Genomic DNA, 72,089 nt, shown 5'->3' on the forward strand with positions numbered 1-72,089 from the left:
CAAATGGCCTATATAGTACATTGTATACTGCTTATAATTATAAGTTACATTAAGATATGTGTTATGGTATATGGTCATTTATTAATTATTATATGGATTTTTATACTATAGGATCAGGGCTGAAATTATATAATGTTAGATACATTGTACATAATGCCTGGGGTACTGAACTCTACATGTACATAATTAATTGTACATGGTTCAATTGAATACTGAGCCCTATTTTGTTATAGCTCATATATATACCAAGGTTTTATGGCTGTTTTGAACATTTTACTATCATTTCCCTCAATGAGAACATTTTGGCTTGTCAAGTCATCTCATAGTCAATACTTTATAGACAATTGAATAGCCACAATACTAGTTAGTAACTAAATGACTCAACCTCAAAATGACCCTAACCTAACTCAGCGACTCTGCCAGTAACTCTGCTAAAGGTTTGATTGTAAACAACCATTTGCTGATTGTGGCAAAAGACGACTAGGATGTCCACGCACCACAAACCTACACCCAACATATGTGCTAGGAATCTACATCCAACATCATAAACATGTTCTAGGGTATTATGAAGGCATTCAAGCAATACAGATAGTTGCACTTGCCAAAAATCACTGTGCATGAAGAAATCTTGTAGTCTCCAGCTCCGCAGCCAAAGAATCATAATGGTGATAATGATTATGCAGGACAGACTAGCTAAATCATTCCATTCAGACAACAGGAGGATTTTATCCAGACACATGGTTTATCCACACAAATTCTTGGGGATAGGATTTTCAAAGTAAGGATTTCACAACCTTATTTCCTTTTTAGCTAAAGGCAGTTTATCCAGTTTCAACTGGAATCATCAAGGTTTTGATACCAATTCTACAACAATTAGACCTATTATTATTGACTGTACGGAATCACAATATTCTGCAATAAAATAAACATTTTACATACTGGTAATAATTTACAGCTCATATAATAGTTCATTTAGCTTCCGTGTGTGATACACCGCCTTTGATCATGTGTGTATCACATACGGAAGCTACTACCTTGAGGAAGCCAAATGGACTCATAGAAACAGAATCACAGAAAACATGTATGGGGAGAAATAAAAGACAGCTTACAAAATATACTACATAAAATAATATAAACAACATTTGAAACTACAAGACTAGGAACTGAAAGAATCTATGATTGTTTATCATTCGGAAATATTGGAGAAAAATCATGTGTTAATTTGTAAAGCATCATAAAGATGTATAATGTACATGTACCCATGAAAATTTATTATACATTTAATATAAGGCACATTGTGCTACATACAATGTAGCAATGCATCCATGAATGGCCCTACATGTACATTGCTTACAGGACTATCTTGAGCCACTAGTATTTTACACCTTTTTAGTGGGGTAACATTTTGCTTGAGAAATATCTAAAGAAACAAAATTTTAGATCAGTCTAAGTTATCCCAAAGTCAGACCTGCCACTTATTAGAATTAGCAGTCCAACTGACTAGTTACCAAAAGAATGCTAAGGTATATGTACTAGTACAGCCCAGATATCTTATCAAGGCATTCATAGCTCTCAGAGCATGTGGACAAAGTATGAAACATATAAATGAGTTTGATGTAAATTATATAACATAAACCACATATTTCAAGTCATCTAATTAACTATCAAGATGTAACTTGATACAGATGTATTATCATTCATACAGATAATGTAGATAAATATTGGGATAGCAAAAAAACCTCACTAATAATGCACCACTCAAGTACTTCCCCCAACCAATATCCCAGGGAATGTGGAGAAATGTCTTGTAATGTTCTATTCAGACTAATTACATTTACATACATTCCCCTGAAGACCAATGCGGGCATTACATTCCCCACTGTCACATTGTCCTCACCTCTAGGGCATAGCAACCGGTTACTCCCTATGCATTTCTGGGATATGGATAGGGGAAGTACTTGAAGAGTGTAAATTTAAGGTTCATTTAAGTCTGCTGATTGATCGGTACTTAAAGTTTTCTTTTGTCAAAATCAAGAGATTTTCATATAGTCTTTATATTTTTCACATTAAGTTGGAAACAAAGAGAGCTACACACAAAAATCATTCCTATGTATAATGTTTTGACACAAAAAATACACAGCCCAAGACCTCATCATGATTGATCACCAACCAAATTTAAATTAATCTATCACTCTACCAACATGGCAGTGGATTAATGGAATGCTGAACTAAATATGCAATGAGCTAATTAATATTTATAATATGGGAATAATAGGACACCAACCTATACAGCACCAGATCTTATCATACTTTATCACCATACCAAGTTTCGTTTCAAGTTGTCACTGTCCTGGAGTGCTACAATGGACAGACTGATGGGAGATAATGGAAAAAGGAAATTGACTCATATAAATTTCAGTTCCTAATCTAAAGCTAAAAATTCCACATTATTGTGAAGGGAGTACTTCAAAATCCCCCCCTACATCTGCATTGCCATCAAAATGTCTGTTAACATGTGCATTCATGTTTGCCTCTGGTGTTTCAGGGTCAAACTTTCGCCCACAAACAGGACACTGCATTTGTTTTTGAGGTGGTTCTTGATTGTATCTTTGTTGCTGGAGTGGTTCATGGCCTGTTGCAAGCTCATCTCTTTGTTGCTCAAACACCTGTTCATTCCAAACACCTTCTTGTGGTATTCTTCCTCCAGGTATAGCAATCTGATCTGCGGAGCCTATCCGCTGCCTTTCATCACTACATGAAATGGGAAATATATTTTGTACTTGTGCTGTTCCTGCTGTAGGAATTTGCACATATCTCTGGTTTGTTTGTCCTACATTTCTTCCTGGTATAGGGGAAAACCATCTTGATATATATATGCATTTGGGAAGCCCCTCTACATACCTAGTTTGATTTTGGGAGGCATACTCAACTGCTGGTGGGCCCCTGACAGAATCAAATGGCTGATTAGAAACTTCTCTAGATGGGGACCTAGGGACAAAAGCTGGGGATCTGTTTGGAGTCTGCCTAGCAGTACCTGAATCTTGTATTCTTGCTGGGTCACTTTGAGAGAGTCTCCGTAGATCAGGAGAGCTATTGCGTTGATCACGAGGCCAACTGTCTGGGCCAGGTTGTTTGATCAGCTCCTGCTGTCTTGCACTCATAGGCATATGTCCAGTTGATCCATGTCTTTGTGGTATGACTCCTTGTCTTTGAGAGTTGATAACAACTTGAGGTCTACTGGTAGCTGTCTGCTGGTCCAAGTCACCAGGTGGTAGCCGTATGTCATGTATCTGGTGAATGTTTCTCGATCTTCCATTCTCAGTCTGCAGAGATGAAGTACGCCTTGTACTGGCTGTCTGATTTGTCGGGGAGTTGGAAGTGAAGAGGATACTGTAAAACAAAACATATGATGATTATAATCATTGTAAAGAAATATATGCACACCAGACAAAATGAGGATAATCTATCTTGCAGGCTCATCTCTACTATTACTAACCCAATATAAATGAAGATTTTAGTACTGGTTGGAACCTGTATTTTTCAAATTAAGGACAGCAAGTACTAGGGCTGAAATATGTTTTGCTGCATGTAGGATTATTGCCAAAATGTCTACTCTAATGGGTTAACCAATCTATTGTACAAGTTTTGCCTGTTGCATTGACAGATATTGCTACAGAGTTGAGGTGTGGCAGGCAAATCAAATTGGATCATTCTCCTAGTAAGTATACATTTTTATGCCATCATAATATTTTGTGCCACTGCTTTGTGCGTAACTTAATTGGCTCATTATTTTTCTCTGTGGGGTGTAGTACGTATGAGTTTCCATCTGCCATTACTTTGCAAAAACTTACTATTATATTCTTCAGAACTAATCATAATAACAAAATTTGGTGGTGCATGCCCATTGGTGTAGCATGCAGGTGTCATCTCCCTCCCACTGGCTGTTATGTCCAAATAAGCCTATTTTGAGAACATTGTAGTCACTCATCCCCCTCCCTGCTGACCTCATCCTGGGATTGAAGCCACCCCTTCTCAAATTGAAGGTTTCTGGGCATGTCCCTGATGTATATCATGGATTTGAAAAAGCATAACAAATTACTCAAAAGGTGCTATGGGTTTCAATAGAAAAACATTCAAAAGAAGGGTTTCTGACTGCATCATAGACATGGTGATGATTTCCATGTCACTGACTTGGAATAACCCTATTGCTCTTGCTTACCTACCCCTTTTTCAAACGTTGACCTTGTCAATACTAACCTTGCTTCATCTGCTGCACCTGTCTTGGTTGAGATCCCTTTTTTGACGATATTGATGCTGAACAAGCTCACTCAAATCTTTGGCATTTTTCTCCAAAGAACCCAGTTTAGTAAAACAAGCGTCCTATGTCATATGTTTCACCTTCTTGTTCTCCAAGATTGGTAGCACTATATAAATCAAGATTTTCTGCATCTGTCATAAGTCTTCCGATTTCAACTTCTTGATTTTTTACCTTTTCATTCAGTGCTTTAGTTTGATAACATTCTTGTTCTAGTTGATTTCTTACTACTGATAGTTCTTTCCTGACGTCTGCCAGTTGTCTCTCTAGATCTGTCTGTCCACTAGCAACCACGTTGTCCCGCTCCGATTGTGGTCGATGAGTCAACCAATCTTCTAATCCAATTACACCCTCAACTGTTTGTTCAATTGAGTTCAATTCACTCACATCAGAGCTTTCTGTTAGCTGAGCTGACAAAATTAACTTTTCAATTCTCTCTCTGATATCAGGAAATTCAGCAGCAATTACATCCACCCTGTTGATAAGTATTCCCAGGATTCGATAAAGGCTTTGTATGATTTGTAAAAGTTTGGGTATTTGCTGTTGGGGAGGTACTTCACTGTTACCATGGATTATATCATCAGCTCTGTCACTCAGATGGTGGTCATTGTCCTCTGAAGGTAAACTTGCACCAGCATCCTCAAGTATTTTGAATACATCTTGATGCGCATTGACTTTTGCCATTGAAAGAGGTGTTTGCCCATACTGAAACATTATACAGCAAAAATATATATTATGAGATTAACTACTTACATGTTATAATGGTATAAGCACAGACTAAGAAAATAACAGACTATTCACCAACAGTCAAAGTCCCTGTGCTTTGTATGCAGTCAATTTTCGCATATTCATGAGGGCTGATTGTTCAATTGTGCTTGTCTAACAAATCTCGCCAGCGAACAGCGGTGCATGCCTTCATGTTACACGATACTATTGTGACGATAGAGCGTTGCATTTCTTCATGTTTATGTGATAAGACCGGAAAAATATGCAGTACAATGTATGTGCATATAGCAGTTCATTCATCTCTCACACTTCTTGGAATGACTGGCCCTCATTAACAGGTGATACTGGGACTTTGGCTGTTGGTGAATAGTCTGTATTAGTCTATGGGTACAAGTGAAGTAAAATGTACAGGTGAAAATATTTTCTGGGAAGGCCACCGTAATAAAAACCTATGTCTCAAAGTTTGTCAGAAATGGAAAACCTAATGCGAAATACATTTTTAAAAAAAAGTTTTTTTTATGTATCAGTAAGTAAACTGTTAATCCCAAGCTATGCACTCAATCAACTTTAGGGACAACATCATTTTTAATAATATTTATACACAAATAGATAACAAAGTAATCCACAGGTGACAAGTGTCACTTGTTCGCACTGTATGGCTTAATGTAAAAGTTTCAAGAGTGAGACCTACATCTTTTTATAACAAGGATAATATACCTCACTTTACAAGGAGACTGGAACACATCTAATGAAAGTTGATTGATTTATTGGTTCTCGTTTCTTACATTTGGATAAAGGAAAAGCTTGAGGTGACTATTTCATTATTCATTATTACACACACTATCATTATTACACACACCACTAGTATAAGGTAACACCTAAACCTGGATTACTGCATCTTCATGAGTACCTTGTAACAATTTGACTACTACATTTGATAGTTTTGAGCAAAATTACAAAACTTTGGTTAGAAATATTACACGCTCTGGGAACACGTTGCAATCATCAAAAGGACAGACCTAGTATTTTAAAATTATATTCCTTTGAGAATTGAGAATAATTGATTTGTCACTAAAAAAATTGAAATAAACAAAATCTTGACAAAAAAGCAAACACTTAGGTGATGGGAATTATTCTAATACCAACATCTATCTCCTCATCCCTGATCCAAGAAAGATTCTTGAGATAAGAAGTGACTAATATAAGCTTTTGTTTACTGCCAAACCCACTCACTTACCATGTCAGTTTGGTTAATTTCAAGACCATTTTCTTTCCCAGCATCAATTAATAGCTTACATAGTTCAGGATAACCATTTGCTGCTACTATATGAAGAGGTGTTCTACCATCCTGAAACAAAATGCCCACAATACAACAGTAAGATGTTTTGTGCAAGCAATCAAACCTGGTTTTGAAACTTTCTTTGTTTCAATCCTAAGACATCATTCAGCTGTAGAATCTTCATAACACCACAATACAAATACGATGCACAGGGCATGAACTCATAACTCTTATTACTTCTGGTGAGATGTCATAAGAAATTAGCCCCCACCCCCACCCCACCCCCAAAAAAGAGATTAATCTATGATGTTATAAGGCCTGTCTATTTAGGACTGATCAAAGTATAACTTTTCCAACCCAAAACTACAAACCTGTAGAACATGTTTCAAGTCACAATCTGCAATGTTAGTTTCAATCTTGTGCTCTATTGATCATCCACCCACTTTGCTACCTTGCTATTTTGTTTTTTAAGTGGAGAATGTTTAAGGTTGATTATGATAAGTACACTATATCAAATTACAGCTCTAAGGGTATCTTTCTGAATGTATTTAATACTTACAGCAATTAAGATGGCCCTATATCAATATCATGAATTGAATACACAATGCATTCCTTACCCTATCCATTGCATTTACATCTGCTCCAAATTCAATAAGAAGGCTGCTGTTTTCAAGATCACCATTTCTACTAGCAATGTGGATTGGGCATCTTCCATCCTGCATGGAAACAAAAATACAACACGTTTGGGTGACATTGAAACTGGTTCACAAAGCAAAAGTTGGAAGCTCACTTAAGAAAGAGCTTCTTCGCTCTGAATGGATTGCTGAAAGTTGATTTACATAGGACTAAAGTAAAATACATGAGCATTATGATAATGATGTTAAATAGTCAGTAAACCCAAATTTACTGTGGTCCATTAGGATGAACAGCCATAAAAATAATTTAGCATTCTCAAGCAATAAAGTGCCACCAAGTTCTAAACTACATATATATAATGGTCTTACCTATTGCTGCATGGTTGAACAAACATGAGAAAATGTATTTGGTTGTACACATTGGATTAAATTTGGCGTTTGAATACAAAATAATTACTCATGTGTTTTATATTATTCTCATAACTAAACACATCAAAAAAAAAGTCCCCCTCTGAACATGTCGTCATAACATTGGAAGGTTTCGTTTTGTACCAATAAAACTAACTTTGAAATAATTATATGACTGTTTACTAAGTGCTGTGTGAAAATGAGAGATATTTCCATGACTTCAGGGCCGAATGAGCCTAAATTGAAGGCAAAAACTGCCCTTTTCAAAAGTCACAAAGTAGACCTATGCTTGTCACAAAAGTTGATTCATGGCTTGTTACTAATGGAAACCCATTGTGTTTGAGTGCAGTTTAAAATCCTCACCAAGGGAACATTTACTGTAATATGTATCGATTCTTGATCATTCAGCCATGCAAATCCCCTTGGTGCAGAGTTCAGCACAGTGAGTTGTAAGATGGCCAGTTCCATTCCTTGTCCCAAACCCAATACGCCTTGCAGTTAACAAGCATAGGCCTACTTTGTGACTTTTGGAAAGGGCAGTTTTTGTCTTCAATTTGGGTTAATTCAGCCATGAAGTCATGGACATCTTTCATTTTCACAAAACACTTAGTAAACAATCATATAATTATTTCTAAGTAAGTTTTATTGGTACAAAGTTTTACTTTACGATGTTATGACAACATTTTCAGAGGGGGACTTATTTCTTTTGATGTGTTTAGTTGTGCAAAGTTTAGTGCCTTATATTTTTGCCCCAGTGTCCTGGAAATGTGTTTCTCCTCAAGCAAATACTGTAATTGCAATTATATTGCATTGAATTGACTCCTATTTAACTTTTACCTCACATCTCCCCTATCCCTACACCAACAAACTACAAAGTTTGGGGGGAAGGGGCACAGAATATGCTGAATCCACAACAATCAAGTGTTGCTTTGGTGCTAAGTGCCAAATTTAGCACTGATATGTAGATTAATTAGCAGCAAGGTCATATGTTACTTTATGCAGTTACTACCTCCATCATTCTCAACAGTCTTTTTTCTTAACTAACTTCCCATTATTGTTCTGATCAACCACTTACATTATCTACTGCATTTGGGTCAGCTTTGGCGTGTAATAATAAACTGCACACATTGCTTTGTGAACTGGTTGCTGCAGTATGTAATGCACTTCTTCCTTCCTGTGAAATCAACAAATAGATAACAAATGATCAATGATGGAATCAATGATGCTAATTAAGCATTAATTAATACACCAAAAGCAAACTCCACTATGTGAAGCTAAAGTGATACTTGCTTTTTAAAGAGATACTTCATGATTTGAGCATCTTCTTTTTATGGTATGGTTCAACAGTCAAAAAGCTTATTTTCAAAATATCAACTGAATCAGACAATGAATTTGCAAGTTATTCATAACTGTATTATATTGCAGTGCCCCATAGGACATTGCGTTGTGATGATGTCTTTTTCAAACAACTGAACATATTGTACGTGCAGCAGATTCAACAAATACTTACAGAATTACGGGCATTAACCTCAATTCCAGTTTCTAATAATTCATGAATTTGATCCACATTACCACTTGCAGCAGCACTATGGATGGTTAATATCGGTGTTACCTGGGATACAGATGAAAAAAGATTAAAACAATATAAATGACTATCAAAATAGGCTAAATAGCTGACATATTCAGGCTATTCAAAATGCTTAAATTGATCATGATCAAGCCCTCAATAATTAAGGGTCATTTAAATGAAGTGACAATGTTGATCAGTAAGGAGATATATATACAGGAAATTGAATTTCATGTTTCTTGTCTGTAGTACACATACTTCAAGTTATAATGTGTGATTTGCTCACAGCAACAAATTTCGGGCATTAAATTTCATTGAGATAACGAGAAAAATATGAGCTTTCTTCTGATACCAAATTCTCAATTTTGATGAAAAAATTTGGGGGTGAGGCTATATCGATTGGGTCAAGGACCTTTAATTTTGTTTACTTTGATCATGGTTAAGTCACTCTCTACTTTACTTTGATCAATGTACAATGTATGATGTTGACCAAATCATCAATGTTGCTCAATGTTGGACATAACTACCGTATTCGTCCGAGTATAGTCCCACGTTCGAGTATAGTCCCACCCCCCCCATTTTTTTTGTTTTTTGTTTTTTTTGGTTTTGGAGTGTCCCTGGAAATTCAATGCATTTTGAAATCATTAATAGAGTATGACATGAATACAAATGATCAATTTTCACATTAAAAATACAAAATATCTTGAATTTTTTTTTTTTTAGGTCAACCATGAATGATCCTAGCATCTAGGTCTAGGTCCAGGGACACTCCAAAACCGATTTTTTTTTTTTTAAACGGGTGGGACTATACTCGGACCAATACGGTAATATAGAAGAATCATTTCATGGTACCATACTGAGCTTTCACACTACATATACGTATGTATGCATTATTCACAGGTTCTTACCGGTGCTCTCTTGTTTTTTATTGGGGCAGGATTTATGGATTGTACACAGATTTCAAAGTAAATGTTATTACAGAGTGTTAAAATCATGGAAATGAATACTGTATGTAGTGTGGACATTTCCACATTTAGGCCCTACAATATACTGGTACTCACTTGTGCAAGCATTTTCGATTGTTTAAGTTTGTCGGTAGCTGCTTTAAACATCTTTTTTAAATGTTCATTCTGCTTCCGATACTGTTCATTTTGTCCACGTACATGGTCATAGGCAGTTTTCAGTGCTACAGTAGAGCCTGCAGTGTCTGGTGGTGTTGATCCAGCACCTCCTTCACTGAAGAACTGAAACTGAGGTGGAGAGCCTATGGGGTATGGATTACCATCTTCATCGTGGAGTTGAAGATCATGCAAAATGGTGATGTCATCTTGATCTTCAGGGATGTTCATTCCTATGTCACTCATTGTGTTTGATGGAAGGATATTCTTGGATATGCATTAGGGTTCCTGAAAAAAAAAATCAAATAATTTTAATTGCACATGGTCTTTATCAATAATGGTATTGTAAATTGTCATATATACGGTGCCATAGACAAAAACATACATTCCAAAAGAAATGGATTTGTGAATACAATCCTTATTACTCACAAACACAACCCCACCGCAACAAACACACACACACACCATGACCCTATCAAGTCAACTTCTGCAATACAATGTGGATCCTAAACTGATTGATGCTCCAGACCAAGTGGACTCAAAGATGATCACCCTGACACAGGAACAGGAAGTCGATATTTAAAACAATTAATTCTAGGGAAGAAAAATTAGATCAATAATGTGCAAGCCTCGATCATCACAAGCACACGAGTCACATGACATACGTAAGTAGGCAAAACATGTCTCAATACGGTTCTTTCCAGCTCATAAACTACAATGTATTTTGTATAAATACACCGAAACCTTCACTTGATATTTTTTGTTGCTTGATTTACTTCTCTGAAAGCACTGCCACTTCCTCTTTGCTAGATGACACCAGTATTTAGTGTCAGTAGTTAAACCAGGAAGGTTATATAACTAAAGTTATGGAAAATGGGAATTTCCCTATATAGGCAGGTTTCATGTACGCCACGGGTCACTAGCCCTGGAGGCACAACAACAATATTGGAGCACGTGAAAATGAAATATCACCCACAGAGTGCTAGTATTCCTTACAAAGCATGGGTTTGAATGACTCGCCAAAGATTCACAGCAGATGATACCGTAATAGTTTGTTTGTCTAGGCTCCAGCACACTTGACTGATCGACTCTCAATGCAGGTCATTTTTATCAACCTTTTAACCTTTCGTGCAAGCACCCTACATGTATACTTAAAAAAGAAAGAAGAAAAAAAAAAAAAAAAAAGTCAAACTAAAAAAATGACTCCCAGGGTCTCAAAAAGAAGTTATACAGATCTAGGTCTATGACAAGAAAATAAAAAGTGGTTAGAGTTGCACAAAAATGGACAAAATTGAAATACAAATAAGCTGAAGAATATAGTGAGGAATGAGGTAGCTCGACACATCATGGCCCTATTGGTTCCTTCCTCGCCATAGGGCCATGACCTCCGTAGTATTGCAAAAACTGGGGCACATGGAGGCAGCCACACTGAACTCATGTCGCAGTTTCAAAGGTTCACCCTGCATTCATAAAAGCTACTCACATGTTCAGTTTTAAAAATAACACTACATGTATGAAGACTTCCTGTATCTCTTTTCTTCATTAAATCTGCATTTCACAGCAAAAAAATTAAATTTCTTCGCCACCATGGTCACTGTGTTATCTCTGAGACATTAATTTTTGTTATGGTGACGATATCGATCGCTACGGTCACAAATTTGGTCATTTTACAGTCGATCTTCAATCGTAATCAACATTTTTACACATGCACCAAATATGTTTTGTTTAAGTCTTATCTTCACGTGAGGAACGGTAAGAAGTGATATTTTGTTAATAAAATTTGATACTGTGTACCCTGGACCAGATAGGCTCAGGAGCCTCAGACATTTGTTACGGAGAAGGCCAGTGGAAATCGTAGTGACGGAGGTGTGAGTACCTCAGGCTAGGAATGAGGATACAAAATAAACATGTATCACAAAATTAAAATTTCATGTGTAATTACACATTGTGCCGGCGCTGGAACATTATACGCGCTGAAAATACAAGTGGAGGCCTTTATTTTATGTCCGTCATCCCAAATCATAATGCACAAGTTTTCATTGTCCATATCATTTTGGAATACCGTATTAAAGAATTAACATGTAGCCTGATGATCTAGACTTCCTGTGGCCATGCATATTTTGCATACCACTACATGTATAAAATATTATACACATATGGGTCACATAATGTCCCGGGCCCCAATCGACAATGATCGATTTGTTAATTTACCGAAACGCGAAAAACAGCCCCAAACAGTCCTGGTGTCCCCTAGTTCACCACGTAAACTTATGGCTCAAAATTTGGACCGCTCGCCAATAAGTTTACTGCTTTCTGTGTTTTGAAATTTGTTGACGTTTTAACGATCCCCGATTCCCGGTCGCTTATTTTAGCTGTGTCACGTCATATGCATGACGCTGGTGGGTACCAACCAAACTTCAGAAAAAAAAAACCTCGATCGCCGATACCGATGTGATATGGGACTTACATAGGATTACACAGAGATATTTCTTGCCAAAATTTGACCATTTCTAGGCAAGTTGGCCCTACTTTGTCTGCGTTATATGAAAAAGGACAGTCTTAAGTAAGTATAAGTGCAACGCTTTTGATGTTTTGATGTTTTGGGAGACTGGGAGGGATCAGAACAAAAAAAATGATGGAGCCTATTCTTGACTGTGTAATATTCCTTCAACCAGTTGCCGTGCGGTAACAGTCTTATACGATGGACAGATAGTATCAGTTTGTGAATGAGGACATCGTATAAGTTCCTTGTACTAGGTGTCCCCCAATCAGGCCCGGTGCCCCCCTAGGATGACTCACACTAGTGACGCTATGCCACTGTATTGTACATGTATCAAACTTTAAACAAATCAAGCTTACAGGATATTCCTGATTATTAGTTACAAAATCAATTGAGACTTGAGAAAGATCTAGACTAGAGTCTACGAAAAAAAAAATTACCTTAACTGTACAATTAGAATTCCGTAACTTGTAAAGATGCCTGTGCAACAGAATTAATGACATGCAATCATGCAATACACTTTGAAAAAATATCTGTTTTTGGGGGAAAAGATCCAATCTTTTATTGGAATAGAATCGTCATGCATGCATGTCATTGTCAAACAACAATAAAATATGGTGTTACATTGAATGAGGCATACTCATGTTCTGGTGTGTCATAAACCAAATATCGTGATATATTATCATTGCATGAAGTCTATGATTCATATAAATCCTAGTAATAGTAAATATGAAATCAGTACTTTTATGACATTGTAATTTTTGTGTACAAAAACAATGTTTGTTGGTATATGAAACAAAATATAAAATGGATATTCTGAGCTGTATCTTCTTCTTTGAATGAGCGGCGTGTTTATTACCTTTTTTAAGAGAAGGAAAAAGAAGCACATCAAATTCTCTACATAACTTAAGTCAACATGATCCTGATTGACGTGAATAGAATGACTTGCATCCGCTTGTACCACAGAAAAACCCGGAAAATGCAACGCTTTTGGGAAAGGGAATTCCCCTTGAATTCCCACAAAAGGTCATTAACCTTTGAACTCTGGTCATATTTTTTGCATTATTTTATATATTTATATACTTATATCAACGTATTAACTCTATTAAACATATATACGTTTTTTTATGCATATTTACCGGAATTTGATGAAACAATATTTTTCACGAGCAAAAATGATGAATATTATTAGTGCTTGACTTCCGGTTGTATGGTGCGGATCCAGTAAGGTAAAAAATGTGACTCATGTTTTGGTTTTATTTCATAAGAACTTTATGTCATACTTTATGTTTAGTTACGTGTGTCGTTGATATTCGGTAAATTCTAGTGTGCGGTACATTTGTTTATTTATGAAACGTTTTCTATGAACGATAAAATTGGCTTGTTTGCAGGTTAAAATCTCATCTGCATTGCCACTGCGCCTGCGGTGCAGAATTCGGCAGCAATGCATGGTGAATGCACAGACTACTACACTCAGACATTGACAGACCATGAATGCCATGTACTATTAGTTATTAGGTGAAGCGGAGGTGTGGTACGGGAAATTATCGCGCGCGAAGTGTCATACTGGGTGAAGCCAAGGCTGAACCCAGTATGACACTGAGCGCACGCATATTTCCCGTACTATACCGACGCTGAACCTAATAACTAATTTATCATACCACTAAGTCATTCTAAATATTGAAATAATTACGTTTTTAAACATTTTAATTGCTGCTAAATAGGAAAAACATTACAAAAAATAGATGACTGTTCCGCGTATTACAGATTAGGCCGTATAAAATTAATGTTTTGGTTCTCGTCAGAGGATTTTCATGAATTGATGAGGAGGGAGGTTTTTTTTTTTTTTTTTTTTTCAATGTAAAAGGTACCATTGTCAGTAGTTTTGTATTTTGTTTTTTGTGTTTTTTTGTTATTTTATTGGTTTTTTTTCCCTTTTTTTTTTTTTTTTTTCAAATGTGAGATTCTGAGGATAAACCCCTAGAGTACCACAAAAAGACTTGGAAGTGATGCTTGTTCTCTAATAAACTTATTTATATGTATGAAGATTTCATAAATCATTCCAAAGTCTAAAAAATTGAAAAATCTATAAAAAAAAAAAAAAAAATCTGACAAATCCCAGAAATTGAGGAGGGAGGGCGAGAACCAAAATATTAATTTTACACGGCCTTATGTGCATTTTGGCGCCGGTTTACGCGAATCGCCTTTATCTGGCGTACCTCACATTACACAGCGATCGGCCTTGCTAAATACGCTCTCACTGACTAGATATAAAGCGTAAAATACGCACTCACTGACTAGATACGAAAATATATCAGGTTAACGGTGTTCTTTGATGTTTCCCTTAGTGGTATGATAATATGATGTATCAATAGTCAAAGTCCCTGTCAAGCCTGGAAATAAGCAGACTGGATTCACTGGAGCCAGGAGCAATTTGTTTTTGTAGGCTAAAATACTACGTGCTTTGACCACCTGCTCTGTCATGTCTGTGGCGTGTCACAGCCTGTGAGTCTCAGTCTGTGAGACTTACATGACTGACTGTAGGTATCCCAGGCAAACCTTAGTTAACAGAAATAACACATTTGCTAGTCAGCGAAATTCGCCAAGACCGGGGCCCAAACACAATGCATATTTACATAGAAATTTTTTTTCGAGAATAGGTCGGTGAAGGAAACCTACATAAATATGTTTTCTATACTTCACTTGACCCAAATATATGATTTTTTATGGTGATAATCAAGTCGCACATGGAATTTTAGAGGGATATTGATAGCAGTTCCATTAAAAAAAGCTGCTATCGCCATGAGATTAAGATCTAGAAACACCCCTAAATGCCGTTTTGGGGAATTTTGCTAGCAAAATCTTTTTGATGAAAGTCAATCTTTGACAAGATGTAACTTTGTTACGGAAAGTGCTATGACAAAAATGTTTTCAGTTTTGTCTTTCTTTACTCAAGGGCTTTAATTTGATATGTAAAATGATGCAGTTTGATGGCAAATTTGAATTTACCTAGCATACCTACTGACTGGGCTCTGAGTCTGACATCTCAATTAATTCACTCGGTCTCGCAGGCCGCCGGCCGCGACAAATCGCCTGTCCGATAGCCCGGGGCAATCAAAATTTTTATTGGGCATTGGGCAATTATAAAAAAAACTCTGAATATAGCTGTGCCTGATCGGGCAAGACTAAATAAATTTAAAAACCAATTAAATCTTGAAAAAAACAGTCAAAACAAAGTAGAAAACTTCTAAGCGTCCATGTTTCAGATGGTAGACTAGACACTCGTATCCCATGCATACCAGATCAGGCAGACATGCTAATGAACATCATGACGTTACGTGACGTATTTGTAGTTTAATAGTTCAGCCAATTTATATCTGTTTTATGCATATATTATGACGTCAATGACACAGAGATGCCAGTCTTCCGGTTTTAATGGGAAATCCGGTTTTTCAGTATTTGGGCTATTTCAGGTTATGTGTGCACTTTTCAAAATGGTGCTTCAGCATTTCTGGTTACCTGAAATTGGAACATTATATATTATGTGGTAGGATGGGTGATTTCATTAGATGGGTGTTATGGAGGAGAAGCTACAGGAGCATTTTCATTAAATTCTGACAACTTTTTATATCAGATTTTTGCATTTACATGCATTTTTAAGGGGGTACTACACCCCTCAATAAATTAGTGTCTATTTTTGCATTTTTCTCAAAAACTAATAACACAGTGGTAATAAAAGTTATGTATAAATATAGGGGCAAGGAATCCAATTACTACACTGGAATTTCAGTGATCCAAGACAGGCGGTTTGATAAAGAAATAAGGTACCACTAGGATGTACCTCGTTTCATATACTGAACCGCTTTTCTTGAGACACTGACATTTCAGTGCAGTAATTGGATTCCTTGCCCCAATAATATACATAACTTTTGTTACGAGTGTGTAATTATTTTTTGAAAAAAATGCAAAAATAGTCACAGGTACCCCCTTAACACATTTCTGGAGTCCCACTTCATATTTTGAATGTCTTGTGAATGATTTCTTAGGAATATAAATAAGCCTCCTTTGTAGCTATTGCTTTGGTAACAAAGTATGAAGCATACACAATACAGTTCAAGTTATTTGGCACAAATTGGTCCAGTATTGCGAAAATTATGACCATTTTTGTAATTATGTAGATTCTGTGTTAAAGAAAAAAAGCGATGTCCCCTCCAAAACAGGTACTATCAAAATTGAACTAAATTGGTAGCTCCTGCCAAAACTTGCATCTGTACTGAGAATCTTCAGGGTGTTCCGCAATCATAAAACAGGACAATTAGTTCTGAGGATATTTGTATAAAATATCACAACCTGCCAGTTTTGGTGTCTTGATTTCGCGTTAAAACTGTGTCCTCTCCAGAACAGGGGTAAATCGGCAATTGACACAAAACCAAGGGTAAATGTTTCACTTTAGTTCAACAAAATTAACCTTCTCCTTCCCTCTAACAAGACAAGGCATTAGTTTTTAATCACAATACTCAAAGTAGCAAATATCTGATGATATCATGTTGTTAAACAGAATGTCCTCTCCAGAACAACCAAAAACTGTGGTCCGTCACAGCTCACAAAAAGCATGTACTTTTATTTCAAGTGAATGTTTCATCTATATATTGACAACACGTCTGAAGTGAACATTTGTAGTCAATAACACCTATTTTCAAGATATGTTTTGATGGTGAAAGTGTGGATTTCATGCCTCGCCAAATAGCTATGACCTGTGTCTGGATTTACAGAAGCCTTCATTAAAAGTAAAATACAATGTAAAATGTGTAGAAACCCTCTAGCTTCGACCCCCACCGGGGCCCTTGAGCGGGCCCCTGGACCCCTGGCCGTATGACGCGAGCGCTACACTCACTTCGCTCGTTACGCTTAGCCAATTTTCAGGTTTTTTGGCAATGAGTCACTGGCATCTCTGATGACATCGGCTGCCCATGTATTTACATGTGTACATCGAGATTGAGACGTATAATAACAATTGGCAAAATGGGTCAGTCCATCTCAAATCACCTTGGTTGGCTGGTCACCCACTCAGATTCTGTTTAAAATCACTATATCATATCCCTATGTGCCAAATGAACACATTTCAAACGGTAGGTCTCTACTCTTTGTCGTTTCCGAGAACCGGCCTATTGAAAATTGGACCAGACCCCCCCCTTTTTGCTTCCATGCGTCCAGACATTAATTTTCTTCCCAGTTTAGACATCCATATCTTCCCCAAGGGGTAAGCTACATGGCTACAAATTGGAATCTAGGGTGTCTTTGACCCAAATAACAAGATTCTGGAATCAAACCATGAAGATGGCTTAGCACCACTAAGATTTCTGGTACAGAGGAACATCATGCAAGTGTTGTAAATATGTGTGAGTTTGGTAATATGGTGGATTATTTCCCACAAGGTCAAATGGGGTCACAAACGGGGGGGGGGGTCTTTTGGCTGAGGAGTCATCTGTGAGCCCCTATGAAATTTTTATTAAGCCAATGAGTGGTCTACCCTGCTATAGGGGGTCACACCTGAACCTGTATTGCCTTACTAAAGGCAAAATAGATGATGTCTGACATCTAGTATGAAGAGGAGGGGGGTCAAAAATGGGAATTTGTCATGTGCGTCAGCACGAACATGTATTTTTAGACGTCTATATCAGCAAATGGGGGTGAGATACATTTTTTTGAGTCTAGAATCTTGTTCTTTGGGTCAAAGACACCCTAGATTCCAATTTGTAGCCCTGTAGCTTACCCCTTGGGGAAGATATGGATGTCTAAACTCGGAAGATAATTAATGCCGCGACGCGTGTGAGCAAAAAGGGGGGGTCTGACCCAATTTTCAATAGGCGGTTCTCGAAAGCGACAAGGAGTAGAGACCTACCGTTTGATATGTGTTCATTTGGCACATAGGGCTACAGAAAACTTTTTGAAACATCCACTACACTGCATGATGTGACTTTGCTGACAATTGTTGCCGGCAATATGGGTAATTTTCGGGCAACAAATTTTTGACTATTGCCTGCCCGATCGGGCAAGCTAAATAAAAAATTTGTCGCGGCCTGGTACTAAATCGCCGTGATTTTACTGACAAAAGTTCACATAAAATGCTCATTATTTTCTACAAGAAACAAAGAGTAGTGAAAGAAATGTTTATTTTTATAGTGCATTTCATGAATGCTCATATGTATCAACTCAACTGAGAAAAGATTTTCGTAAGGATTTAACTGCCAAATTTGGCACACTTACTAGATGCATTACATGATGAGTACGAGTATACATGCAACTTTGTTGACAATTCTTGCCGGGAATTGGGGTAATTTTCGGGGCAACCATGTTTTTACTATTGCCTGCCCGATCGGGCAAGCTGAAAAATTAAATTTGTCACTGCCTTTGGTCTCGTTTTGTTATTTGTGGAACCAGACATAATTTACTCCAAACCCACATATTTCCAGGCTTGGCCCCCGTACATTGTATGCTGTGAATTCTTGCATATTCATGAGGGACGATTGTTTGATCATGCCGTGTCTAACAATCACGCCAGTGTTGCGTGCCGCGTTGCATGCCTGTTCGTCATCATGTTCAAGATTACGCGGCCGCAGTAGACCATAAAAATGTGTGTTAAGTGTGTCTACAGCAGTATACAAATACATCATGTTTTGAGGGGAAGTAGCTGGTTCCGAGGTGTTGGATGATTTGACTACTTCCTGATGCGTCAGCGGAGGGAAGTAGTCAAATAATCCTATAGGGTGATTCAAATGAAAATGAACAACGTTTTTAAAATATTTCAGGGCACTGCTCCAATTTATCTTAATTCCAATTTTACCCGTATTTCATCCCTTTTACCAGGGGTAGCTCAGTCAATTTCATATGATACCTTTTATTTCACTGCTATTCACCATTGTAATTTGTTGCCTAAATCAATCAAAAGAAATTGGAAATTTGCCATAATTTAAACATGGTGTCAAGAAGCACCTTTCTGAACTAGTTCCAGTAACTGTAACTTGGCATATCAGGTCCGTAGATGTCATTATGTTTATGATAAAGACTGAAGTCTTGCTAACAGGACTACTTTCTGAACAGGCTTGGCTAGCTGAGCGTGATATTATGCATCACCAAAATTATTTGTCCCCTTTTTTGCTCGTTTTGTGTTTCGTCTTTGGTATGTTTTGCCCGTTCTCCTGCCTTAAAGCAATAATGTGTGATATGCATAAAGAATAGATTCTTATTTAAATGTTTGTTTTCACTGATCACATTATCCCCTTTTAATTTCGAGCCAAACAAATGAGGTATAACGAAGAAAATCATGATTCATTCCAACGCCAACAATGCGTGTACTACGCTCGCTCATCGTATTACATGTAACTGCACGGAGCATCGCGCTCGACGTGTGTACATACAAGCTGACATCCACGGTACATGTTAGTAAGTACTCTATCGTTGAACTCTGAATAAAACCGGTCGACCTGGTTTTAATACAAAAAGTTCAATTTTACTGTTATTAAAGCACTTCAGGCTTAGTCTTTTACATGTTATTTTAGTATACCACTGGGCATTATAATTATGTAAAAAGTAGTAATCCGAGTAAAATTGAGGGCGTTGCTGTGAAGCAAATCACACATTATGGCTTTAACCGTAGTATGGAAGAATAACAGATAACCTGGGGATTGTTTGGACTATAATATGGGCTGATAGTGATACCATTTCATGGTTCAGCAAAAAGCAGAACACATGGTATGCAAGTTTAATGTTAGAGTTAATCTAAATAGAGGCCGTCAGCCTTTCGCCATCTTGTGGGTACAAATTTTATGTGTGTTCATGCGTCGGACACTATGCACAAGGCGCAGCTTGCCACGCAGCTGTTATCATGCATCGACACAGTGATTTTGCTGTTCACGCATGGAGATCGAACGACCATCGCAGCGTGTACCCACAAGATGGCGGCATATGACATCACGCTGACGACCTCTATTACCACTTTACCAGACCTTCATTTTTGAGGAACTCAATTGCACCAGAGCTCCTACAGCTCTCCTTAACAACATTTCAGGAGTATGATTGACTGAGCTCCTCACTACTTGAATCCCTATGGTTTAATACAGATAATAAAAGATTGAGCTCCTTGTTGAGCACCTTAGTAGTGATTAACAGAGCTCCTGCAATTTTCAAAAATGAAGGCCTGAATTACCTTAGATCTATGGCAAATTACCAACTAAAATGTATCTTTTGCATTCCAGATACAGCAAGTATTTAAATGAAGTACTGACATTCCATTTAGTACAACAATGTCTCTGCTACGTTCAGCCATTTGGTCAACACGCTTTATACATAGGACTCCACAGATATGTGCCTGGGCATACCAAAAGCAGCATTATCCTGCTAGACAAGATGTTTTCCTACATGAAGGTTACTGCCAAGCCTTCAAGGTATCTCACAACACAGGATTTGCTTTATGTGATGTACGTACTTTTTGTACTACATCTGCTCCAATAACTGACAATAGTATAAATGAGCAAGAGACAGATGACATTTATCGCATGATTCAGGATACCAAGACAGCAGAAGAATTACTACATCTAGTAGATACCAATGAGCTCACAAGTGTGATTGCATCCCGTATCATTCATACTTTGGTGCAGCACTGTTTCAATGGTAAAGAAGATTCAAAGAAACTTATACAGAAATTGTCAAATGATCCCAGCGTGCAGAAGCTGTATAAGGTTCTTCTACGAGTAACGTCAAAGAGTTGAGCAGTAATAACATGATAAGGTCACTGTTGAATACATACACTTTAAAACTCAACAATAAGAATCGTGCAGTAGTGGAAACTTTGGTTGAAGGTATCCGGTCTGGGTTACGTTCCATGGATGTGTCTGTGGTAAGCAATTTAGTGTGCGGTGCTGGTTTGCTCAAGAGTGCCAAGGGTAGCAAGGGTAACAACCTTGCTTCTGGTCTAGTGGATGAAGCTGCTCATATCTTGCAACTCAGACAAAGGGAAATAGATAGGCTACGTCCACATGCTCTAATTGGACTACTGCAAGTTTCTAATCACTTTCCACAAAGTTTTCAGACTGTCGTTGCAGATGCTTTGTTAGGATCTTTACACAAGTTCTCCTTTGTTGATCTCAAGAACCTGACAACTGTTATGTCAAACGTACCCTTCAGAAGCCCAGCAATTTTACGAGCCATCATGTACCAGGCTATGCAGCTGAGTGATCAGTGGCAACTGCCCTCAGTTGCAAAGTTCATGAGAGCACTGGGAGAGCTCTCCTTCCATAACCAAGATCTAGCTAAACAGGTGGCTGAATTTGTTGTAACAAAACAGTCAGAATGGACTCCTTCCTTAATCAGTCAAATAGCAAAAGCCTACTCTTTGCTCCGCATACATGTCCCAGAATGGGGCTTATTTGATCAGATCTGTGAGTACACTGCTAACCATCTGGATGACTTTAGCAGCTTGGAGCTGTATCTTGTTCTCTATGCTTTTGGTGAGCTGGGTTATAAACCAAAGAATGAGACAGAATTCTACCAGAGTGTTACTGCATACTTGGAATCTAGGTTTGATGACTATCCAGCTGAAACAAAGATCAAATTGGCTTCTGCATTGATGCTTTCTGAACAAGTGCCAGAGTTTATGCTGAAAGATGTGCTACAACACAAGAGACCTGCTGGTAAGTTGCACATCAAGGCAAATATTATCCAATTATCTTCATTGGGCAGGAATAACCTCATAATGTGCTTGGCCCCTGAATTATAACACAAAACTGCCAACAGATTACATACATGTAGGAAGTTTTGCTTTAAAAATGTTCAGTGGCCAAAAACACGTCATACAGGAGGTTTTTCCTGCCCAGCGATGATGACCGTTTTACATCATATACCAAGGAGCCCATATGAAGTTACATGTGCTATGCTGATGTACATTGTACAATGTATGCAATTTTCAAGGCTTCGACATTCATTAGTAATCTGACTGTTTGTGTGTACATTTGATATTTGTTTCAGTTTTATTTACCTTTGTAAAACCATTTGTTGAAAGCTAGGATCATACCTATTTCGAATATTAGTACCATGAATGACAGAACTGAAATTAGGAGGCATTGGCAGAATATTAAGACCGTCACTGAATGTGTGTAACTGTAAATGAATGAATATTAAATGAACAAAGATTTAAAAGCATAAATGCAGGAGCAAGTTTTCAAATGAACCATATTTTCGTCTCACATGGCCTACATGTATAAAATGTTGACATTTTGTGGAAAAAAAGTCACCTCCAAATCTAATCCAACAGGTTCCAAGAAGAAAATTACTTTTTTGATGTTAGAAATTATGCTTACTTTTCAGAGATTTTACAGTGATGTTAGGCAATTTTAATCTCAAGTCTTGTTTTATGTGACTATGTTTACAAAATGTCTTACTATCATCATAGCATTCTTTAACTGGCATGTGAAGAATTGTACCGACAGGTTGCGATGTATGGATGGACCAGGAGAGAACAGGCCCCTGCCCCTTTAACTATGTAACAGCAAATTGATGATTTAGAAAGTGTTTTTAACTGTTTTTTATTCAACTGATTTTTTTTCATAGGTGCAGTTTTCCAAGATGTACTTGTGATGCGGCTCAATGCGCATGCACATTTGGCTTGTCCCAATTATAGTGGGCCCTACGTAGATAGTACACTGATCCCTGCAGTATCCCATCAAAGCTCTGCACTTGGCAGATCTGTTGTTCAAGCCCTCAAGGAAGCAGTAGGAGGTAATAACAAGTGTGTGAAGACCAGTGTGGGAACTACTTTGGGTTACAAAATAGGTGAGTACGGACAATGTTTTAAAAGACTTGGAAATATATGTTTCCTTTGCAGTGTGGAAAGTTAGTCTAATTACAGTAACTCTAACACTGTGTATACTCTCAAGCATCCACAAAAGTTTCAAATTATGATCAATTTAATCTGGTCAACCAGATAACTTAGATGGAATCACAGACGCTGTGACCAAAACCTTTGATCTTCAGTTGAGTTTAAGTGAGTTATCTACCAGATTAAATTGATCACAATACAGTAAACCTTTAATTTTACCTGCAGGTAGGCCATGTACATGTAGACCCAAAAAATCTGATTTTTCTTCCTGAAATAATTATTCATTTTCCCATGACCTAAAGCTGTTTTTGCTCGTTACGCTCGCAAATTGTAATTCTTTGGACTTTTTGTATACTTTTGCCAATTTGGGGAGGTGCGACCGCACCCCCTGCGTACGGGCCTGGTCCAGTGTATAGTCATGAAGCATCACACTCATACTTTAACCTTTTCTTTATTTTGTCCATACCAGATGCATTGGTACTACTTGATGAGAACAGCAAACCAGTGGCAGTAGATCAGTATCAATTATCAGGAGTGCAATCAAATGAATCTGGACAGAAGTAAGCTTTGCTGCTTATATTTTGGGTCCTACAGGGGTCAAAATATTAACAAAAATGCTCTGATTGTCACTAAAATGGTTGGAAATTGTTTTACCTCTCATAACAATTCTAATCATAAGAAGAGTTTACATCCTAAAATGTGTTGTTGCCTAAAGATCAACCTCATTAGGACTCAATGGGTAACAACATATATTTCTGTGTTAATTACAATGGTAATGAGTCATTCTACATGTAGGTGGTAAAAAGTATTGTTTATTTGAATGATCATGATAGGACAAGTAATTTGAGACTGTTTTTATCACAATCAAAGCATTTTGGTGTTTAATTACACCCACTGGAATCTTATTTTGTAAATGTACTAACTAAAGTGGCAAACCAATGAAACTGGCTATCGTTTAGGCAAGAAATTGAATTATAATGACTATCTTAATCAATTGCAAATTGTTAATTGTTTTTGCTGACTTAACTTAAATCTGTAATACCCATATAAGGAGCTATATATGTGACATGATCTGGTCCATGGGAGCCAAAGTTGGCAAATTTGAAACTGAGATAAAGGTAAAAATATGGAGTAAAAAACAATAAAATACATAAGAAAATAGACATCAAAAACTTCATAACTTTAGAACCAAGTATGCTAGACCTTTAGTGTTTTCAGTAAATGATAGCATATTGTATGTGTAATGTAATAATTACAGTAACTCAATTTTCAAAAATGCCTCCTTTGGCCCCCATGGACCAGATCGTGTCACATATAAGGGTGATTTGTTTTTCGGTAGCCTGTGTCTTGCTCACCTCGCAATCACTCAAGGGGAGGCACACATGTTGTGGAGTTGTTGGTGTTCAGGAGGGTAGGGTTTGTGGAATTTATATTGCCACAATAGCATTCACTCATCAATTGCAACCAAGCAAATACAGGAATGTGATGCCGGTGATCGCAGTAAGTTTTGGAAAATTTGAACCAATTATTACACCAAGAATTTCACAGTGTTTTTCCCTGTCTATATGGATGGTGACATAACAGATATACCAGTGCACAGGTGTATTTTAAAAATCATTTCAATTCTCACATACAGATTACAAGAAGTGTTTGAGATTCTTGACATACACCAGAAACCTTTACCTGCTGAATACCAAAGGTAAGATTCACATCATATGTTAAATGGGAATATATTGGTTAGAGATGCTTGATTGATGCACCCCTTGTATGAAGGAACATCCATTTAATGGTACATAAATCATAATAGTAGGGATGCCCATAGACTACCCCGTAGTCCACTTGCCCATTGTGCATACTCTGGATATTGTATTTAAGCTTAAAACTCTGATTTAATTAATGTGTGCACAATTGATAGATTTTCACATCTGATCAGTCACCCTACTCCCTCTGTTTGGTAGCTTCCCAACTGACTTGCGGTTAAGATTTTTAACACGGGACTCTATGGAGAGTTAGGCCAATTTCTGGCCTAACTACAGAGATGCCAATCTTCCGATTTAAATCGGAATTCCGATTTTTTTTATTTTTCCAAAAAAAATCAGATTTTCTAAAAAATTTTTTTTTTTTTTTTTTTTTTTTTTTTTTTTTTTTTTTAATTTTCAAAAAATATTTTTGGCCAAAAAAGCAAGTTATAGACCTAAATTACTTGTTATTCAAGGTTGAAACCATAGAAATACTGCTATTTCAAAAAAAATTGCCAATTTTATTTTACAAAGTTGGATAAAGTTGTACATTTTGATTACTTTTGCTTCTATTGAACAGTCAGGAACACATTGAATTAATATACATTGCTAGCTGTTCAGTAGAAGTAAAAGTAATTTAAATGTACAACTTTATCCAACTTTGTAAAATAAAATTGGCAATTTTTTTTTTGAAGTAGCAGTATTTCTATGGTTTCCAACATTAAATAACAAGTAATTTAGGGCATATAACTTGCTTTTTTAAAAAATATTTTTTTGAAAATTTAACAAAAAAATAGGGAGGGGGTCAAAAATTTGATGAATCATCGTTTTTATATTACGCATTATATATATCCATTTCAGCCATGTAGGACATGTTATTAGGCCAAAAAATACTTTGGAAAATGGTCTCTCATGTACAAAAGTATAGGAAACTGAACATTTAAAACCACTTTTTTGGGATGAAGGAAGCATTTTTTTTTTTTTTTCTAAAACTGGTTTTTATGTTAAAAATGGCCTTTTGGGGTGCTAATTCTGCTAAAATTGCCTGGGCTTAGGTACCTAATTTGCATATTTTATGGTATAATTTTGAGAAAACAAGCCTTGAAGAATATTACATGTATAATAGATAGTCTTCAATACTGCTATCTAGGCTTGTTTTCTCAAAATAACCTTATTTTTTATCCATTTGAATGTAATTTTACCCTCAGAAATGGTGTCTCCTGCAGTGTAAAATGTGTAGAAACCCTCTGGCTTTGGGGGCCTTCGCCCCCTCAACCCCCACCGGGGCTTGGCCCCTGGACCCCACCAGGGGCCCTTAAGCGGGCCCCTGGACCCCCGGCCGTGGGGGCGAGACTTCGGTCGCTTCGCTCCCTACGTTCGCAATTTTCAGATTTTTTTTCCATAACCCATTGGCATCTCTGTAACTAAAATTGGCCATGATGTAACGCATCTTTAAATGGATCTGCCTTGTGATTGGTCGCCCACATCTCGCTATGGTTTAAATCGTCTGGGCCCGCGCCATTACCATTAACTACACCGTAAACAACTGTCTGTGGTATTTGCGGCGCTTTTGTGTTGACGCGAAAGTTAATCTCTCATCAAACATCTAGCGCCGTCTTGTACTATACCATGTTTAGTACTTGTGGTTAATGGACTGATAAACAAGTATGCTTGACAGTGTGTTTTTAGAGAGCAAAGTCCAGGGGGTAAAGTTCTGCTTAAAATTCAAAGTCCATAGTCAGATTTTCGGGGTTCGCTATCAATAAACTGGTACATGTAGATTCCAAAATCAGAATTGTTCAGTATTAAAGTGAGCCGTTATAATTACGCAAGATAATGTTGCATTCAATTACTTTTATTGTCACTAATCATCTGATAGTTAAAACTCTTTATAACCATTTTACTATTGAATACTTTAATTTTAATAAACATCAGTATAATTTTGAGTTCAACGAAATGGGTTCATCATGACTAATAGTAACATATTTTTAAAATTCGACTATGGCATAGTCTAGGATGCCCACTGTCAATACAGTTTCCACTAGAACGATTTTTCATTTACTGTGTGCGTGCACTCACACACGTATTGTCTATGGAGAAACTGATCGATACAAGAAATCCCAGGCCTGTTAAATGGTGTACATACTTGTTTTGATCCAAATGTAGGCCTATATCAGGGTGTTTCAAGAAATTCCTGATTCCACCAGAAAACATTAACCAAACTTTTTCCTGTTTGGTCAGTAAATAGAGAGGACCTTCCTTCATGAAGAGATCAACTTTTTTAATGAAAAATTTAATGAGATGAGGCTACAACAGGTTGAAGTAACACCATTCCGTGCATTAGGTGTTCAAACGCAATTATCTCCGAATTTGGAGTGAATCAGACAAGCAAACTTACATACTCATAAAATTTAACTATTTTTGAAGACAAAATGTGCAGGATGTTAAGAAATTTAAGAATGTTTAAGCCTACCGCAGCCCATCTCAAAGCATGCACTTCCCTGTGCACTTCTGACGTCCATTTCATATGCTATCCATCATGGCTTCCATGCACAGTTTTGCACACACAGTGTATTGCTCAATGTAGTAAAGATAACCTTTGAGTTGAAGCAAATTTCTCAAAATTGGTAGTGATTAATGTTACCAAACTTATGCCATGATGAAATATAATAATTTTTGAAGATAAAATGTGCTGACCTTAAAAGATTGAACAATGTTTAAGACTACCGCTATTCATTTGAAATAATGCACTTATTGTTCATCTCCTCTATGGAGATATTCCATGGCGGCCATCTATGATCATGCTTGAGGTTTCACCAAACAAACCATGGGTTTTGAGGTCTTATATATTGATGTATGTCAACAAAATCGATTACATTTTCAGGATGATCTTATTTTCATGCTGTTATAAGCAAATATAATGTTCCAGATAACTCTAGTTAATAAATACATTAAGAAAAAGTACCTTAAAGTTGCACTTTCTGTTAGTATTCCTTTTTGGACTTTAACTTTTTAACATGTTCTAGCAGTTTTAAAACTGTATAGTATATAAAAAGGCCATATCTCTGGAATGAAACATCCGATTAAGATTATTTAAACGCCAAAATGTTTCTTTCATCAATTCCCAGCCAATAAGTTAGATCTGAATCAATTTAAAAGTACTTCAATTTTTAGTGGACATGCCTAATAATAGTATGTTCCTTGTACTAGCAAGCCCAAAGTTCAGTTTGCTGTAGACATTAATTAATTGGAAAATATTAAAAATTATCAGCATACATGTACATTTCCCTCATTAAATAAATACATTGCAAAGCAAAGTAATAATAGCATGTTTTATTGAGAGCAGTTATAACTACATTGTACCTCAAACACACCTGTTGTCTTGCTCTTCAGCTCCAAGGGAAGTACATATTGCAAATCAAACCTGCTCTGTGTAGGTTTCCACCTTACAATGTACAATATTTCATTGTGAATGACAATTCTTGTGTGCTATATCTCATCTTCACAATGCCAATGTCCACAACATAGAACCTCAGTGTGAACAGTAAAGCTGACCAGTATGTCTCTCAACTAAAATGACGCTCATTACTTTAAATTTACATTAAGGTTCGTTATTCCGCAGGGTCGTTACTCCGAATTTTGGAATAACGGTCCTTCGGAATAACAACCCTTAACGTAAATTCAGAGTAATGACCCTTCGGAATAATGACTCTTCAGAATAACGAGCTGGTTGTAAATTCCATTTGGTAAGGTTCATTCTTCCGAAGGGTAATTACTCCGAATTTTGGAATAATGAACCTTCAAAATAACAAGTCTTTTAAATTTGGAGTAATGACCCTTTGGAATAACAGTCTTTTGGAATAACAAACCTTACCATAAATTTGGAGTAATGAACCTCGGAATAACGAAACTTAATCAACTCAACACCTCAGTAGGCTCAACTGTTATAAGGGATTGCTTATTGTAGGATTTGATCAGGACAAATGTTTCTTTTCAATGTGTTTATGAAGACACTTTGAATAAAATAAAGAGCAGGCAGAGTATAAACCATGACAGAAGCATAGACTCTATGCAAAGCTTTGTACGGGTCTAAGAAAGTTTCCTTAGTTATGACAAGGGGAAAATGTCAAAACAAGGAGGTTTGATTGCCTACCATTAGTACAGTGATACATATCTCAAAAACCACAAGACATTGAGCTGCAAGTGCAATATTTGAATTCCTGATAACCCCTACAAAATGATCAATGTATACAATCATCAGTGTTTATTCTCTCTGTAATTTTGGTGCGCCAAATGCAGCATTTTTCCCAATTTGGCCCAATTTGGGCTTAAAATTCCTCAAACTGACTAATTGGAATGTGGAATTTCAAATTATTGTGCCCCAAATCTAATTTTCACTGGGCCAAAATCGCATATACGGTCTCTGAGTAAACATTGATAATCATGTGGACCTCTCACACTGCTAGTGAATTTTGATGCGAAAAAAGTCTCAATTATACCAAATATACTGAACCCGGATGTTTTTTAAACAGTTTTTTAACAACAAAAAAAACTTTGGATCCAGACATTTTAGTGGTTATTAACTGCCTTTCCTTCCACATGCCTTCAATCAATCAAAGTGTGCATGTGATGAGAGGAATGAAGGGTGCTGAAAATCTTTCTCTGCCAGGCAATAATTATGATATGATCATATTTTCAATTTATGATTCAGTATTCTTGCCCATTTAACAGGCTACAATATTTTGATACAAAATTGGTCTCGCAGTTTCAGGTATTTACATATAGTTTTCAGAGATACAAATGTGACATTGAATAGTTCCAAAATTAGTTTCCCTTACATTGTATTTTATCGTAGCAAGAAACCAGTATGAGGCAAACTACCTACCATTTCTAAGACACTGATTATAGTATTTGTCATTTGCTCACAGGATTGCTGTGCTTACATGGAGTCCTAAAGAGAGGATCTTTGACAAGGATGAGTTAACAGGAAGATATAACTTGCAAAAGAAGCATCTTCAATTGGCTGGATATAAACTCATGGAGGTATGATCTCATTTGTTAAAATACAAGATACAATATTATGAGTGAAATGGTTGAAATGTATAAGGATGGAAGTGAGAGAAGGGTGAAAGATCTGCCATCTTGCTACCAAAACAAATGCTTTTACAAAGCTTATGGTAATTGTAGCATGCGTATAAAGCAACATAAAATGCACTTGTTGAACCTCCTTTTGAGATTAGTATGCAAACAGTGGTGGCATCAGGAATTTTTTTTTTTTTTTTTTGGGGGGCCAAAGTGAATTGCCGCATAAAAAGTGGAAATTTACGTAATTTTGGGGATTTGCTCAAAAGTGGGGAGATGCAAACTAGGGGGAAAGAAAAATGTTTGGGGAGCAAATACCCCCCGTAGTGCCGCCACTGTATGCAAAGGGTCTGTAGATCAGTATTTCAATTAGTTTACTCACTTGAATTTATACTTGTGTTAATGTAAATGGACGGTGTCAGATTTCATCTGATGTATACCCTCAAACCTCCTAATCACCATCTGAAATAGTAAAGCCTAGTTCAATGTCCTTTGTGTATTGTTAATTTATAAAAAATTCCAGAACTTAATTCCCAACACAGTTCAATAGCAGATAATATAAGGCAACTTATATTATTTTGTCTGTAAATTACTGCTCAGTAGGATCTCTGAGTATCCAATCCATCCAAATAATGTTATAATTGTTTGATATTTTCATGATTTGTTACACAACCCCTTTCAAACTGCTACATGGACTGCAACCCATTTGAAGCCTGCTAGTCTAATCTATTTGCCTTTGTTTTGTTTTCTATTACTCTACAGGTGGACTACCAAGAATGGAATCGGGCTAAGACAAAATTCCAACAATTAAGTCTCATCAAATTCAAGCTTGTGGAGGCTACCAGAAGTAAGGTGGAAAATATACAAGAATGAAATTTTAGTGAATAATAGAGATATAGTTAAATCTTTAATTTGATGTATATAACTATTGACTTATTTTAAGTTGTGAAAAATAGCTCATTATGGGTATCTTTATAATATAAATAGTTTCAACATGTATACCTGGCACATGACACATCTGATAGGTAATTATTGGATTTATGGTAAGAGCAATGTATAAGGTATCATTGGATTTATGGTAAGAGCAATGTGTGAGGTGTCATATATTAGGTGAATCTGAAGGCTGAGGCAAGAATGACACTGAGTGTATGGTATTTCCTATACCATGCCGATGTTTAACCTGATAACAAATTGATCATACTCATGAATAGAACCTTGGATATGTTTGTGTCAAATTGACTTAAAGATATGATAATTGATAATGAATTGAATTTTGTAGCTCAGTGTAAAACAAAAGTGCCTGGTTTAAGTCCTGGATGGTCAGTGATTATATACTGTCTGTCTGTCTGTCTGTCATATTTTGATGTGTTGTGGAGAAGCATTAATTTAAGTATTTCATTTGTGTTCAACTTTCATTACAACCAAGTCGGTGACTTTACTGACCTTTTAAGCGATTCCATGCCATAAATTAAATAAATTGATTTAAAGCTAAAAATCTACAGAATGTTCTGTAAGTGTGATTCTCAACTTGTAGAAAACAAACTTACAGAAGCAGATTCCATAGTGTCTTGACGAACCTATAACCTTCCATTCATCATCCATTTATCCATCTCATTTAATAGTGTTAAAGCCATCTGAAATCGGTGTGCCTGTACATGCCACAACTTTTTATAGATATCACAACATTCAGTAAAAGTTTTGTCAAATGTGTGCAATCAAATTTTGTATAATTATGTTAATACTGATCTTCTGTAGGGACTATACATCTTTCTTTAAAAGTAAAATATGTAAAAGTTTAGTTTATATTGCACCCTTACAATACAATACAATACAATACAAAAAACGGAATTTATATAACGCCTTAGCATAAGTATGAACTAAGCGCTTCACAATGATCTTAAAAGTACAACTTATACTATATCTTAGGCTACAATAAAATGTACAACTTAATTAAAAATAAAAAACTTAGTTTGGAAATAAATGGGTTTTCAGATTAGATTTAAAAGTGGCCAGACTAGGTGAAGTACAAAGTTTTACAGGTAATTGGTTCCAGAGAGCTGGCACAGAATTGCAGAAGGCATTATCCACATATGTTGAGTGAATTCTATTACATTCAAGCAGACTGTCATCAGCATGTGATCGTAGGAACATACCATCAGAAAATGTGTGAGATTTTAGAAGATTTTGTATGTACAGTGGTGCTGTTTCATGTCTACTTTTATAAGCGAATGTGAGTAGTTTGTAGGTAATACACTCACTCTTTAAGTAGAGGAGTGGTGTGTTCCATACGGTTTGCCTTGAAAACAAGTCTGGCAGCTCTGTTTTGTATCTTTTGTAGTTTTTGTGTGTTTTTTACAGTTCCATATAATAAAGAGTTACAATAATCAACCCTTTATTGCACTGAAGGTACAACCAGGACAGCACAAAGAACCAGGGGTCTGATTTTTGTTATGTGAACAACTCACATAAATTTCTTGAATAACATGGTCTCTTAGATGGAGAAACCATATAGGATTAACTTGTGCAATGCAGTAAGGCTATAAAAAAACTTTGTCTAAAAGCCTAAAGCGAAACAAAATTAATGCTGTCTCAGCCCTTGGCAGTTTCAAACACGAATGCGGAATGCAGGGTTTTTTAAAGATTTTTTTTAAAAAGATTCTTTTAAAACTTTTTAAGTTTGAATTAAGTTGCCATTTGTGAGTATTCAAAAGTACACAGCACAACATTTTTGGTTCATTTGCACAATTGAAGTACAAATATAAATTATTGTTTGCTACTTCACTTCTGGGATCATATCTTCCGATTCCGATACAGTAGTAAAGCAGTTTAAATGAAATTTGCACATGCTAGTACATATACAACATGAAACACAGCCAATTAAAATATTACATTATACAGAGATGTAAGACTTCCGAATTTTTTTTTTTACATTTTTGGAATTGAATGATGATAATTTGTCATAAAAAGAGCAAAAAAGAATTTTGTGAGAGGGGTGAACCCCGCCAGGGGCTCCCGCTCTGCCCCATGGCCCGGGCTCTGCCCCATGGCCCGTTGCACGCCTCGTCTTCGGTTCGGCTGCTCGCCTTTGGCTTGCATGATTTTCAGGAAATGGATCATTACCTCACTTAATCTCTGATTATATCCGCATACATTTTCATCAAAGTTTAGACGAATATGACGTAGAATTGCTTGAACCGAGCCCCAAATATTTTTACAAGAGAGCAATTTGAATAGTTGAAATGTTTACTATCTTTTTGGCAAATTGTGGATCATCTTTTATAATTGTTGTGGCATTTCGAGCGTTTTGAGCGTTCGACAGTATTTTTTGTGGGACATGAGAGCACATCAGACATATCGAATTGCATTCTGAATACGAAGAATGTCTTTCTGATATCAAATAATTCTCATTTTTTGAAATTCACGATATAATACAAATTTTATGACAAATTATTAAAATTTGATATTGTTCACATCTTTGATATGTAACAGTCCTTGAAGTAAATTTTATAAATCTAATGATATATTCTTAAAGTGTATGTAGCTTGGAGGAAAAGCCGACGATCAATTGAAAATTTTGACCTTTCATATTGAAGATATGGATTTTTCCCATTTTTTTGGTGTTTTGGGAAAAAATCCATATCTTCAATCTGAAAAGGTCAACATTTTCAATTGATCGTCGGCTTTTCATCCCACCTACATACACTTTTTAAAGTATAAATCATCAGATTTATAAAGTTTACTTGGTACTGTTAAATATCAAAAATATCAATTTTAATCATTTGCCATAAAATGTGTATTACATTGTGAATTTCAAAAAATCAAAATTATTTGACATCAGAAGGACATTCTTTGTATTCAGAATGCAATTCGATATGTCTGACGTGTTCTACTATCACACAATAAATACTGTCCAAACGTTCATACCCGATCCCTTAAGGGCACCGTCAATCAAACATCGAATATGGCATGCAAATGTATCACTGCTATCTGTAGTAGATAGCAAAAGGAAAATAATGCAATGCACAGGGCACAATAACATGTTTTTAATAATACAAAGGTTTTCATCATTGTCATCATCATCAACACATCATCATCAACATCAATTATCATCATCGTCCTCATTGATTAAACAAAAGTAAGAGTACGAATAAAGTAAAAGTAAGTGTAAGAAACATAAATCAAGTTTAGGTTAGTTCATGATTGTCATTATATTTGATTGGAATAAAAGAAAATATAAACGTTTCAAAACTACCGTTTTCCAGTAATACAAACACAGATCATTATGAGCATTATATGTAATGACCTTTATAATTATTGGGCATATTCAATCTCACATGGACAGAGATCATCATGCATGTTAAGTGTGAAAGCCTGTTGATGGTAAAGGTAAATAGTTGTGCTTCTCATTGAATACACACGCTACAACGGTTAAAGGCTTAATGTACGATTTCCTTCAAATTTTAAATTTGTCATTATATACTCAAAATGCTGAAATAATACTAGTTATAATTATCGGGAATGGTTTCTGCCCATTTTGAGCTGAAATAACGAGGTTAACACTGCTTGTTATTTTGGCCGTTTAACACACAGTTCTATAGGCGGACATAAAGTCATAATTCTTTGAATTATGACTTTATGTCGAACTTTGCTCTGTTTACCTACAAACAAAACACATTTGGCCGATTCCATTTAGGTGCAAGTTGTGACATGTGTAAACATTACAAATATGCCAAAAAATCAGGTTTGAAAAAAATTAACCAAAATCATATTATAAGATCGTACATTATGACTTTAACCTCAAAAGAAAAAGAATTACAGTATACTTTTCTATTGTATGGTTTAAGCATTGGGAATATATGTGCTTGTCTATGTAGGTAAACCGGTACGATTAACCATTTGACCAGCATAATATCATAACCAAGGTGTATTCAACAGGTTTAATTAACACAATTTCACACAACATTAGGCTGATTTTCTAAAATGTTGGTCAAGAAATGTTTTATATTATAAATTATTTTTAAAGCAATAAATGTGCATCTCCAGGGACATGACAAAATGTCAAGACCGCTCTGAAGTCAATGTATGGTAGGCCCTACATGTAAAGTGGATTTATCCACAGCAAAATTATAGTAGTGGGGTTTTGTTGAAAGAAATATAGTTGAGAGTTTTGAAAAAAATATAATTGAGAGGACATAATTTGAAATACTCAGGCCTGTAACTGGGGGGAGGGGTTTTTTATACCTTTTTGGTCAATAAAGGTCCAAATTTTGGGGAAAAAGTCACTTGTCCAAAAAGGTCCAAATTTTGAAAAAAAGCTCCACAGTTTCAAAATCAGCCCCCCCCCCCAAATAAATCCTGGTTACGGGCCTGGAAATACTGGTGTAATATTTCTGACTTGATGAAGGAGTACTGGTGTCTGTACCATGTGATAGCCTCATGTTTAACCCTATCTTGAATACAAGTTGTGTATTAATTAATTAATGGATGAAATAAAATATTAAAATCCTCTTTTAACTTGAGAAAGTTGAATGAAAGTTGAAATGGCATTATCCAATAGTGATTGCACTGTTTGCACATTGAAAGAAATTTGGTTTGTCAATTGCTTGTTGAATAAGTTCCATCAGGTTTATAATAAACAAAATTTTTCACCAGGTTCGCCGTCACAAATAATAAAGGAGACAAGTATAAAAAGTGATCCTGTCTGGAATCGAACCCAGGACATCAGGTTTGTTGATAATAAACAAATTGGCATTTTGCTTGACAAAACCAAGTGAATTTATAATCATTACAATAAATGTTGTCCTTCACATCGTAGGACTTCAGCAGGTATACTGATATGGTCATTTGATCCACTTCCCGGGAAACAGGTTTCCAGTGTTCCTTAGTCTCTCTTCCAGTCTTTAAAAGCGGATCGTATGTGGTTTAAGAAATGCCAGGATTTTGTTCAAACCACACAAAAGTATTCCTGATTCATAAAAAAGAATAGTTTGGCCTATTTATGTATAGATCTCGAGTTTTATATTTAAAGCCATATTATAACATTTGCTGAGGAAGACGCCCTCACTGAATTTTTAAAATTCCTTTTTTTACACAATTAAATTGTACTTTATTAAACCAATATACCCTGCAAAAATCAAGACTCTAAGTGCTGTAGTTTTGTCAAAATCCGTGATTTTGAATTAAAGGCCGATTCAGCGCTTTATTATTACGATGGAATTATTAGTCGAACGCATACACGATGTTCATAACACACAGTACGTCACGGCGTGCGGGACGGTGATATACACAACAAAGGGTCGTACCACAACATGACCGAAGGAGTGGTACGTATTGGCGACATGTGCGCTGATATCACTGGAAAGCTCTGACTACATAATGTTTATGTACAAAAAATTTCTTGCAGATTAATTCGCAAAGCAAAGATATTGTGAAATTTGAATTTTGTTCTGGTGCACCAGAACGAAATTACAACACATTGTCTATGGAGCAGTGTAATACACATAATCATGCATAACTCGCAAACGCAAAATCGGAATCAACTGAAATTTTGGGAATAAGCTTTTTTGTGGATATCTACTGAAAAATTACATAAAAAGAGGATGCTAGGATCACGAAATCCGGGGGGGGCACTTCAATTTGAAATGGATTTAGGTGTAGGGCTGGCACTTTCGCACTAAGGGGCATTCGGTGAGAGCAAAAAGTAAAAAATATGGGGTCATTGGGTGAGAACATGAACTTTTCTTTAATGGAATCTTTGGGTGAGAGCCGAAACAGCGCAACAGAAACCTCGAAAATCGAATTTCTAGTTCTAAATGGCTTCAAATTTCCTTGTTTTATCAAAATAAGTGACAAAATCAGTGATAAATGAAAGTTGCTGATAAAATTGAACAAGTAAGGGTCTTTGGGTGACAGATGAAATGAAAAAATAAGGGGTCTTCGGGTGACAGAACACGTGTTCGTAAAAAAAAATGGGGTCTTTGGGTGACAGCGATGCTGAAAAAGGGGGTCTTAACAGCCATACATACGCGTCACCTCCAAAGTTGGAGTGCCCCCGGACACGAAATACTCCTTTAAATAGGCTAGATATATGTTGTGAGCGCGCATATCAAAGCATTTCCATACTGTTTTCCTAAGCCTTTTTAGAGCGTTTTATTTAGGGGTGGTGCAATAATTATGTATACGGTACCCACGGGTGGTGAATTCTCAAAATGGTCTGCCAAAAATCGCTTCCCCCCCCCCCCTTTGGCCATGCCAAAAAATCTTTGCCCCCCCTTTTGACGTGCCAAAAAATCTTTGCCCCCCCCCTTTTGATGTGCCAAAAAATCTTTGCCCCCCCCTTACACATGTAAGATTTTGGGGAACCCAAATTTAAAACCTTAAATTGTCTTATCATATAATGTGAGTGCAGCGAGCAGGAAAGTTTGCATATTTGAACGTGTTCCTAACGTTTTCCTACGCCTTTTTAGGGCGTAATATAAAATGGTACCCAAAATCAGGGCTGTCAACTTTTTGGAATTGCTTGGCGTGAGACAGAGACGTACCGGGATTTGCCGACTCCAATGTTCATTTTGTACCATAATTATTTGAGCCACGGCGCTCGAGAATGTGAAAAGCGGGGGGTGGAGGGGGGGAGGAGCAACACATTATTCATGACGATGCGTGAGATTTTACTCATTTTCCAGCTTTTTGCGTGAGCTTTACTACCTTGGCGTGAGATTATACTACCTTGGCGTGAGACCGTGAGAAAGTGACCCAATGCGTGAGAATCACGGCCAATGTGAGAGTTGACAGCTCTGCCCAAAATCATATCAAAACGTTTTAGCTGTGAGAGACCCTTTGCACACTGCGACTTATTACTTCTTTCCAACACTGCATATAGGGATTACAAGGTCAAACCCAATCTCTGTGTATGGCTCTATGCATTCTCAGATTACCATCCTTAACCTTTGGTGAAATCTCAGCATACCAACCGTGTCACTGCACGCACTGTATACAGATTGCGGAGAGACCAATATACCTGGTTCATGCAGAGGTGATATGGGGGTTTTGCTTCAGAAGTTCATATACTCCTTTTATAGTTTTGTCGCTATAAGCGAGTGAGATACTTGGCAAATCAGATTCTTTATTAGATGAGAAGCTTGGAAACATCCCAAGCTTCAATTGGATACAAGGAAGCAGGTATACAAATGGTGCCACGACGTTGTAACGCTTTGAGATAAATGGTCAAAATACATAGAAAAGCAGTAGAAAAGCTGAAAAACGCGGATCTCAGGCACAGATCGAAGCATTTCTAATACATAGGCGATGGTGAATAAAAATTATTTGCGAGTAAACAATATCATCTACATTGTTTCCGATGCGATTTTAAATTGCAGGACATTCTCATGATTGTTTTGGTATGAAGAAGCATGATATACGACTAATAATGTCAAAGTTGTGGGGTTAGTAATACAAATGTTTTGAGAAAATGTCTGAATTTTGTTGATGTCAGTGGACGGTTGTTAATGGAATGAAATAAGAAAATGATCAATGACGCTAGAGTACCCTAACGTTTTGATATGATCTGCCAAAATTGCTTGCCCCCCCCTTTCGACCTGCCAAAATCGCTTGACACCCCCTTTGACCTGCCAAAAATGCTTGCCCCCCTTTTGGCCTGCCAAAAATCTTTTCCCCTATAATTCACCACCCGGGGTACACATAATTATTGCACCACCCCATGAATGCGTGCCAAATATGGCTTCCCCCTCTCGGCTGGCCAAAAATTGCTTTCCCCCTCCCTCTTCCGGCTCACCAAAAATTTCTCCCCCCAATTTTACCAGGGCTCATAATTACAGTGCACGCCCCTTACGGTATGAACCATTATGTTCTCCGGAATTTTCTTATGGGACAATTTCATTGTTTTGGTGATAGGCCTCAATCAGCTTGAAAAATTCCCCAATGATCTCAAAAAAAAAAAAAAAAACTTTCCACCAATCATGTGCCACGTTCCGGGCCACGTTCATGCGTGTAAATTCAAGTTACCCGCATGATAGTACCTTGAACTTTCTGAGAAATACAGGGATGAATTATTATGGGGTCAAAAAAAGTTTTATCAGGCTGAACCACTGATGCCTGAACAGCTGATCAACAAAACAGCGCCATCACTTTATATGTATACAACCTTTTAGCACGTGTGGCAACTATCAACAATAGATTTCTGAGCTGTTTCCCAGGACCAACAGGTGAATGCAGGGAAGCGATCACACACGCATGATACCTGGTGTATTTCTTTGTTTAAAGGTGACCCTATAGGTAAGTACAGAATATTCGAAAAAGTGTCTTTTTTATCTCGTATATAAATTCTGCCTGTTCCGTGTCAAACAGAAATTTATACATTTTGACTGGTTATCGTCGCGCTGTCTTCATGATCATGACGGTGGATTTGATTGTTAAAACATGACAATACTAGGCTAGGTAAATACATTTTGTAAGCGAGGTCACCTCCATTGGAATGTGTATTCTAATACATGTATTTCAGTAGACTCGGGATCGGAGTAGACAATTGTGATGACTTTCTGTTGGTAATTCGTCCTATGCATCTGTCTAGTTCACTACATGTTTCTCCAGTTCTATTGCAGTACCGGGTGCAGTACACGGTCAAATCGAAAATACATTGGAACTTCGCATACATGTATGCATGATAAATATGGGCCATTATTGCATATTTGGCATATTTTGCAAGACCCTGAGATGAATAGCGTGGGAACGGTGATAGAGCAAGAGTTGCAGGGTCTGTGGTTGCATTAAATCTGGGAATGTTTTATGCTTAAATTAGGCCTACTGTTTTCTCAAGCCAATAATTATGAGCCTTGGGCCTAGGCTAGGGGGGGGGATAAAATTTCCGAACAGCCCGCCAATGAAAATCGCTTGCCCCCGCCCGCCCCCTCTCGTCCTGCCAAAAATCACTTGCCGGTTGCGGTCAAAAAATCTTTACCACCCCCTTTGAGTGCCGAATTTTGCCAATTTGCAAACCTGAAATGGTAGATATTTATGTTACGAGCGCAGCAAGCAGGATCTAAAATTGGTATTTTACATTTCCATACTAGCTGTTTTCCCAAGCCATTTTAGAGCGTTTAAAAAAGGTGCCCATGAATGTGTGCCAAAATCGCTTCCCCCCCCTCTTGGCTTGCCAAAATTGCTTGCCACCCCCCCATTTCGGCTCACCAAAATTTCTTCCCCCATTAACCCTCCCCAAGGCTCATAATTATTGCACAGCCCCATAGAATATGTTATTATTTAAAAGGTGCCCCCCTTGGCCAGCCAAAAATGGATAGCCAAAAATTCTTTGCCCCCCCTCCCCAATTTTACTCTCCTGGCTCATAATTATTGCCCCTTAGCTGACCACTGATTGCTGAATGAATGAAAAAGTTTTACAAATTGCAACATCAGTGGGCTGATGTGCAATATTAAGCTGCAGTGGGGGGGGTAAAATTATGGGAGAAGCAAAAATGTTTTGGCCAGCCAAAATGGAGGGGCAAGCAATATCGCAAACCAAGAGGGGGGCAAGCAATTTTTGGCACACATTCTTGGCCCCCTAAATGCTCTAAAAAGGTTTAGGAAAACAGAACGGAAACGCTTAAATAGACCATTAAGGTTTGCAAATTGCGGTCCCAAAAATTTGGCATGTGTGGGGGGGCAAAATTTTTTTCGCATGCCGAGGAGGGCATGCAAGCATTTCTCGGTACATCGTTTCGAAATTTTACCCTCAGGACCAGGGACTTGCACAGCTCCTTATAATTCTCCAAAGTTTTGAAGCAGCGCTTTGACTTTTTGATACCGGTAATTGATTATAAATTAGTGACACTTTATTATTATTAAAATAAATTATTCAGTATTTCTCTCAAGTCATAACAATTCTAAAAAAGTATAGTTATGCCTACAAAAGATCTGCGATGTATCACAATTTGCTTTAGAACTATAAGCACAAAGGTCACCATTTGGGCTCCACAACTGGGGTCAAAACTATCCAATTTTATATCAAAATGGTCTCAAATTGTCCGTCTAGCAATAATTCAAATTAAGAATAGTTTGCACCACCTAAGAATAAAAGATGTCACTCGATCACTTACATCTAGGTCAACATTGCAAAATAGGTCAACATTGCAAAATAGGTCAAGATTAATACGGTTAAATGGGCATTTTGTCAAATTTTGTTTTAAAATCACAGAGTATTCCTCTGGTCATAATAAGTCAAAAAATATATAGTTTCGCCTATCTCGGACTTTGGGCCATTTGCATGCCGTACCCCTTCAACCTGTTTACCTACAATGTACATAACCAGACATCTTAGATGGTGCAAACTATTCTTTTTTTAATTGGTCTGATAGTGTATTCCTTCTGTATATATTTATGTTCCATTTTGGTTAGGTTTTGCCTTCCGTCTATTTTCTCAGAGACTAGGGGTCGCACGTTCCTCAAATTTGGTGGGTGGTTGCATCTTGACCTGAGACAGAACCGGTTTGTATTGGTTAGTGGGTCAAGGTCACTGAGGTCATCCAGAGGTCATCTGAGATCAAATTAGTAAAAACCGTTGTATGGGCATGAAACTTAGTGGGTAGGGGAAGGTGGGCATAACGGACCCCCGGGGCAAAATTTTTGGAAGGTCATTTTGGGATCATCCGAGGTCACCCAGGGGTCATTTGAGGTCAAATTACTAAAAATTGTCATATGGGCATGGAACTTCATGGGTACGGTCAACATTTAGAGTCAAATTTTCGGAAGGTAATTTCAGGGTCACCCAGGGGTCATCTGAGGTCAACTTACTAAAATCTCGTATGGGCATGAAACTTGGTGGGTACAGTCAACATTTAGAGCCAAATTTTTGGAAGGTCATTTTGGGGTCACCCAGGGGTGGTCAAATTACTAAAAACTAAAAACTATTACTAAAAACTATCGTATGGGCATGACACTTGGTGGGCACAGTCAACATTTAGAGTCAAATTTTTGGAAGGTCATTTCAGGGTCATCCAAGGTCACCCATGGGTCATCTGAGGTCAAATTACTAAAAACTGTCACATGGGCATGAAACTTGGTGGGTACAGTCATCATTTAGAGCTAAATTTTTGGACAGTCATTACAAGGTCATCTGAAGTCACTCAGGGGTCATCTGAGGCCAAGTTACTATGGGCATAAAACTCGATGGGTACAGTCAACATTTAGAGCCTAATTTTTGGAAGGTCATCTTGGGGTCACTAGGGGTCATCCAAGGTCAAATTAGTAGAAACTGTTGTATGGGCATGAGACTTGGTTGGTGCAGTCACCATCAGCCAAGTAATTGTACCCAGCCGAGAACCACCAAAGTTTAGGGGTCAAAGGTCAAATTTCAATATTGGTCCAATCAAGCCCAAATTGAATAGGCAAATCACCATGGGTTGTTGCAGGTTCATTTACTTCTACCAAAAGTAATCGCAAAAGCAGGCGAGACATGTGGTTCGACGTGTCTGGATATAGTGAATGCATGTTCCAACCAGACCAAATAATATCTCTGGCCCAGGACTGCAGCCGACTGATGATGATGATGGGGTACAGCAATAAAACTTGGTAGAGGGGTCCAGGGCCAGAGGCTCTTGACCTGGATAGGAAGGGAGTATTGTAGGATGAGTAAGGGTGGGGTAAGTGATTGGTGGGATTGGGGATGTGTGGATTCAGGGCTGAGGTAGGTTAGATACGGGTGAGATGAATGGGATAGGGGTGGGTGAGGTTACTTAGGGGTGTGGGTGGAGTATATAGGAATGGGGAGGATGGGGTAGGGTAAGGTTGGGGTGTGTGTTATGGGACGATTGGGGTAGGTGTTGGATGGGCAAGCTGGGGTATGTGGTAGGATTGGGGTTGGTAATGTGTGGGGTTGGGGTAGGGTATGGGACGGGTGTGGTAAAGAAGGGTAGGGTAGTCTGGTTATTGTGGGAGGGGTGAGGTGGGGGTTGGGCAAGGTGAACTTGGGGTGGAAAAGTGTGGTAGAGGTACATGTAAATTGGGATAGGGTTTGAGTAAGATTGGGGAATGGGGATGGATGGGGTGAGGTGGGATAGGGGTAGGTATGTGTGATGTTATGGGTGGGGTATGGTGTGTTGTGGTAATGGTGTGCCGGAAGAGCCATATGTAGGCTCGGGTATGGTGGGGTAGGTTTGGGATGCGTGGGGTAAGGAATAGGCACATACATGAGGGGGTAATTGGAGTGGGTAACAGGGTAAGGGTGGGGATAGGTGGAACATGGGAAGATGGGGGTAGGGGTTGGATGCATGGGCATGGGTGGGGTATGTGGTAGGTTTAGGGTTGGCAGTTTGTGGGGTAAGGGTGTGGTGGGGTTATGATTTGGATTGGGTGGTGGTACTGGTAGGGGTAGGATGGGGATGGTGTGTAAGGGGTACAGTTGGTTAAGGGTGTGGCGGGGTAGGGTGTGGTGGCTGGTTAGGGTAGCCGTGGGTTTTTTTTAACCGCTTGGCAAAAACTAAAAAAGTGATGTAAAGTTTAGATTTTTTATCTCGAAATGAATTATTAAATTAAAAATTGGGAACTTAGTGTAACAAGGCATATCAAATTCAAAACTTTTTCATTTATCTTGAAGAGATAAAAAAAATGTTGAATGATTCATTTAAAGTTGTACCATTCTTGTTTAAGAGCTTTCTGTGTTACTTGATAATATTTGAGTAATATGAGTTTTTGTCAGTTTTTGCCATTTTTGCCAGTTTAAACCAGGCAAAAACTAGCAAAAACAGGTTTTTGCCAGTTATAGCCACTTTGCCGGCAAAAATCGAATCGTATGTATGGATGTTACAAATTTCATTAGTTTCAGTTTTTATTAGTTTTATTAATACGCTCTCAGGTGAACAGTTCAAATCCTATTGCAACCATTATTATGTTTTGATAAGTGTGTGAAAATATTGGATCCGAAACATAATAATGATATCAAAATTGGATGCTTTACGTCCAATATTTATTGGTCTCGCTATGAGTTGTAAAATATTGGGACTCGACTACGTCTCGTCCAATATTTTAAAACTTGTAGCTCGACCAATAAATATGGGCTCAATCGATCCAATTTTATATCAAACTTGGGTCATAGGTGCACCCGTGTATATACACATATAATATTGCTAGTATCAAAGGTCACATATGGAGGTCAAAGTTCATTTGAGGTCAACTTGTAAAATAGGCTGAAATGACCTATCTTGTCTCTAAAACAGTTCAAATCCAATTGCAACCAGACTACCCAATTGCAAAAGCAGGCGGTCGCGAATGCATCTCATGGTTCAAGAACCGCCTTGTTATATTTCTCCTTAGATCTCTCACAATAGATAGGTCTATATAATTATATATCTTCCCAATGCCCTGGTTGGTCTATACAACTATAAACTACCAAATGATAAATTAACATTATAATTTAAGGAAATAATAATTCTATCTTGATATACTCTACAGGTCTGCCATTGGATCCATGGATATGTTTCTACCATAATCAGGAATTGAAATCCTGGGAAAACTCCCATCAAGATGTAAGGAATTGATCTCCTGACCCCAACATAAAGAATTTGTATTACATTCTTGGAATATTTTCTGCCTGAGAAAACTGTGTCTTATAAGGTTACAGTCTGAACATTTGCCTGGCAATGTCATTTATAGGTTTAATGAACTGAAACCCTGCAGGCTCTGCACTCTCTGCAAAAGTTCTCTGAAAGTTTAACTGCACTGAATTAGATTTGTGCCACTAAATTTATAAACATTGTGTCTCTTGCTTGCATGTTTGTTTATTTGTTGACACTGAAAAAGAAACAATCTTCAGTGGTGCTGCAAAAATATTTTAGAGGACCTACTTGCAGACCTATGTATTCTTTGCAACAAACAATGTAAATTGGGCAAGAACACCAGTTGAAAAATAAAACAAAGTAAAACAAACCCCACTCACAAGAAATGACAAATTGCCAGTATTGCACAGCTCTGTGATCATTATTAAAGAATGGAGTCGCATAGACGTTCAGAGAGTGAGAACTATTCAGTGATGGCCGAGATAGGAACTGGTGCATATGGCACAGTGTACAAGGCAAGGGATCTCAACAATGGAGATATTGTTGCTCTCAAGAAAGTTCGCATTCAGACAGGGGAGGAAGGCATGCCAATGTCAACATTGAGAGAGATTACATTACTCAAGCATCTTGGCAATTTAGAACAACCTAATATTGTCAGGTAAGGTGATCAACTGCATGATTTTATGCGTGTTTATTACACAAACTTGGTTAAAAACATATTGTAAGAAAACATATCGCCAGCCTGCTACGCTAAATGCCTAAGTCATTTTTACATGTTTCTCATTTGTCATTTTGATTTTCTGAGTAATAAACCAATAATTCATCAAATTTCCAACTTGTGGAATACATCTCTTTTGATGTATTCCACAAGTTAATGAAGAATGCAACTGGAAATTTGATGAATTATGGGTTTATTACTCAGAAAATCAAAATTGCAAATGAGAAACATGTAAAAATGACTTAGGCATTTAGCGTAGCAGGCTGAAGATATGTATGTAGGGTTATTTTTTCAAAAATTAGTTTTATCACTATGTAGTTTGTCAGAATTAGAACCTATTCATTAGATTTGTCAATTTCAAAAACATTTTGCTATTTCATATTAAGGTTTTTCACATATTGTATTGATATTAGGGGCCTGGGGTGCCATCTTCTTCGGAAGGGGGGTCATAAATATATTGGTGACCGGAGTTTATTTTTTATTGCCCCCAATCTCTGGGTGAAATCTTTTTATAAACTCCTATTTGGGGTTGAAAATGTTTATGAACCCCCCCCCCCCTTCCGTGCACACAGACTAGAAACAAAGTATTCCGAAAGGGTAAAGAAATTGTCGGAATAAATTTAGGTGCACAGATCATGTCAATTTTCTGATTGCGAGTGTGAAAATTTTGATAAAAGTTATCTGACCCGGTAAGTGACCCCGCAATGTATGCATGCAGACCACCCTCCAGAGAAAATGGCAGAAAACATTTCACAATTGCCTACCGAACAGTATGGGTCACCACCATAGGGATGAAGCACTCACCTTTTTGCTCACCCCAAAACATTTCTGACCTAAAATTTCACTGGGACTATGAGAAAAATATTAGTTTGTTTCCAATGCGAAAAATCTCCATTTTAATAGGATAAAGTGGGGTATGAGGTTGTCAATCTGGTCACACTCAACAACTAAACTGCGTAATTGGTTTGCAATATTGTGTGCTTTTGTAAGCAACCAAGTACATGTGCACACCACAGTTTCTGCATGTGCAGGTGTATGGATCCGGATAGGCGCACAGTTGGATAGTAAAAACTTAAATGGCCATAGTTGTGGTTGTAGGTGTTTACACAGGGTGTGTGTGCATTTGTATCCGCATTCAAACTGTGGAGTCTGATCGCAAACATGGAGCTCCACAGTTGAGATAGCTTCAAAAACAGTGTCTTTGACCCATAGAGGGGGTATAACACTACCTCTTGAATGTGGGGGTGTGAAATGTCTAACTCCACACTTGGTAGTCATACAGGAGGGGGTGTGTATGTTATTATGCAATGTATGTGTCAGTAGGTGGGTGTTCCATCTAGACTACTCCTCTGGCCCATTCCACTCTATGCAACCTCTTCTTTACCTTCTCCATCCCTCCTACCATCCCTCTTTGGCCCTTGATCATTCCCTCACTACCCTCTGACATCTCATTTTCTCTTTTCTAGTCCCTATATTATTATTCATCACCTCAATATGTTTGTATAAATGTGTGTGTCTCTCTCTTTGCTAACAGGTTACTTGATGTATGTTATGGTGTAGTCTCAAGCAATGCAGAGATCAATTTAACATTAGTGTTTGAATATGTTGAGCAAGACTTGGCAACATATCTTGAGCGATGTCCATCACCAGGATTAGGACCAGACAGAATAAAGGTTAGTGTTCAAACTCAGTGACCAATCTGCAAGTTCATAGCTAAAGAGTGGAGAGGGACTCGGGAGGACTGTGTCAATTGCAGAATTTAGTCTTGAACTGGTATGACCTCAGTGACTGATCTTGCCATTTTCAAACACCCTCACAATCTACATAGTCTTCTGAGGAATAGTCTGTGTTATATACAGACCATGTTATCTATAGTACTGGGCACCACACATTTACAAAAACCAAAGTGGGATCACTTTGTGGTTTAATACTGCAGCTTTACCACCCCCCCTCAATCTTGAGTAGTCTTCCCAAATGACAAAAGACTATCTGATAGAAACAGGATGTCACACATTCCAAATATGCAATGGTCAAGCTGAAAAAAGGCATCTTTGAGGATAGGTGTGGGTGTGTGTTTCAGTTCCAGTTTACAAACAGTGAAGACACTTTATAGGGTCTTCCCGTTAAATAAGGATTTCTAGAGAAATATTGCAGATGTATATTTAATGTACATCCTGCAACCCATCTATGTGATCTAGGGTGAAAGCAAATTTGTAGCATCTTAATGCTAAGAGTTCCAATAATACAATCATAGTGTGGGGCTGAAAATGCCTGAGAAACTGATCCTTGTCACTTGCCATTTATAAGGGATCATACTCAAGCCATTGCACTTCCACTATAGGAGGCAACCTTAGTGCAATATAATGTAAAATAATACCAGTTCATGCTACATTTTAATTTTCATGACATTTAGGGGTGGTGCAATAATTATGTGTACCCCTGGGGGTGAATTCTCAAAATGGTCTGCTAAAAAACGCTTGCCCCCCCCCTTTGGCCATGCCAAAAAATCTTTGCCCCCCCCTTCGACGTGCCAAAAAACCTTTGCCCCCCCCTTTTGACGTGCCAAAAATCTTTGCCCCCCCTTACACATGCAAGATTTTGGGGAACCCAAATTTAAAACCTTAAATTGTCTTATCATATAATGCGAGCGCAGGCGCAGCGAGCAGGAAATTTTGCACATTTGAATGTGTTCCTAACGTTTTCCTCGCCTTTTAGGGCGTAATATAAGCAGTACCCAAAATATCTGTGCCAAAATTGCTTGCCCCCCCCCCTTTCGACCTGCCAAAAATCGCTTGACCCCCCTTTTGACCTGCCAAAAATGCTTCCCCCCTTCTGGCCTGCCAAAAATCTTTGCCCCCCCTATAATTCACCCCCCGGGGGTACACATAATTATTGCACCACCCTTAGTGATCTTGAATTGTAAGTATTTTAAATTAATACTATGTAAAATTAATGATCTTTAGGTAATAGCCATACTGGATTAATTGTACACACTAGTGATTGGAGAATGCAATTCATTTGAAGATTTATGTTCATGGAAAGTTAAATGTTTGTAACTAAACTTATGCAAAATAAGCCAATTCTCCTAAAAGTGAGGGGTTAAACATTTTGCAATCTATGTATTTACAATTTGAGCTTTATGGTAAGTAGAGGGGCATAGAACAGAGGCTGCTAACTTTTTTCAAATCAGGAATTTATTTCTTAAATCTTAAATCATTTGCTTCTGGTTAATCTGTTTTTATTTGCTGCTTTGTTTTTTTATCTCAGGATTTAACTCAACAGATGTTACAAGGGGTTGACTTCCTTCATTCTCATCGTATCGTTCACCGTGATCTCAAGCCACAAAACATCCTAGTGACTGGAGATAATCAACTCAAATTGGCAGATTTTGGTTTAGCTAGAGTGTATGGGTTTCAAATGGCACTCACATCAGTGGTAAGCTTATGAAATGAGCACATTTTGTGGCAGGCTATGAGAGTGGGAGGGTGTCATGAGAAGATGATAAAGCTGCCTGCCACCCAATTACCATGACACATCAACAACATCTTCCAATGCTCATTGAAAATGTTAAAACTTGTGACAGGTTTTTGCTGAACAAAAAAGAATACAATCAAAGGTTTTTTAATTCCAGAGAAAAAGGGATGTTTTTCCCCATTTCTTTTCATCTGTTTTCTTTCAGAATCTGTCCGTTTCTGATTGAATGAATTGATTTTGCTGGACCATGATGTCCAGCCTATATAGAAGTGTAGCTTACTTACTTACTCACTTTTTTGCTTACTACACTACCTGACCAACCTTTTGATTTTAAATGGACATATATCGAAATGTCAACAAGGTATGATCCCCTGAGTGGTGTCAAATGAAAGAGAAAAAGGCAAAGATGTTTTCCCCACCCAAGGGTGGTACTCCTCATAAGACCCGGGTCAATACTCATTTATTCTATCACTCGCCTTTTGATCTTAAATGGACATATCTCGAAATGTCAAGAAGTTATGACCCACCAGGTTGTTCAATGAAAAAGAAAAAAGTAAGAAGTTAGAAATATTTTGTCCACCCAGGTGGCACACACGAGACCCAGTCAATATTCATATTTTGGGTCTGTCTCAAATTAAATATCACAAAAACTAAACATGTATGGTATGACCACCTAGGTGGTGTCAAATGAAAAAGAAAAGAATTTATATTTTGGGTCTTATTTACCTTAAATATCTAGAAAACAAAACCCCAGGTGGTATCAATTGAAAAAGAAAATGTAAAGAATATATTAAAAAGATGGGTGGTGCAGAGTTCCAACCATTTTGGAGTATTTTTTAGATTAATCATCTTGAAAACTAACAATGTATGACCCCCGGGTAAAAAGGTAAAGAATACAAAAAACAGGGGGCTCTACTCTAAAGAAGCCAGATGAAACATCAGCTGGGTCTAGCAGTGGACCTCTCTAGTTTACACATCCAAACTGTTATCAAAACATGCAGGAAGTGATGATAGGTCTCTATTAGTAAAATGTGTTGTTGTTGTACATGTAGTTGTTGTTGTTGTTGTTGTTGTTGTTGTTGTTGTTAAGTTTAATATTAAACTTCAAAATAAGATTTTTTAGAAAATTGTATAAAATATTTTCCCTGCTCACCCTTCATGTAGAATGTTGTGAAAGACAATTATATATTGATAATCCATTATTTGATTCATTTCACATCACAGGTGGTAACTCTTTGGTACCGAGCCCCAGAAGTTCTCTTGCAGGCAAGGTATGCCACGCCAGTTGACATGTGGAGTGTGGGTTGTATATTTGCTGAATTATTTAGAAGAAGGTGAGAGTTCATTGTAACATAAAACAAAATTGAAATGTGATGTAAGGGGCACAGTATTGTGAAAGAATTACATAACTGCAGCGGAGAATGAAAGTCAACAAGCCCTTCTTCTAAATCATTAATGCTTCTTTATTATCCTCAACATTTTGCTGTAAAATGTACCTACTACGTTTTGCAAGATCACAATTAGGTGCACAGAGATATGATTATATTTACAATGTAACCAATTGGTGTCCAAAGTTAACGTTTTGTACAAATGGACCCACACGATCAAAACGTGTAGGAAAGTCCAAACAAATCTAAGCAGATAAAAAGTTTGTTTGCAAATGAAATCCATTTAGAGCTATTTAGTTACAGAACAACCAATCTTTTGTTTCTGAGTTGTTATATTTTTCAAATGTATTTTTTAAAGCAAAAATGTATACAAGCAACTATCTGTTAAACACTGTTGGTATTGTATTTGTAAACAGGAAAATACTATGAATAACAAAATATATCAAAATGTAAAATCTTGAACCTTTGTCTTGTATGGCTACTAAATAAAGGGTGTTGTGTTGCTCCACTCCACAAACAAATTTGAGAGTTAATTGTCACATGCAATGACAAAAACAAAAAAATGTTTAATTTCCTAAATGTATGCAAAAAACTGAACAAAGTTTAACTCATGTAGCACAATACAAAATGACAAGATACATCATTTTGATCAAAAAGTTGCAAGTCAGTTTTGTTTTCCGTGATCATTCATATTTTCTCAAATTATATGTTTATTACCTTATATATACCGCTGTTGCTTTTACAGTCATATGGCATTATGGAAAGTAGCCAGAATGTAAAGCTTTGTACTAGGACTATGAAAAACTAAAACAATACTTAATCCACATCATCAGTGTATGATCATTTTAGATTGTTATAGAACAAAATGTGATTTTTGGCTTGGTTTTGTGTATAAAAAGTTTTTAAAAATTATCTAAATCTTATGTGGACAGGTGGACACACATGTTTGCTTGCAATGGCCTGAAATTTATGCACCCGGTATATCAGATTGCTCTTATTTCTACATACCGTGGAATGTCAGTGGGCTTTAAATCACATGTTAGGAAATCAAATAAACTCTTGGATAAATACTTTATTGTCCCATATAGATAAGCTTCCGGTGTACATATGATTTGTTTACAAAGGTACACCTTTGATGTCTGTCTATTATCGCACCAAATGAACAAAATTTAATGTATATAGCCCTTTTTTTATAGTGCACAGATCAGGGTAGATTGTATTTGTTTATTTTATTTTGTTTATGTGTTTAATCATATATTTATTTAGTTACTTGTCATGTTTGATGATTTATTTCATTTGACCTTTTGTTTCAGACCCTTATTTTGTGGAAATTCTGATATAGATCAGCTGCATAAGATATTTCAGTAAGTATATGAACTGTTGATTGTCAGATTGATCGACAAATAGTTTAGATAATGGGTTATTTAATTCTAAATTTTAAATCATTAACCATAAGAGCAGCAGAGTAGAAAAGTTATTCAATCAATACCTCTGTGTCACCACCACAGGTAAAGCAAATCAACAGCCACTGTATGTGTATACCTGTTATAGCGTGAAGTCAATGCAACTATTTGTAAGAGTCTGTATCTCATACCAAGAAAAACCAAATGTTGGCACACTTTGACTGTGTTTTTAGTGAATCTTTGCCCTCTCACTCAATTCCAATATTGGACAAAGCCAGGTTGTCATTAGTTATGCAAGACCATTCAGCATTAAAAGATGGGAAAGGGTGGGATTATTCATACAATTGGATTTATATAGTCACTCCCCCCAATAATCCTAGGTGAAAAAATTATGATAAAATAGAGGGAAAATGGGTGTTTGTGACCTATATTTTGCAATACCTCCCTCCCCCATGTTGAAAAGCTACCTAAGCCAATGATAGTTTATAAAATCATGGAAGCAACAGTTGTTTATATAAAATTAACACTTCACTTCTTATTAATTAATGAAGGAGGCAGCTTATATATTAAGTTATTAATGAAAGAAAGTGCTTCCTCCTGCCATTAGTAGGAGGAGACTGTTGGTCAATATCAGAATAATTATTTTATTTGTTTATTCAAATTTGGATTTTTATTATCAAAGTGTAATAATTTTCTTATATTCTTGCTACAGTGTTGTAGGTCTACCACCTGAAGATCAGTGGCCAGATGTATCATTACCATGGGGCTCATTTGCCCAGACACCATCTAGAGCACTAGAACAATTTATTCCAGAAATCTGCCAAGAAGGATTATCTTTATTACAAGTAAGCTGTAATTGGTAAAAGAAAATGTTTACCTTACACATTGAAGATACACATTTTTTGCCCAAATATTGTGTTTTTGGGGGGGGGGGGAAATTACCTTCAATATGAAAGGTCAAAATTTTCAAATGATCATTGGCTTTTCCTCCCAGCTACATACACTTTAAGTACATATCATTACATTTATAAAGTTTACTTCGAGAACTGTAAATATATGAAAAATAAAAAAATATCAATATAATAATTTGTCTTAAAATTTGTATTATATCACCAATTTTTAAAAAAAATCAAAATTCTTTGATATCAGAGGGAGGAACATTCCTCATATTCAGAATGCAATTTGATATGTTTAAGGGGGTACTACACCCCTGGCCAATTGTGTGCCTATTTTTGCATTTTTTTTCTCAAAAATTATAGCTCATTGGTAACAAGTAAGATATGTATATTATAGGGGCAAGGACTACAACTACTATACTGAAAATTCAGTAACTCAAAGCAAGTAGTTATTGATTTATTGATCAAATATTGGTTTTCCCTCATTTTTGACTGTAACTCCACAGCTGTGGTCTGGAAAATTTCCAGTGCAGAAGTTGTAGACCTTGCCCTATAATATACATATCTTACTTGTCCCCAATGCGCTATAATTTTGAGAAAAATGCTAAAAAATAGGCACAAAATGAGTAGGGGTGTTATAAAAAGCAATTTCATTCATTCCCATATTTTTCTGTTTCAACACACCCATTACAAAATTGTCTAAATAAATTACCATCTGAACCTTCTGGATCATAATGATTCCTTAAGCAGCAGTCCGTGACACTTAGTACCGTACCAGATTCTGCCGTGCAACTGTTTCATTGTTCTATTATAGTACACCATCTGAATCACATATACAGTTTACACATTGGTACTAGATAGGTACTGCACTGGTACTTTAGTATAGCGACAAAGTAACTGGGCAGCAGCTAGTGTACCCCTGGAGGCGGCAGCAAGAGGAATTTGGCAATGCAGGTCTATTGGGTCAGTCCATGTCAAAACAGACTGAGTGTACACCCACCCTCTTGGATTATGCTCTCCTTTGGCTCAGGGGTACCTTTCATGGACCCCTAGGTGAGGTCACAAGAAAAAATTCAAATTCAATTTCGTTTCGAATGGTGGGCCATCAAAGTTTGGCGACCTTGACCAAAATTGGGAATTTAAGGTGTCCAAATGACAAAGCGCTCTCTTTGAGAGGCATTTTCTTCTTAATTAAATCAGTTGTGACCCTCTTTTTGAATGTGGTCACTCACTGGCTGTGTCTGAAATGCCTAATGCCAAAAAAGATTGATTTGAATTTCGTTGGGATTTCAGAGGGGTCAAAATCAGCACTTCATACTGTTCAATCAAATTATCTTTGATTTTGAAGGACCCATGATAATGTCACAGTGCACTTATAGGTCCTAATTATGTTCAGAATGGATTAACCATGTGCCAATGTCTATGAGCAATTCAAAAAGAGAAATTTCTAGACCCCTACATAATTTTAGGCCCCTAAAGTGGTTCAGCCACAAATGGCGCTTAAAATCGGCAAATTTTGACACCTAATAACTTTAGGTGTACACCAGATATGAATTTCTAGTCTTTTGCATCTGAAAGAATGTAGTCTTATGTTACTAGGAACATAAGATTTGTTTTGTATTTTTGTGTTTGATACTTTCAAAAGGTCGTTGACCTATGAACATTTTTTCGTCATAGCGCCCTCCTGAAAGGTCTGACACATAACAAACTATACATTTTGGAATCCTCATGACCATACTGAGTAATTTGATATATTACTTGACATAATTGGGAGCATTCTGAAAATTTGACCCCCATAACCTGTACTTTGCATGTGCATCGTTGCCAGGAAGTGCATTTTTGACCCCTTAAAATCCATACAGAGGATTAGAAAGTAGTTTTTTTTCTTATTACTTGACTCAAGAGCAACTTGAAATATCAGGATAAATAATACAAATGGCTATAAAGTGATCAAAAATATAAAAAAATATCATACTAAAATTGGCATTTTGTACAGTATCCTGTATGCATGGTATGTTAGGCAAAAATGACTATTTTTGAAAGCGTCAACTTAATACTAAAACACAAAAATACAAAACAAATCTTATGTTCCTAGTAACATTAAACTACATTCTTTCAGATGCAAAAGACTAGAAATTCATATCTGTTATTAGGGGTCAAAATTTGCCGACTTTAAGTGCCATTTGTGGCTGAACCACTTTAGGGGTGGCCTAAAATTCTGTAGGGTCTAGAAATTTCTCTTTTTTTGAATTGCTCATAGACATTGGCATATGGTTAATCCATTCTGAACATAATTAGGACCTATAAGTGCACTGTGACATTATCATGGGTCCTTCAAAATCAAGATAATTTGATTGAACAGTGAAGTGCTGATTTTGACCCCTCTGAAATCCCAACGAAATTCGAAATCTATCTTTTTGGCATTAGGTATTTCAGACACAGCCAGTGAGTGACCACATTCAAAAAGAGGATCACAACTGATTAAATTAAGAAGAAAGTGCCCCTCAAAGAGAGCACTTTGTCATTTGGACCCCTTAAATTCACAATTTTGGTCGAGGTCGCCAAACTTTGATTGCCCGCCATTCGCAAAGCGAAATGGAATTTGAATTTTTTTTTTTTTACCTCACCTAGGGATCCATGAAAGGTACTCCTGAGCCAAAGGAGAGCAAAATCCAAGAGGGTGGGTGTACACTCAATCTGTTTCGACATGGACTGACCCTATTATATTTAATCAAAATAAACACAGGAAATGTGCATAGATAATGTTTAATGTTCATCTCCTATTACTAGATAAAAATTACTATTGGGACACTGTACTTTTCAGTTCAGATTTTGATTAGATAATAAAAATTAATTTTCCCTCAGTTTACAGAAGTCCCAACTGCAACATGCATGAAATGTGTACACCAACACATGCTGGTATTCAGTGTTTTTGGCCTCACCCTAATATCTTAAACAAATCATGGATGAATTGTGCTTTCGGTAGTTACAGTAGTAAACAGGACATCTTGTATGTCCTCTATAATACTGTACTCATATGTCCCACTTCTTCCTTCCTTCCTTCCATATACGTGCTTACCTCAACTGATTGAGTATCAACGCACAGGCTTTACGTGCACAGTTTGCCTATACACGATCCTGGAACCTAGGATTGATTGCAGATATCAGAACCGTGGATGGTCCCCCTTCTCTTTTCGAATTGCTCTGACAATTAACGAGCACAGGGTTTAACTCTTCCTGTACGCGGGACGAACGGCTTTATGTGACATTCGAATCATGTATGTCGTACTACCTATAGTGTATATGCAAATTCTGCATGATATTTATCTAACCTGCTCAGAATCTTTCCCTTATATTTCATGTTTGTTTGTCTGTTTTCTATTTAATGCCAACAGAGTCTGATTTTATTCAACCCTGAAGACAGACCAAGTGCATCACAGGCCCTCAATCATGACTATTTCACAGGACTAGATGATACAGATGATGATGATGATGAAACTGACAGTGGCTCAACCACGCCCCCTGTCAGTGCATCACCTTCATCATCACGGACGCCACCATTGTCAAGGACTCCACCATCATCTCGGGATACATTGCCTGATTCCTAAAACTGCACAGATAGTTAATGTATTGTGATACTGATGTGTTGATACATATATTCCAGCCAGAGGACTGTAACAAATGTATCTTATGACATGACAGAAACAAACTCACAGATTTTAGAAATGGATTTGCCAAAAAAGGCGTACCACTGGGAATTCCACTTGCCCATGTCAGTATTGTCAAGCTAATTGTGTTGACATCTTGATAAATGTTATTGGTAACCCCAATTACCCTATCTGCTGCCCCAGTTCCCTAAATTGACAACTTGATAAATGATACTAATGCTAACCCCAGTGACCCTACAAACTGGATAGACCCTATTTTGAGAATGATCTACTCACCATAATACAGGTAAAATATTGGTAACAGATGTCTAGGCTCATTTCATTTGCAAAGTTTAATAACCTGTATTTATTAGTATGCAGAGAAAATTGACCCACTTGTTTCTGGGGAATATTTTGCATGCATGAATACACAGGGCAAGCAAAGTTGGCTAAATAGTTCACATAGACTAGTGCAGCCAAGAGGGGCCACTGAACTGTGCATGCCCAATTTGAGTTGAACTTGAAAACTAAAAATATTTGTCATACTACATATTTGTTATTCATTAATTTGCCATTTTACAAATCATTCATAAATTCGTCATTAAAAAATGAATATTTTATAAGTCATGAAAATATTTGTAATGATGAAACTTAATTTAAAATGCTATAAATTGTTTCCTTAACATCCAAAGCACATTTTCTACATTTTTTATCTTGAATGAAAAAATGTTTCATACAATGACTACTATTAATTTGTCAAATTTATAGACCCTTTTTTTTTAATTTAATCTTTTCAATGTACGTGCACATGTTATGTCACTTTGAACAATTAAGTGTTCTCAGAAAAGTGTATGCAGATCAGAACTACCAAGCAGCAATTGTATCACATTCACACAGGCGTTTTATGTGATATAGGTCTATTAATAATAATCAGTGAAGTTTAGGCCTACTACTTTCTTTGAGGATGGCATTAAATTAATTAATCCCTGCTGCCATAATGTAATTTTGTTTACATCTATATCTTCAATTTTATTCACACAATGCAAAATGCTTCCTGACCCTCTACCCCATGTCAAACTTGGTGTGGGTGTGGGGGTAATTTGAGCCTCAAAACCATGTCTATTTTCAAATTTATATGTGATTGAGAAAAATAAGCTGCAATGAAGTCTTAGGGATGGTGAAATAATTATGTGTACCCCCAGGGTGATGAATTATAGGGGGGTAAAGATTTTTTGGCAGGCCAAAAGCGGGGGGGAAGCATTTTTTGGCAGGTCGAAAGTCGGAGTCAAGCAATTTTTGGCAGGTCGAAAGGGGGGGCAAGCAATTTTTGGCACGGATATTTTGGGCACCGTTTCTATATTACGCCCTAAAAAGGTGTAGGAAAACATTAGGAACACGTTCAAACATGCAACATTTCCTGCTCGCTGCGGTCATATAATAAGATAAGACAAAGGTTTTAAATTTGGGTTCCCAAAATCTTAGTGTGTAGGCCTAAGGGGGGGCAAAAGAATTTTTGGCACATCAAAGGGGGAAAGGGTTTGGCACGTGAAGGGGGGGGGCAAAGATTTTTGGCACGCCCAAAGGGGTGGGGCAAGCAAGTTAAGGCAGACCACTTTGAGAATTCACCACCCTGGGGTACACATAATTATTATTGCACGGCCCCGTAGTAATGCTGATTGGTAAGCTTTGGTACAAACAATTCTTTTATTAATTACGCTTAACTGCACAAGGAACCATGCAAATCCATCCAATATGACTCCATTATACTTATAGGAGGAGTGCTAGGAACATCCCAATGAAACTACTTTCCTGTATTGTACAAATATATTATAGGTTGCTGGGGCAAAAAATGATCTTCTTGAGAATATTTCAAAATTGTTACATATAATGGTTTCCCTATTTTCTTTGTCATCAATCCACCTGCAAAAATATTCTATTAAATTAAGGTCTGAAATACACGTACAGTAGGCCTACACATAAATCAGCTGATAAATTGTATTTTTGGGGGATAGTTGTTTACTATCTATGGTGTAATTTCTCCAAATAATAGTTCATACAGGATGTTGGTACATACCCTAGGGATACATATTGGCAGATATACAGAATACCAATGGCACACTCTGTACTATATTTAAAATCTATGGTACTATATAGGTATGTGCCTATTTCAAAATCAGATTTTTAGGCCTATACTCCTGTTGGGAATAGGCTCCTACCCATTTTTTAAGTGTAAGAAGAATAGAGAATTTAACTTCTATGCAGTTCAGGGAATCAGGTTATGCTTTTTAATTTGCCACATAGTGGATTGACAATAGACATATTTATAACTGTCAAAATAGAAATAAATGGATTATACATCTTGATCTTAACAACATAATTCAGTCAAATAATGCAGTTTCAAATAATATTATTTCGGTGACATCTTTTAAAATAATTGGTCTGTGCAAAGTATACACAAAATTTAACAAGTGCAAAGATAACCAAGGCAATGCATGTACAGGAACAGTTGAACCACAAAACCTAGAAAGAATTGCATTCTGTATAGTAAAGGGCAAAAAGGTTATTCAAAATTGGTCCAACGCCATACCCCTAATGGGCCGTAAATAGGTTTCACATCTTGCATAAAGGGCAAGGGTCTATCACAGATGATCGATCTTGGTATTAAGGTAATTGACATTTGACAGGTATCAATTCCCATGGTGAGCCCTGTTAGCTTCTGTTACCTTGGTAACCATTCAGGAATCTAAATTTTGTATTTCTAAAATCTGTGAGTATGTACTTGGCATGGAGGCTACATGATGTGTTTATGGTTTACATCTGGAGTATCTGGTGTGTATACCTGTGGAACCCTTTGTTCACCACATGCCTTGAAGTACAAAGGATTGAACTACCAAATCACCTAAAGCGGTGACTATAAGATGCAAATAGTAGCTAGGTGGTCACATATCACATATGCCTATGGGTTGGGTGCTGCATATTGAGCTACTAAAATGATACAAAGTCAAAGCATTATAATGATGATAATAATTTATGCCTTATTATCTACTAAAAGGTGACGTAGTATCAGAGATGTCCGGCAGGGGCCGGTGCAGATCAGGGGTGAAATTAAGTGGGAGACGGGAGCCGTTTGGCCCCCAGAAACTCTGAAATGGCCCTAATTCCATCTCAATTTTAGTTGACATGGGGACACTTTTCTCACAAGACTGGCCCCCTGGATAGTGAACCAAAAAATCAAATTACAAGCAAATAGTGGTTAAGTTTATAACTCATCCAGCACATATTTATATTTATTGGCCCCTTGGTAATTGGAAATGGCCCCAGGTTCTTCCAAATCTTTTTGATTCTGATATTCCTAAACCTAGGCTAGATTAAATGAGACATGCAATCTGGACCCCACTTTTGTATTCATATCCAAATACTACCAGCAAAGTAATTCAAAAGAATTGTGACAATTACAAGTAGTGCTGTCATCGACACATGTCAACAGGCAGATCCCGACATACATGTATATGTATTCCATGAGGGTGTTCACAATAAAGAAGTTCAGTGTTGAAAAAAGCTATCATAGGATATTGCTTGAGACACAAGTTCAACATAATTTAGTATTTCTATGAGTATGCAATCTGTTATCACAGTACAGGTGCAGTGAGTGAGTAGTCAAGCTTTCATCAGATGTGCCTCCAACTGCATCGTCACCAATACTCTGATAACCAACACTATGAACGCCTGTCAAGAAAGCTTATCTACTTTTTGGGCTAAATTGCAATAAATTAAATGGACGAGGTCATTGTACACAGCTATTTCTTCCTAAAATGTCAAAGCTAATAAGCATTTATACTGGTGATACGAAAACTGTCCAATCATGCCATCCTCAAGATTTGAGTTATTTCAACATTATAAATATCTCGATGACAGCACTATATAGCTAAAATAATAGTTTCTCGATCATGAGAGCTCAATAGGCACGCAATGATAATTGCGTCGGCGTACAACACACGCTCTGCATTTCCTATTGTGTCATTCCATTAAACTTGCGACATTAGGCAGTGCACGCATTACATTCATACTCTCATGATCGAGAAACTATTATTTTAGCTGTAATAATGATAATACAGTGTACCAAAGATATAGAAGTACAAGGGGGAATACCTTGGTATGTAGAGAGTCAAAACTGCCTGTTTAAATTTAAATAACTTTAATACGGTGCCTATAGGAAGTAATAATATAAACTGCCAAACCTTCATGTATGTGCCAGTCCAATATTGTTCAAACTGTTGAATAATTATTTGTATTCATTTCAAGATACATTGTTATTTTTTTACATATCAAAACTGTATTCAGCGACACTTAACTTTTGATACAATTTTACACCTATTCTTGATGAAGTCATATTGTTGAATTGGCTATGAGGGTCATTCCATATGAAATCAAGGAGTCGCCCCACCTGACCCCCTCAGATTTGCTTTATATTTTAGTCATATGTTGTACCTGTAAATATATTAAAACCTGCAAATTTGAGGTCTTTAGCTCTACGGATTTTCTGTGGCAGCCCTTTAAAGTTCGATCACGGGGGTCTAAATTTGGACCCAAAAGTTGCCCTTTAAATAAATTTCATCTTTGGGAGTCTGTGCCTTCTTTATAAAAAAGAAAGAGAGGTCTGAAACTTTGTATACACACTAACTGCATGCCCAATTTGTCAAAAAATAAAAAATAAAAAATTTCTGTAATTGCGTGTTGTTCCACGGGGTCATTAAATATGCAAGGAAAAATGTAATGTTTTGTAAACTGGCAAGTTTAGCCCCCCTAAATTCACATTTTTGGTCAGATTAATTATTTTTTGTTGTCACTGATGCTATATATAGGATAAATACAATGCATATCCAAAAATTGAGGTCACAACTCATTTACATTTAGAAAAAGCGACCTAAAAAAGATGAAATTTATTGCAAATTCAACATTTTCAGGGGGCCCAAAGTCGATGTGGTCCACCTTCAAAATTTATAAAACATCACTTTTATATAACTACTAGTCTTAAATTACAACTTTGCTAAGTCCCAGTAATTGTATAGGTTGACTTCATATAAAATGACAAGCCCAAAGTTGACCATTTTCTTATGATTGCATGTAGTGCAAATGTGCGAATTCGGAAGGCTTGAAAGTCAAATTGGCCACAATATTAACAATTTATGATTAGATGAGTAGTTTTTGCCCCTATTTACTTTTATTTCCATTTCATTTTCAATATATACAGATTTTCTATGGTAGCCATTTACAGTTAGAGTAGGGGGGATCTAAATTTGGACCCAAAAGTTGCCCTTTGAATAAATTTCATCTTTGGGAGCCTGTACCTTCCTAATAAAAAGAGAGAGAGGTCTGAAACCTTGTATACACACTAATTGCATGTCCAATTTGTCAACAAGTAAAAAAAAAAAATGTCTGTAATTGCACGTTGTGTCACAGGGTCATTAAATATGCACAAAAAAAATGTAATGTTTTGTATACTGGCAAGTTTAGCCCCCCTAAATTCACATTTTTTGTCAGATTAAGTTGTTTTTTGTTGTCACTGATGTGATATATAGGACAAATACAATGCATACCCAAGACATTGAGGTGACCATTTATTTACATTTCCAATGCGCCCTCGCGAAGTTGAAAATTAATGCAAATTCACCATTTTCAGGGGGCCCAAAGTCGATGTGGTCAACCTTCAAAATTTATAAAACATCACTTTTATATGACTACTAGTCTTAAATTGCAACTTTGCTCAATCCCAGTAATTTTATAGATTGACTTCATATAAACGACAAGCCCAAAGTTGACCATTTTCTTATGATTGCATGTACTGCAAATGTGCGAGTCGGAAGGTTTAAAAGTCAAAATGGCCACAATATTGAAAATAAATGACTAGATGCATAGTTTTTGGCCCTATTTAGTTTTATTTCCATTTTATTTTCAATATTGGGGCCAATTTGACTTTCAAGCCTTCCGAATTGCACATTTGCACTACATGCAATCATAAGAAAATGGTCAACTTTGGGCTTGTCATTTTTATATGAAGTCAACCTATACAATTACTGGGACTTACCAAAGTTGTAATTTAAGACTAGTAGTTATATAAAAGTGATGTTTTATAAATTTTGAAGGTGGACCACATCGACTTTGGGCCCCCTGAAAATGTTGAACTTGCAATAAATTTCATCTTCGTGAGGGGGCTGTTCGAAATGTAAATGAGTTGTGACCTCAATTTTTTGGATATGCATTGTATTTATCCTATATATAGCATCAGTGACAACAAAAATTATTAATCTGACAAAAATGTGAATTTAGGGGGCTAAACTTGCCAGTTTACAAAACATTACATTTTTCTTGCATATTTAATGACCCCGTGACACAACACGCAATTACAGAATTTTTTATTTTTTATTTTGGACAAATTGGGCATGCAGTTAGTGTGTACACAAAGTTTCAGACCTCTCTCTCTTTTTATGAAGAAGACACAGCCTCCCAAAGATGAAATTTATTTAAAGGGCAACTTTTGTGTCCAAATTTAGACCCCCCTACTCCAACTTTAAATGGCTGCCACAGAAAATCCGTAAGAGATACAGACCTCAAATTTGCAGGTTTTAATATTTTACAGGTACAACATATGACTAAAATATAAAAGCAAATCTGAGGGGGTCAGGTGGGGCGACTCCTTGATTTCATATGGAGTGACCCATGATGTAAATTCCCCTGATTATTTTACATGGATTTACAAGGCTAAGGTCAGTATATAGCTTGATGTTTTTGGTGTTTTTTGTTACTATTTGCAGCAGACTTCCACTGCAGCAAAAAGTTGCCTCAGTAAGCAAAATTCAGGCAAACCAGACAATGTGCAGAGCTAAATATCTTTACAAAGGATAATTGCAGTGAAGAGCTGGAAATAGCAACTAAGAAATAATAACACAGCCATTTGTTGTAATGGAGAATTGCAAACAAAAATGTTGGTCTATACACTGGCCTGAATAGTATTCAGAAATTAATGGAGGCAAAATGTATTTTGTATGTACTTAGTGTGTGTATCTAGTCTCATACCATAATGATGGTCAATTGCTCCATGCCGGGTACGTCCAAAACAAAGTTGCAAGGCTTAATTTGTCAGACTTCTAGAACATAAATTGTTATGTGTGCACGATAGAATAATTGACATGAACAGTAGCTACAAAGAAAGCATGTGACATGTTCACCTCCATTCATCTCTGAGTACTCATCAACCACCCTTCCAAAAAAAGTATTCAATATGTTGTTTGTGTATTCCAGAGATACATGAAGGGCAAATTATTTTTTGAAATATAATGAAGTGATTAATAATAGTTGTGACTATGAAATAGTTGATGCATTATTTTTATAATGAATATTGGGACCAAATAATCCACATTTTTATTTTTCTATTTTCTAAAATAATTTGTACAAATATAAAGAGGATAATAGGTGAAGTCCAGGATGGACACTTCAGTTTGATATTCTGAATGTTTACGCAAAATTAGGGTAGCACTGATAATAGCCTTGGGTCAGTTGTGCAGGACGCTTAAATTTTTTTCTTCAACCATATACATATTCATCGGTAATATACTAGTCGTAGTATATTTTGTGTATGCACTTTATTCCATAATCCATAATCATTAAGTCTGATAAACAAACGCCTTTCTGGTAGAACGACTTGTAGCACAGTGGTATAGCCTCTGCACATATGGACCATAGATTGTGGGTTTGAACCCCAGGTAAATCCTGAGAGCATTTAATTTTAATTTTTGTTTATTTGTTAAGGGTAAAGGAATCTATTATGGATCTTGTCCTATATACTGTATAGTGTGGAGTCTGGATAACTATACCTGTACGAAATAAAGGAGAGAATGTGAAGTGCATTTGATTCTGCTACTGCTCAAGCCATCATTTGGTCAAGGAAAAAGAAATACCAGTTGCCCCCCGGCCCCTTCCTTTTTTATGGATTCCGGGATTTTTTTTTAATTTATTTTTATTTCAGGCATAACTTTTTTGTAAAATGGTTTCATAGGTTCAGATAGGATTTGCTTCTGTCCAATAAGGATTTTAAAGCCGGTTTTGTTTTGATCGACCACTCAGAACTGTCAAGACATATCTCGGTGTAAAAAGATTTTACAAGTGCCTTCTCAACTCTTCTTCAAGTTACACAACAAATATTGATGGTCCGGTGACTTTGCATTGTAAAAAGAAATGCCCACCACCTCTTTTGATATAAAATTGGATCGATTGAGCCCATATTTATTGGTCGAGCTATGAGTTTAAAAATATTGGATGAGGCGAGTCGAGTCCAATATTTTACAACTCATAGCTAGACCAATAAATTTTGGGCGTAAAGCATCCAATTTTATCATTATTATGTTTGGATCCAATATTATCACAACTTGGATCGATCAAAACATAATAATGAAAATAATTGGGCAATCAACTGGTACTTATTTTTACTTGGCCTTTAAGAGAGTAAAATTGGTTACCTGACTTAAGGTTGGTCTGAACCCTGGAATTATGAAAACTTTCGGGCCTCATAACTGCTAAATTATTAGTCTAAAGAATATAAAAGTATACATTTTTAGAATGGAAATGACTTGCTGAATTCATCTGTGAGGTCCAATTTGGGCCAAAATGCTCATTATTGGAGAAAATCCTAAAAAACAGGTTTTTTGGCCCAAATTTTTTTGTGCAACATAACAAAAAAATTGTTTGGCCAAATTTTTTTAAATTAATTTAAAAAAACTAGATAAAAATATCTAGGGACCGTTTTTCATTTTTTGAAATTTGACCAACTTCACCAAAAACATTTGAAATTTGGGTGAAAATCAGGCTTTTTATGATTTTTTGAAAATTTTGCAATTTTGACCATTTTGGTGCAAATTTCTCAAAGTTGGTCAAAATTCAAAAAATAAAAAACGGTCCTAGATATTTTTATCTAGTTTTTAAAAATTAATAAAAAAAAATTTTTGGCCAAACAATTTTTTTGTTACGTTGCACGAAAAAATTTGGGCCAAAAAACCCGTTTTTTGGGATTTTCTCCAAAAATGAGCATTTTGGCCCAAATTGGACCTAACAGATGAATTCAGCAAGTCATTTCCAGTCTAAAATGTATACTTTTATATTCTTTAGACTAATAATTAAGCAGTTATGAAGCCCGAAAGTTTCCATAATTCCAGGGTTCAGACCAACCTTAACAAGTCAGATGAATTGTTTGAAATTTCTGTACAGATTATTTTTGTAACTTCTATCAGGTCCATGCAAGTAATTAATTACTTTGCTATATATTGATTTTGAAGTTTTTATGCTTGTAATACATTTGACTTTATGTGAAATCAACTCCCAAAAATGTCAAGTAATAAGGTATGTACAAAGAAGATGTGAAAATGGTAATCTACTCTATTCGCACACTTTTTCTTGTACAAATACTTCAGAATGTAAGTGCATGTCAAAGAGTTTAGCATCAAAATCCCATAGTTATACTTTTAATGCACATTCTGAGTTGAGTAGGAAGATGCTGGTATGGAATTAATATGTTGGGAAGTCAAGTTCCTGTTGTAAAGTTACCCATTTACTTTCCCATCAATATCAACCGTGGTCAGTTGATATTCCATTGGGAGAAAATACTCTGTTAGGATTTGAAACAATGATTCTGAAAAAAAAAAGATTTCCTCAACTCAATTCTTGAATTATCTGTGAAAGAAATGATCCAAGTATCTTGAGGTTTGTAAGTGTCTGAAACAAGGTAGGCTGTTGGTCCAAATCCCTGTGAAATTCGTAAATTACAACTGTGGTATTACTTATAGTACATATCATCAAATTACAATATCTTTATAGTAAATAGGAAAGAACACACTGGGCTATGGGCAAACCTTTGCATGACATGTAGCAGTGGAGTGGTTTACTTTGTAGGTTAGGCATACAAAACTAAAACATGTCATCATCACCACCTGAATCGTATTTGTAAAGTGAAAAATAACAAAAGGTTTGTCACATTGATCCAGTTGAGAGAACAGTCAAGATGTGGTTTGAATTCAGGAGTATTTTTTATATATTTTGGAAACTGGCTGTTTGACTTACTATGTTTTCTAAGTAAGAAGTGTATTCGTTGAAGTGAAAATAATGTGAGTGAAATATATATTTTGAATAAAGCCATACAACTTTCAATAATCTTGTGTTGATGTGTTTGTTTCTGAATATTATCAATCCATGTGTACCTAATTTCGAATAGGGATGAAAATCCAACAGCATTGTTACTCGCTGCCATAGTGCATGTTAGTATGGTTCAAGCCTGGGCTCATACACCTGTTCTAAATTTTGATATGCCATAGGCTTTATGTGGTGATCATTTTGATCAGTGGCTTGTACGTAACAAAGAAAGTGTGAGCCAGTAGACCTAGCAATGGTCATATCTAATGTGCACTATGCCAGCGAGTACAGAGCTATTTAATTCTTGACAGGGCCCATACATATTCCAATATCTGATCAATCTCACTGATCTAATCAAAAAGTGAGTTTTCTGGTTCACTAGCATAATACAGGATTCCCAAAATATAAGTCCCCCTGAAACATTTTGGAATAATCCAAAAAGCAATGCATGAATTTATGCTTGACAACTTTTTTACTTCTCAAAAATAAACATTAACCAGTTAAAATGTTCCAGATTTTGGGGTCATGCACGTTTTCTGGTTTGCTGATAAGGGCTTTAAAAAAATAAGTTGACTTGCCCTTATTGAACGACCCAAAAACGGTCGCCTTTTTTTTAAATGCCAGATTTTGATATTTTGGTTTATAATTTCAAAATATTTGTTTTATTTATGTTTAACTGCAGAATAAACAAATTCTGACTTGCTTTCGGATTTCCGAATTTGTGTTACATATAAAACCCTGTGACTACACTGAAAACATGCTCTATTTTTTTTTAAAGATATTAGTAATCACAACAAATTTCTGCAAATGATGATCTGAGGCATTGAATGAAAAATAACACCACTAAGTTATAAAGAAAGTGTCCTATGCCTACAACACAGAGCCATGCGCTATGCAGCTAGTAGAAACAATCATATTTTGCAGAAATTTAAAAAAAATTAAATCAACCGACCGACCTTTAGGGCAAGTCAACTTTTTTTTAAGCCTAGGTACAGGGCATTCCTTTGTTATCTAATATTGCTTTAGGAGCATCTTTCAGTTGAATTCAATAGATCATGAGGAGCATTTTTCCTTGTATGAACAGTAGGTTGAATAAACTGTTGTTGGTTTTTTTAATGCATTCCTGCTGAATAAAACCTTGAAAGTCATCAGAGATGTCCCTGGTAAAAGATTACTTCAATTTGCTGATAATTTTAACACTAACTTTAATTAGTTCAAGGTAAATTTTCTATTGCAATTTCAGTTCAGAGGTTGAAATAAACTGACTTTATAGTGTAAGCAGGGTTACTTGATACATTGAATTAGTGATGCCAAAAAATGATACAATTACAATTCCCAGTTCAAATTGACAGCTGGTAAGAATTCTCACATTGAGTACATAAAATTACGAGCCACATATACTTCATATATTCGATGTAAAATATTTGTTCAATAAGTTTTCATTATTCAATCTATTTCAATTCATCAGACATGAGAATGGTTTTTTTGAAAACTGCCTGAAAAAGTGTGAATTTGGCCTTAAAAGGCCCAAAACAGCTAGGCTGAAAAAAATAAAAATGTGTAAATTTGGACAATAAAACTGCCTGAATTCAGGCAAAAGCCTGAAAATTCTCATGCCTGATATATTCTTCGAATGAATGTTTGTTGATGAAAAATCCATTATATTTGCTGTCAAATGTCTGATGGAAATATATGATGGATTTTACATCAACATGCATTACTGTCTGTTCAATTAGCTTAGATTCTTGAATTTTTAAGATATTTGAAAAAATAGAAAATTGTGGTCAAAGTCATCAAAGAAAAGTGTTAGCACAGCCTTAGACCTAACGTGATTTATACTTTTCAAATTCCAAAGTTCAATTTAAAACCCCATTTCTTTTCAATTTTGCCTCATTTTAGGCAGTTACTTGGGTCCACCAAAAGGGTTCGCGACCTTTTTACAAATCGAGTGGGACGGTCCATTCTCAACTTAGGGCATAGACCCTATCCAATTTAGCAAAACAATCTGTCCACCAATCTGCCCTGCCATTTCAATTGTTATACCGTTCCGGTTATTGGATATGTTCTATAGGTGATGATGGTCCACCGGTTTTTGTTACACGAATGCATAACATTATTCTGAGCATTATTTTTTTCCTAAACAATGACATTAAAATTATGGATTTCGTTCTTATTTCAACTGGTTTACAATGTAAATTGAGTTTTGTTTTATACTATCATTCCTTCCCAAGAATATCAGCATTCGCTTGACATTTTCAGATACAAGAACTTTATAAGAACTTAATAATATTTTCTTGTACAAAAGTTCTTTTGTTTCCAAATGTCCTTCGCATAGTTTGTATTCAACAAACAAAACGAAATAACAAATTGAAAATAAATGTGTAGTTTTATAATAATAATAGGCCTAATAGACCTACACCTTCTCAGACCCATTCGCACAAATAAATGAATAAATAAATAAATACGCAAGGAATGTATTTATATAAGCTGGGCCTATTTTAGAAAACCTTAGTTCATAAATAATAACGCAATGTTTCAACAGTAGGGTTTCAACACTAATTAGGCATAGGCCTACTGGCAAATATAGCTATTTTGCTGGACAATACTTCCTGATGCGGATGGTTGAATAAATACTATCTCAGCGCATTATGACATTCGTCCCCATTGCTCTAAATGGATTGAAAAAAAAAGTTTATGGTACCCGACGTTCTACGACTTTTTATAAAAATATCGCGGGAAAAGACCAAAATTGAAAAGAAATGAGGTTTTAAATTGAACATTAGAATTTGAAAAGTATAAATCACGTTAGGTCTAAGGCTGTGGTAACACTTTTCTTTGATGACTTTGACCAAAATTTTTTATTTTTTCAAATATCTTTAAAATTCAAGAATCTAAGCTAATTGAACAGACAGTAGTAGAAGTAAAACATGACTGGAAATTGCTTTTAACAAAGACTTGTATTTGATGAATTTAAAAGTATGCTTTACAATGAATTATTGCACCATCTATAATACAGCACACAGATAATGGGATTATATGGATACAGTATGAAATAAAGACATACATTGTGTAACCTTTTTAATAAAGAATGAGGTGTATTTATTTTGTGCACATATGGTCAGCTTAAGAGTATAATTATGTCATTTCTTTAAACAAGAAATAGTTCTTGACAATTACTTTGTTTGGCAATGCATACATAACATAGACAATTGACTTTATGACCTGTGGTGAAGTTGAAAGTGACATTAAAGTAATTAGATTGCATGCAATTTTTATCATTAATAAATAGTTGTTTAAATAATATTTGCAAACTTGTCTAGTGCTTTACTAAATGTAACAAATAAAATGGAAATACAGGGACTGCTTTTTGAGGAGAGCGAGAGCAATCGCTCTCTACTGCTCTCTTTAAATCTGATATAATAGAGCGATTTTCAGTTTTCCTTAGTTCACCATACTCTCCTTACATTCTATTGTAAATGCTCTAAACATCTCTCCCTGAAGGCTCCAGAAGAGCTATTTAATGCTCTCCTGCAAATTCCAAAAGACAGTCCCTGGAAATACTCTTTTAAATTAACGTCACAGTGGCTGTGCACTCTAGACGTTGTTGCTTTTGAGAATTTGAATAATGTACCCAAACAAAGTTGCCAAAGAGGGTGCACAGCTGCTAATACATACTGGGATGATACTGAACCATTTTTGTCACATGCAAACATTCAAAGATACATGTAGTTCTGATGGCATTTTAATCATTCAACTTGCTGATAACTTTCTGATTGCCCACTCTATGCTTTTGATTTCTCATAGAGGATATTTTAAGTATAATACAAGTTATCTAAAATCACCAACAAAAATACAGAAATAATCCTGAATAATATTACACATAATATGCAGCCATTTAATGCTTAAGCATGATTGGGAATGAGTTGTCAATGTTTCAATCAACAAATTACTCGACCCAAAATCATTCCCACTATTCAGCCATCAAAATGGTATCAATGTAAGCACCTACTTTTCTCATTCACCCTGTAAAATATTGCAGCCGAAAGATATTTTATTTAGATATTTGTAAGTCGATATGTTTGAAGTGGGTTACAATATTCTATGGAGCTATCAAATGTACATTTTTGACTCTCATATCCACATGATCAAAAGGGATTAATACCCGCATGAAACTCCATACCTGAGGAGTCAAAGTCTTTCAACCAAAGTGAAAACAGCATTTGATGAAATTGACCATCCTCTTCAAATCTATAACCAATATCTAAAGGTAGTCCACTTGTATTGCACAATCCATAATGCCCTCACCTGAATGTTCTCCATAATAAAGAACAACACATATGTAACCAGGGACATAGCAAGGTTGAAAAATGTGGGGCAGCCATCACAAATGTGGGGTGGTCATATGCCCAAATTGAAAAAATAAGAAATTGCTCAAAAAGTGGGGCAGCTATGGCCTCCCTGGCCGTCCACTTGCTATAATCAAAGACCAAATTAAAAAGACTAGCTAGTTAACATCTCGGGCGTCAGGGCCTGAGACACAATGTGATTGGTTGTTGATCTGTGTAGTACGGCATTTTTTGTCCATTTGACAGGACGTCATCACGCATAAACTAGTCTTTTAATTCGGTCTTGAATTATATATTGCCCTGTATATGACCATCTATCACAAATGGGCTGTAATGTAGGCAGAGGTGGTTTCAGATATGGTCCATTAAGATTCTCAAAAAAACAACAATAGTAAATGAAGGATTTCTCCACAGCCTGCTATGCTTATTGCCCAAGTCATTTTTTGTTATTTTGAGAACAAAGAACAAAATGTGGTTCAAGCATGCATCAGTTACGTAATCATCCTAATTATTTCGGATTGTTCCCTTTCATTTGTATCATTATCATTTATCACTTGTTTTTGTGCAAGGATTGGTGAATTATGGTTGAATCATATTTTGTACTTTGTTCTCAAAATTACAAAAAATGACTAATAGGCAATTAGCGTAGCAGGCTGACGATATATTTTAATTAATCATTGTAAAGCTAAATTTGAGTTTTGCTAGTCCAATATCTCAAAGTGAAAACACCAACATTACAGGCCATTTGTGGTAGACAGTTACATAAATGTCCAGGGTTGAGAACCAGAAAAACAGGTAACAACCATGCTGTTCTATGGCCAGTTACCACCACATCAGAGAGCCAGTGCCCATAATGGAATTAGTGCTCTAGTTTCAATAGAAAGTGTGCTTCAGTTGAGGCTTTATGGTTCTGAGAATCTGTGATTGGTAAGAATTACTTTGGTACCAAAATTTCAAAATCACCAAAATGTGAGTTAAGGCTTTCTGGTTCTCAACCCTCAATGTTGCTCTCTTAAGGGATCTAGAATGAGCGTTTATTGCATTTCGACAGTATTTTTTGTGGGACATGAGAGCACCTCAGACCTATCGAATTGCATTCTGAATCTGAAGCATGTCTTTCTGATATCAAATAATTTTCATTTTTGAAAATCACAATATAATACAAATTTTATGACAAATTATAAAAATTTGATATTTTTCCAATTTTGATATATAAAAGTCCTCAAAGTAAATTATAT

The 72,089-nt window shown here is 36.5% G+C and overlaps 3 protein-coding genes and 1 long non-coding RNA gene across 6 annotated transcripts; 2 read left to right on the forward strand and 2 right to left on the reverse strand.

Moving 5' to 3' along the window:
• Nucleotides 1-862: 862 nt before the first annotated feature.
• On the reverse strand, nucleotides 863-13,556 carry LOC140151083 (uncharacterized). 2 transcript variants are annotated; one of them, XM_072173296.1, is made up of 8 exons: nucleotides 13,408-13,556; nucleotides 9,992-10,336; nucleotides 8,874-8,975; nucleotides 8,439-8,537; nucleotides 6,938-7,036; nucleotides 6,279-6,389; nucleotides 4,258-5,020; nucleotides 863-3,390 (listed from the first exon to the last, which is right to left on the reverse strand). In XM_072173296.1, exons 2-7 carry the CDS (start codon nucleotides 10,292-10,294, stop codon nucleotides 4,364-4,366), a joined length of 1,371 nt encoding a protein of 456 aa, XP_072029397.1. In that variant the 5' UTR covers nucleotides 10,295-10,336; nucleotides 13,408-13,556; the 3' UTR covers nucleotides 863-3,390; nucleotides 4,258-4,363. The 2 variants fall into 2 exon arrangements, with proteins under 2 accessions (XP_072029397.1, XP_072029406.1); XM_072173305.1 differs by lacking the exon at nucleotides 13,408-13,556 and adding an exon at nucleotides 10,478-10,554.
• Nucleotides 13,557-20,784: 7,228 nt separating this feature from the next.
• LOC140151098 (FAST kinase domain-containing protein 4-like) lies at nucleotides 20,785-33,535 on the forward strand. The gene is made up of 6 exons (XM_072173316.1): nucleotides 20,785-22,237; nucleotides 23,154-23,375; nucleotides 23,891-23,981; nucleotides 25,058-25,120; nucleotides 30,089-30,203; nucleotides 31,005-33,535. Exons 1-6 carry the CDS (start codon nucleotides 21,328-21,330, stop codon nucleotides 31,113-31,115), a joined length of 1,512 nt encoding a protein of 503 aa, XP_072029417.1. The 5' UTR covers nucleotides 20,785-21,327; the 3' UTR covers nucleotides 31,116-33,535.
• Nucleotides 33,536-39,381: 5,846 nt separating this feature from the next.
• Nucleotides 39,382-56,370, forward strand: LOC140151105 (cyclin-dependent kinase 4-like). Of its 2 annotated transcripts, none has more exons than XM_072173328.1 (8): nucleotides 39,382-39,533; nucleotides 44,700-45,461; nucleotides 47,056-47,194; nucleotides 48,789-48,956; nucleotides 50,220-50,329; nucleotides 51,697-51,747; nucleotides 52,499-52,631; nucleotides 56,078-56,370. In XM_072173328.1, exons 2-8 carry the CDS (start codon nucleotides 45,235-45,237, stop codon nucleotides 56,288-56,290), a joined length of 1,041 nt encoding a protein of 346 aa, XP_072029429.1. In that variant the 5' UTR covers nucleotides 39,382-39,533; nucleotides 44,700-45,234; the 3' UTR covers nucleotides 56,291-56,370. The 2 variants fall into 2 exon arrangements, with proteins under 2 accessions (XP_072029429.1, XP_072029438.1); XM_072173337.1 differs by lacking the exon at nucleotides 39,382-39,533 and adding an exon at nucleotides 39,970-39,989.
• A 4,106-nt stretch (nucleotides 56,371-60,476) lies between these two features.
• Nucleotides 60,477-63,184, reverse strand: LOC140151121 (uncharacterized). The gene is made up of 3 exons (XR_011858898.1): nucleotides 63,045-63,184; nucleotides 60,602-60,732; nucleotides 60,477-60,567 (listed from the first exon to the last, which is right to left on the reverse strand). It is a non-coding gene; the product is annotated as an uncharacterized lncRNA (long non-coding RNA).
• Between the last annotated feature and the right edge of the window lie 8,905 nt (nucleotides 63,185-72,089).

This window comes from Amphiura filiformis, chromosome 1 (genome assembly GCF_039555335.1).
Source record: "Amphiura filiformis chromosome 1, Afil_fr2py, whole genome shotgun sequence".
Taxonomy (NCBI): domain Eukaryota; kingdom Metazoa; phylum Echinodermata; class Ophiuroidea; order Amphilepidida; family Amphiuridae; genus Amphiura; species Amphiura filiformis.

Excerpts from the sequence above, each read along its gene's own strand:
- LOC140151105 (XM_072173328.1), top strand. The coding sequence starts at position 45,235 with ATGGAGTCGCATAGACGTTCAGAGAGTGAGAACTATTCAGTGATGGCC. Across the intron at positions 45,462-47,055 it reads GAACAACCTAATATTGTCAG|GTTACTTGATGTATGTTATG; the intron begins GTAAGGTGATCA and ends CTTTGCTAACAG. Across the intron at positions 48,957-50,219 it reads AAATGGCACTCACATCAGTG|GTGGTAACTCTTTGGTACCG; the intron begins GTAAGCTTATGA and ends TTCACATCACAG.
- LOC140151083 (XM_072173296.1), bottom strand. The coding sequence starts at position 10,294 with ATGAGTGACATAGGAATGAACATCCCTGAAGATCAAGATGACATCACC. Across the intron at positions 8,976-9,991 it reads AATCGAAAATGCTTGCACAA|GTAACACCGATATTAACCAT; the intron begins GTGAGTACCAGT and ends TCTGTATCCCAG. Across the intron at positions 5,021-6,278 it reads AAATTAACCAAACTGACATG|TATGGGCAAACACCTCTTTC; the intron begins GTAAGTGAGTGG and ends ATAATGTTTCAG.
- LOC140151098 (XM_072173316.1), top strand. The coding sequence starts at position 21,328 with ATGATAAGGTCACTGTTGAATACATACACTTTAAAACTCAACAATAAG. Across the intron at positions 22,238-23,153 it reads ACAACACAAGAGACCTGCTG|GTGCAGTTTTCCAAGATGTA; the intron begins GTAAGTTGCACA and ends TTTTTTTCATAG. Across the intron at positions 25,121-30,088 it reads TTACCTGCTGAATACCAAAG|GATTGCTGTGCTTACATGGA; the intron begins GTAAGATTCACA and ends ATTTGCTCACAG.